This window comes from Carex rostrata, chromosome 3, assembly GCF_964058835.1.
Source record: "Carex rostrata chromosome 3, lpCarRost1.2, whole genome shotgun sequence".
NCBI lineage: Eukaryota > Viridiplantae > Streptophyta > Magnoliopsida > Poales > Cyperaceae > Carex > Carex rostrata.
In genome coordinates, this window is record NC_135920.1 from 14783278 (window position 1) to 14855366 (window position 72089).

Sequence of the window (72089 nt, forward strand, 5' to 3'; positions counted from 1 at the left end):
GGCAATGCTGCGGTACTGGGCACTGGTGGCACTCATCATCCCAGTGATCAGACGCCAGAAATGAGCCTTGTCGAACCCCACGTGATGGTCAAGGAAATCCGTATCGGGGTCGCGCTCAAAACCGAACCACTCGCGAAGTCGGACAAGAGTGACCCGGCGCGTCTCATTGAGCATCTGAAATTTGATGTAGTAGTGGCCGCTCAAATCCTGTCGGAGCTTGAGAGATGAGAGGAACTCGAGTGTGATCTCCGTGTAACAGTTACGCTCGATACCCCAGAAGGCGGGAGTGAACCCGATCCTCCCAGTGAGACGGAGAAAGTCCTCGCGAACCCCAAAGGCCTCGAGAGTGTCGAAATCGACCCGGCGCGTGTTCTCATACGTGCGCTGCCGGAGGATGAGAAAGCGCTCCATCATGCCATGGCTAGAGACAGAGAAGTGAGGGGATGGGTACTCTGCTGCCCGAGGAGTTTCCTTACCCGAAACGGGGTCAGAGTCATCAGAATTGTACTCTACAGCGCCCAACCCAGCCCCTAAATGTGAAGGAGAAGGATGATAGGAAGAATGAGAAGAAGAAGAGTGAGAGGAGTTACCACTGTTACCAGCCGAACCCAAGCCTTGCTGAGACCAGTCGGGCTGCTCAGAAGACTCAGAAGGAGAGGGAGTGGGGTCTGGTATCCCCTGTTGGATTCGGAGATCCCTCTGTCGGCGGAGCTCGGCTTGACGGCGCTCTTGGTTGCGCTTAGATCGGAGCTCTCTGCACATTGGTGATTCTGGGTAGGGGTGTTCAAATGGTTCGGTTTAATTGGTTTTGAACCGAACCGGAAAATTTCGGTTTAAATGGTTCGGTTGTTCGGTTCAAATGGTTCGGTTCGGTTGTTTTTCTGAATTAGTTCGGTTTAAATGGTTCGGTTCGGTTTTAATTTTTCAAAACCGATTAAACCGAACCGACCGGTTAGATTATAATTTAATCATTACCAATATTGATAGGATCAAATCATTTCCTTCCTTCTCCTTCACGCCTGCTCAGTACGCACGCGAGTAGCCTAAACCTAGACTTTTCACTCATGTCTAATCGCCGAACTACATCAAATCGCCGAACCACCTGTCTAACCTCTGCACGATGTCACCGTTGCACTCGCGTGCGCTTAATAAATCACAAATGCCACAAATGCCATCTCTCCTTGACTCTCTCTCTCTCCCTTTACCTCTGGTTTCCGTCATTTATTCAAGCCCTATGTTCCAAGTTGGAGGCTTGGATCAGAAAAATCAGAACTTCTCTTTTCTCAAATTGGCCAAAATCAAAACTCTTTAGTCTCAAATTCGACACCATTTGAAGCAGATTAAAGGTAAAATTAGCAATTCATTTTTATTTGTTTGTACCCAAATTAGATGAATGCATAATTTTTTATAAAACTTTTTTAGATATTTATTCATATTTTGAAAACTTGTACTGTACAGCTACTTCACCTGATCACCTCTTTCGCTTGCACTGGAGGTTTTTGTAAATTGCGAAGGGAGTCTCGGATCAGAGGACTCTACCAACCATTCCTCTACTTTCATTCTTCCTGAAGTTGAGGTACATTTTTTTTTATCGTTCTCAACTGGTTTTGATTAACCAAAAAATTATATTTTTGTTTGCATATTACATCTTGAGATATGATTTTTGTTCTTAAATGTTCTTAAGCATAAATATTTTTATTGACAGTAGGTACTGTTGAGGTACTATATATATATTGATTTATCTATATACATATCAGGTACCTTATGAATGGCTGAACAAGAGAGTCAGGTTGCCCCAATTGAGAGACAAGTGCAGCCACAGGTGCAGCCAGCTTTGATTGACGCACCTGAAACTGGAGTTGAGAGGTCCAAATGCAAAAGAAAGAGGAAAGTGATACGGCCAAGGTCTGAGGTATGGATTGAATTTACCAAGTTTAAGGATAACGATGGTAATGAAAAGGCAAGGTGTAATTTTTGTGAAAAAGAGTTCTTTGCTGATTCAAATAGAAATGGTACAACAAATTTGAAAGCTCACATGCCAAAATGTAAGGGCAAAGAAGAAAAGAAGCAAACACTTTTATCCTTTGAGCAAAATCTAACTATTTTAGGGGCTGGTGGTCAAAAAACGAGTACAATTATTAATTGGAGGTTTGAGCAAGATGCTATTAGACAAGCACTTGCTTGTATGGTCATTTTAGATGAACTTCCTTTCTCATTTGTTGAAGGAGAAGGGTTTAAAAAGTTTGTGGCAGCGGCTTGTCCTCGATTTCGCATACCCTCTCGAACCACCGTTACTAGGGATTGTTTTGAAGTTTTCACAAATGAGGGTGCTAAATTAAAGAACTACTTCAAATTGAACAAACAAAGAGTATGTCTTACCACTGATACATGGACCTCCTTGCAAAAAATAAACTATATGTGTCTCACTGCCCATTTTATTGATAGTGATTGGAAATTGAACAAAAGAATTATTAATTTCTGTCCAGTTTCTAGTCATAGTGGTAAAGAAATTGGAATGGCTATAGAGAAGTGCTTGTTTGAATGGGAAATTGATCAAGTTTTTACTGTTACCGTTGATAATGCTAGTTCAAATGACCTTGCAATTGATTATTTAAAGAAAAAGATAACTAATTGGGGTACCGGTATCTTAAATGGGAAGCACCTACACATGAGATGTATTGCCCATATTATTAATTTGGTGGTCCAAGATGGTTTGAAAGAAATGTCTACTTCGGTTGCTCGAATTCGAGGTGCTGTAAAATATGTAAAACAGTCCCCAAAAAGGTTACATAAATTCAAAGAATGTGTGAAAATGGAGAAAATAGATAGTAAGGCGTTGTTGTGTTTAGATTGTCCCACTCGTTGGAACTCTACATATTTAATGTTGGATGTAGCTCTAAAGTTCAAAAAGGCATTTGAAACTTATGCGGAGCAAGATCAAAATTTTATCTCTGATCTTGCTAATGAGGGTGAGAAAGAATGTGAGGAGACGCTTCCGAAAGGAAAAGGTATTGGTGCACCAACCGATTCAGATTGGGTAAATGCTAGAAAAATTACAGTTTTTTTAAAGCATTTTTATAATTTAACTAATCGGATTTCTGGATCTTCTTACGTGACAGCTAATATCTTTTTCCATGAAATTACTAATGTCGAGTGCTTGTTACGAAAGTTGAAAATGAGTAGTGATGTGGAATTAAGTGTAATGGCTGATAAAATGGTTGCTAAGTACAATAAGTATTGGGGTAATATTGAGAAAGCCAATTCTTTGATTTATGTTGCGGATATTCTTGATCCTCGACATAAATTAGAATTCATGGATTTTGCTCTCAAGGAATTATATGGCCAAGAAAAGAGTGGAAAGATGATAAAGAAGGTGACAAATGATTTAGTTTTGTTGTTTGATGAGTACAAAAGGTTATATGGCTTAGTTTTAAGTGAAAAAGGGTTAAAGAATGTCACTCCCGATGAGGAATCTATGGGTATAGATGATGTACAAGTGCTGACTTCGATGTTTAAGAAGCACAAATCTGACACAAGTGGAGAAGAGAACAAGTCAGAGTTGGAGAAGTATCTTAAAGATGATCTAGAGGTTGATGAAATAGATTTTGATATTTTGGGATGGTGGAAGATTAATGCCCCAAGATTTTCTATTTTGTCACACATGGCACGTGACGTTCTTGCAATTCCTGTTTCAACCGTGGCTTCCGAGTCAACATTTAGTACAGGTGGCCGCATACTTGATGCATTTAGGAGTTCGTTGACTCCAAGAATTGCACAATCTCTCATATGTTCTGAAGATTGGCTTCGGTCAACACGTCCAATTGGTGTTGAAGAAAATTTAGAAATGCTTGATCAGCTTGAAGAAGGTAATTAAAATCATCTATTTACTAATTCTCTTTTCATTTATGTGCTATAATGGTTTTAATGAATAATTTTTTATGTATTTGTATTTTCAGAATTTTCCAAAGTAGGATTGGAGAGTGCAGCTTCAACTCCTAATTAGTGAAGGTGAAAGTAGGTTCCTTTTGATTTGTATTAGTCTATATTTTTGTGCTAAAACTGAAATTAGCTATGTTGTATCAAGTTAGAGTTGCTGGGATTGTATCGAAGATTATATTTTCAGACTTTCAGTCTTGCTTTCAAGTTTCAACATATGACATGTGCTGGATTGCTGGGAGCAATATTCTTGCACTTTTCTATGCTCTTTTTGTTTCAGTTTTATGGTGTAATATGATGATATGGCATGATCTGATGATATGGTGTGATCTATCGGTACAGAGGTATATACTATTTTCTTTATCTTTATAATTCTATTACATCTTCAATTATATATTTATATGTATTATGGATACTAACACCAAGTTTTAACTCTGCCCATGTCATATTGGAATATGACATGGCCGGTCCCAAGCCCGGATAAAAGAGGAGGGTTTACGTATCAATAGATGTGTTATTGCATATATATCTTAAATGTGTGTATTCTTTGCATATACTGTTTAAAAAAATGTGTGTATTCTTGAGCAGAAATAATGGACTAATGGTACGTACCAAACTACCAATAGCATGAATAATGGTACCTATAGAGTGCTCACTAGTTGGCTTCACAAATAATATATTTTGATGCAGGCACCTCTTATTATCTTTTCTTATTCTGGTATGTGATATTTCAGTTTTTTCCATGTTATGTTTAGTTAGTTTAGTTATATGATATAATGTATAGATTTTAGTTATTTTGTTTAGTTATATGATATGCTGTGTTGTATTTTTGTAGGCTGTTGTTGTCTTTTATTATTCATATGGGGGTTTTTATGAGGTAATTTAGTAACTTTTGAGGGGTTTATGTAAATTGGAAGTACTTTTGCTCCAGGCCACCAGCAAGGCAGTAACGTTGTCAGCTGAAATGGAGTTTTTTGGTATTTGCTTGTGATTATTTTTTATGATTGTAATTTGTTATCATATTTATGACACAAACAATGTAATGGATTTGGTTGTTTTAATGAATTCCTACGGGCTTTAGTAAAAAAAAAGAATATGTACTTGTCATTTTGAGACAGTTACTGTAATACAAAATGTTTACTTTGGTTTAAACCGAACAAACCAAAGTTTAATTCGGTTTGTTCGGTTCGGTTCTTAATCGGTTGATGGGTTTAACGGTTCGGTTCGGTTCAATTTTGAAAACCAAAATAAAAGTTTGGTTTGGATATTAAACTTCGGTTTTAACCGAACCGACCGTTTGAACACCCCTAATTCTGGGTCATCCATGATGGTTGCGATGCGACTCGCACTGTTGTTGATGCGAGTCGCTTTGGTTGTGATGCGAGTCGCAACCTGTTGATGCGAGTCGCACTGACTGGTGATGCGAGTCGCACTGACTGGTTCGGACGGCAGAGGTGATCCGATGGAGAGGCAAAGAGCAGAACAATGGCGGTGGTGAGTGTAGAAGAAGGTGGAAAAGTGAGAAGAAGAGGCGTCGGCAGGGAGAGTTGGAGCGTTGATCGGTGGAGAGGTGGTGAAGGCCGACGGGTAGGAGAAGAAGGGTTTAGGGTTTTTGTTTGAAGTTCTTCGTTGAGGCTCGCACGGAAATGGATCGAGTCGCAACGAAGAAGAAGAAGAAGGGGAAGTCTGCGCGGAGAGGAGAAGAGAGGAACATGGGGTGCGGGTGGGGGTTATATGGTGAGACTCGCATCGTTTCGAAACACCCCTTCAATGCTGCGACGGTTCGCAGTGATGCGAGTCGCCTCAATGGGGATGCGAGTCGCATCTATGGGGATGCGAGTCGCATCAATGGGAATGCGAGTCGCATCACTAATGTGGGTTGCATCAAGGATGGAGCTAGCAATTCTTTTTGGTTTTGGAAGGACAGAACAATATGACAAGTAAACGGAAAAGAACGTCTAACTAATCTAATGGAAAGTAAACGAAAAAAAAAAGGTTGGGTTGCCTCCCAAGAAGCGCTTGTTTTAGGTCTCAAGCTCGACCTCTTTTGTGCTAATCCTTTGGTAAAACGGGATTGGAGAGGTCCTGAACAAACCTCTCCTGGTAGTCATGATCTGCCACATAGTGCTTGAGACGCTGACCGTTCACCTTGAAATTCTCACATGCGTCATTCCCAATTTCAATCGCGCCGAAATGGTGCACCTTTCGTACAACAAATGGTCCTGACCATCTGGACTTCAATTTCCCAGGAAAGAGTCGCAACCTGGAATTGAACAAAAGGACCAGATCGCCTTCCTTGAAGTCGCGAGACATGATGCGCTTGTCATGGATTCGTTTGGTTTTGTCTTTGTAGATCCTCGCATTCTCGTATGAGTGCTGATGCATCTCTTCCAATTCGTGCAAATTGAGGATACGCTTCTCTCCAGCTGCCAACAAGTCCATGTTGATAGCTCGAGTGGCCCAGAACGCTTTGTGCTCAATCTCAACTGGCAGATGACATGGCTTTCCATACACCAGCTTGAAAGGGCTCATCCCAATCGGTGTTTTGAATGCTGTACGGTAGGTCCAGAGTGCGTCACTCAATTTCAAAGACCAATCCTTCCTTGTTCTTGCCACGGTCTTCTCCAAGATAGACTTGATTTCCCTGTTGGAGATTTCAGCTTGGCCGTTCGACTGAGGATGGTAAGAGGTGGAGACTTTGTGCGTCACTCCATGTCGCCGCAAGAGATTGTTGAATTGACGGTTTATGAAATGCTTCCCTCCATCACTGATGACAGCTCTTGGCACTCCAAAGCGAGGAAAAATGACATCATTGAATAATCGCTTCACTGCGTCCGAGTCAGCTCTTCGACAAGCCACTTCTTCGACCCATTTTGAAACGTAGTCAACCGCAACTAGAATGTACTCATTTCCACATGAAGCTGGAAATGGTCCCATGAAATCTATGCCCCACACGTCGAAGATCTCGACCTCGAGAATGGAGTTGAGAGGCATCTCGTTGCGATTGGTGATGTTCCCAGTGCGCTGACACTTGTCACATGACATCACCAAAGCTTTCGCATCTTTAAAGAGAGATGGCCAGAAGAAACCACATTGCAAAACTTTGGCGGCTGTCTTGGAGAACGAGGCATGTCCTCCATAGGCGGACGAATGGCATTGATCAAGAATAGAGCGTGTCTCCTCGTGTGGTACACAGCGTCGGAAGATGCTATCGACCCCTAACTTGAAAAGAAAGGGTTCGTCCCAGAAGTAAAATCTTGAGTCAGATTTCAGCTTCTTCCGTTGCTGGTAAGTCATGGTGTTTGGGAAAAACCCAGAGGCCAGGTAGTTGGCAATGTCTGCATACCAAGGGTCTGAATACCTGCTCATGCGGGTCGCATGGACTCCCATGCGAGTCTCATCATGAAGGATGCGAGTCGCAAGACACTCCATGCGAGTCGCATCAAGGTGATCCAGAGTTGAAGTTGAGAAGAGCTGCTCGTCGGGGAAGGAATCATCGATTGGCAAGTCGGCAGAACTCTCGTCATCCAAGCAAAGTCTAGAGAGATGGTCGGCTACGGTGTTTTCGACCCCTTTCTTGTCTCTGATTTCAAGATCAAATTCTTGCAAGAGAAGAATCCATCTTATCAGTCGAGGCTTCGCGTCTTGCTTTTTCAACAAGTACCTGAGCGCGGCATGGTCGGTGTAGATGATGATCTTTGAACCGACCAGATACGACCTGAACTTGTCAAGAGCAAACACAACGGAAAGAAGTTCTTTCTCGGTAGTCGTGTAGTTCATCTGGGCATGATCTAGCACCTTGCTAGCGTAGTAGATGACACACGGCATCGTTCCCTTTCTCTGCCCAAGAACTGCTCCTACTGCGTAGTCGCTCGCATCGCACATGATCTCAAAAGGGAGAGACCAGTCAGGTGGTTACAGGATAGGTGCCGAGATGAGAGCTTCCTTCAAGCTGCAAAAAGATTTGACACATTCGTCGGTGAAGACAAAGTCAGACTCTTTGATGAGCAGATTGGTCAAAGGTTTAGCAATCTTGGAGAAATCCTTGATGAACCGGCGGTAGAATCCAGCATGTCCAAGAAAGCTTCGAACTCCCTTGACGCTCGTCGGAATCTCTAGTTTCTCGATCACCTCAATCTTGGCCTTGTCAACTTCTATGCCCTTGGAGGTCACGACATGTCCCAGGACGACTCCTGACTGGACCATGAAGTGACATTTTTCCCAATTCAGAATGAGATGGACTTCCTCACATCTCTGCAAGATCTTGCACAGGTTGGTCAGACAAGAGTCGAAACATGTTCCATACACCGAGAAGTCATCCATGAAAATTTCAACCTCTTTCTCAATGAAGTCTGAAAAGATGGCCATCATGGCTCTTTGAAAGGTTGCTGGTGCATTGCACAGACCAAATGGCATCCTACGGTACGCGTACGTACCGTAAGGACAGGTAAAAGTGGTCATTTCTTGGTCTTGTGGGTGAATCGGTATCTGGAAGAAACCAGAGTAACCATCCAGATAGCAAAAATAGGAGTGATCTGCAAGTCGTTCGAGGAGTTGGTCAACGAATGGCAAAGGGAAATGGTCATTGCGTGTGGCCGCATTCAGCTTCCTGTAGTCGATGCACATGCGATGTCCCGTCACCACACGGGTTTGGACCAGCTCGTTCTTTTCATTTCTTACCACCGTTGCCCCTCCTTTCTTTGGCACCACGTGGACTGGGCTCACCCACTTACTGTCGGAGATAGGGTATATGATACCGGCGTCCAGAAGCTTGAAAATCTCTTTCTTGACTACCTCCTTCAGGTTCGGGTTGAGCCGTCTCTGGTGTTCAACAGATGGCTTGTGATCATCCTCCAAGAAGATTCGGTGTGAGCAGATGGACGGACTGATTCCTTTTAGATCATTGATAGAATACCCGATTGCCCCTTGGTGAAGCTTCAGTTTCTCCAAAAGTTTGGCGGTCTGATCAGGATCCAACTCCGCATTCACAATGACTGGGAAGGAGTGATTGGGACCAAGGAATTCATACCTGAGATTAGCTGGAAGAGGCTTGAGCTCAGGGGTGGTTTTCTCTGCCTGGTCATTGATGTGGGTCGCATTGGATATGATGCGACTCGCATCATCTCTGATGAGGGTCGCATGGGGTGGACTCGACTCGCATCCAAGTTCTCCCAGGTCAGCTGCTTTTACATCCGCTCCACATGCTTCTGAACTCCTTGTCTCAACTCGCATTTCAGAGAGAAATTCGAAGTGTTCGTTCAGACTTTCATTGGTCCGCTCAAGAAGGTAGTCTTCTACCAAATCCGTCAGACATTCTTCAAGCACATCTACTCGGAAACAAGATTCGGTTGAAGGATACTTCATGGCGCGGTCGATTTGGAAACACACTTTCTCTCCTCCGAAGTTCATGGTCAACGTTCCTTGAGAGACGTCGATGATTGCGCCTGCTGTTCTGAGGAAAGGTCATCCCAAGATGATTGGGACTTCTTTATCCTCTTCTATCTCCATGACCACAAAGTCGACAGGCACAAAGTACTTACCGACTTGAACTGGTACGTCTTCCACAATGCTAAGTGGTAACCGTACCGAGGAGTCTGCCAGCTGTAACGACATTCGCGTAGGTCTGAGCTCACCTACTCCCATTCGCTCGTAGATCGTGCGTGGCATAAGACTCACGCTTGCTCCCAAGTCGCATAGAGCTTTCCTGATTGTCGCCTTTCCTATGATGCAAGGAATGGAGAACTTACCTGGGTCGTCCAATTTGGGAGGTAGGTCGCTCTTCAGAATGGCACTGCATTGTTCTGTCAACTTCACTGTTTCATTTCCCCCCAAGCTTCGCTTGTTGGATAGGATATCCTTCAGGAACTTGGCATAAGAGGGCATTTGAGTCAAGGCATCGGTGAACGGGATCGTGATTTGCAGGCCTTTGATCACCTCAGTGAATTTCGCGAACTGTGCGTTCAACTTGTTCTCAGCTAATCGTCGGGGAAAGGGCACAGGTGGTCTGTAAGGTGCTGATTTCTCAACTCCTTTCCCTTTTTCTCTGTCAGATTCATTGGATGCGAGTCGCATGGTACCATTGCGGGTCGCATCCACAGGTTCTTCAGGTGATGTTGTGAGCCGCACTGGGGTGGTGCTGGTCGCATCAGTGGGTGTGCGAGTCGCTTCAGTGGGTGTGCGAGTCGCTTCAGTGGTGGTGCCAGTCGCATCAATTGGAATCTGATCAGTTGGAAAGGCTGGTTCATCGTACTGGGTCCCACTCCTCAGTCTGATCGCCTTAGCTTCTCCTCTGGGGTTTGGTTCTGGTTGTGCGGGCAGCTTTCCAGGTTGAGGTTGGCTAGAAGTGACGATATGACTCAGTTGCTCCAACAATTTGCTCTGGGCGGCCATCTGAGTTGCCATCGATTGCATTTGCTCCCACATCATTTGGTTCATCTTCCCTTGCTCGTGCGTGAAGTTTGTCGCATAAGGAGGCACATATGGTTTGGAGGGGCCAACTTGAGGTGCTCGGTTGTTCTGATTGGGGAAGAAGGCGTTTTGGTAGAAGTTTCTGTTGTTGCCTCCTCCAGAAGAATTGCTCCAGTTGTTGCCAGATGAAGGATTGATGAAGGAGTTATTGTTGTTGGTGGGGTTGGTGAAAGGGGGCCTGGGAGCATTGTTGAAAGGCGCAGGGTTGTTTTGATTCCTATTCCAATTCTGTTGTTCCATTGGATCCTTGGAGTAGGATCGGTTGAAGGGAGGTTTTGGAAAAAAGGAAGGTTCATTGTTGATGGAGTTGACCTGCTCGATCTCCTCATCAGCTTGCACCAATGGACATTGCTCGTAAGCATGTCTCTCATCACCACACATGACACATGCTTGAGTTTGCTGTTCGACTGCTTTGACGCTGAGCTTGTCCATCGCTCTCTGCATGGCGTCCATCTTAGCGGTGAGAGCCGTGATGTGATCCACCTCGTACTTGCCACCTCCTTGGCTACCTCCTTGGCCTCCTCTTCGTCGTGAGTTGTCACGGCCGGACCATTGCTGGTTCTGCGCCATGCTGTCTATCAAGTTCATAGCCTCTAAAGGCTCCCTCGACATCAGCGCGCCTCCAGCAACAGCGTCGACGTAAGCACGAGTGCTCTCGTTCAAGCCGTCATAAAACGTTTGGATCAAGAGCCAGTCTGGTATACCATGGTGTGGACAAGAGTAATGCAGTTCTCTAAACCTTTCCCATGCCTCATTCAGGGGTTCATCAAAAATTTGACTAAAGCTGGTCAGGTCATGTCTTACCTTGGCAGTTCGTTTATGAGGGAAAAATCTGGTCAGAAACAATTTGGACAATTCCCTCCAAGTCAAAACCAAGTCCCTAGGTAAAGATCCTAACCATTTCTTTGCTTTGTCCCTAAGAGTGAAAGGAAATAGAGCAAGCTTGGTGTAATCAGCATTCTCACCGTTGGTTTTGATGGTCGTGATGCACTCGAGGAATGTTTGGAGATGGGAGTGTGGGTCCTCGTGGTCGAGTCCATGGAAAGTATTCTGCTGCACCATGTTGACAACCCCCGGATTGAAGTTGGGTTGTTGTCCTGGAATGCGTGGCAGCCGGATTGCACCTCTCACATCTCTAGCCCTTGGCACATTGAACTCTCGCAAGGTCCTTGGCATGAAGACATCCATGTCGTCGTCAGACTGGTCAGTCAAGTCTTCTCTTTCTCTATTTCTTTCTGCATCCCTATCCTCCCTGCTTGGATGTTCTGACATTGTCTCTGTGATGCGAGTCGCTTCAGTTGTGATGTCTGAGCAGGAACTGTATCTTCTGGAGGTGTTTCGTCAAAGAGTGGTCCTCTGCTTCTCAGTTGGTAGGTCAGCTTGTATTTACCTGCAGGAGGGGGGATGAAAGCCAGTTTTTTTTAGTGATAAGGAAGTAAAGAAAAAGAAAAGATACAAATTAAAATCTAGATTAACTAAGAAAAGCGAAAATCTAGAAAGGAATTGATAGCCGTCCTCGGCAACGGCGCCAAAAACTTGTTCGCTTACAAAAGTATGCTACAAAGTTTCAGGTACAGCTAGCTGTACCAGTTTAAAACCTTGAGTTACTCTCGATTAAGGCTGCAAGTGCACAGCCCTGCTCGTATAGTAAAATCAGGTATCGATCCTCAAGGACGGTATAATTCGAGTCTAGATCACTACTAATCCGAGTTAGGTACTAGAAGTGTGAAAAGTTGGGTTTGGTTTGTTTATGTTTCCTAATGTCGGGTGTCAATTCAATTAACAGTAAATGAAAGCAATTAAAGGTTTTGGTTTTGAACAATGATAAAAGGCGCTCCCAGGGTTTCATGTTTCATCCCAAACTTTGCCTTCTCTGGACCTATCATGCGACTCGCATCATCTCTGATGCGACCCGTATGATGCGACTCGCATCATCTCTGATGCGGGTCGCATGGCCCTCGAGCAGAGCTGACATGTGTTCGTATCTAAGTTGATTTCTTGTGCGAGGCTTCAACCTGTAGCTCTCACCTACTGGTATCTAACCTAAATTGATTGTCTGGTTTGCTAGAAGTATCCACAACCTTTCGATAATGGAAAGTTCACCTCTCGGCTACTATTGATCTTAGATCTACTTCAAATACTCAATCAAAATTGCAAGAAACATCAAGGCCAAATTACTAGAAGAGATGCTATAGACATTTAACAGTAGACAATCAATAATCAATCAAAATCAAGCAATCAAGCAAAGAATCACACAAGTTCAAACTTAGATCAAAACAACATGCAACTCAAAGACAAAGTTTAGAGACTACATCCTAACCCTAGGAACTAGGGATCTACTCAAGCATGATAAAAGAAAGCATAAAAGAGAGAGAGAATAGGCAGATCATGATGAAGCTCGAAGATCCAAGGTGGATTGGAGAGGATCTTGCAATCTTCTCTTCTTCTCCTCTTCTTCAAGCAAGCTCCAATCTCCTTCTTCTCTCTTGATCTCTGCTCTCTAAGTGATCTGGAATGTAAAGGGGGAAAAAGCCCTCGAAATTTTGGCATAGGACCTGCTTATATAGGCAACGGATCTGACTTGAGGCTTATCGGGTTGAATTTGAATTGGGCGGCAACAGTTGATACGACTTGTATCAGGTGGATGCCACTCGCATCATCTGGTCTTCAAGTGAGGAGTGAGGGTCGCATCGCAGGTCGCCTTGGCTTTTGATGCGACTCGCATCAGGTGAATGCGACTCGCATCAGATCTTCCTGAAGTCTGCCATTTGCTTGCTTTTACCCGATTTCGCCTGATTCCTGCAAAGTAAGAACCAAAACATAGCAGTACCACATTCTATGGATATTCAATGTAAAATGCACTATTTGTTGGTTCAAAACATAGATTTTTGTATGAAAACAAGTCGAAATAATAGGTCTAATAATGTGATATCAGTCCCCCTAGGTAGTTAGTAGTTATTCAGGTAGTTAATGGTTGGGGGATAAATGGAGGATTGTTACGGAGGGATAGCTAGGTTCTCCCTAATTTTTAATGTTACCTCATATTTGTGCTTCTTGGTGTGCATGATATTTCTCACTTTTCAAATTATACGTGATAAAAATTAACCACTTATTTTTATAAGAAACTCTTATCAGAACATAACATAGCAGTTTGCAATATATTGATTTCATTTCCAGATACCTCACGGCATTATCTTCCAGTACATGTGATTAAGGAAGTGATCGAAGCCATGTCGTACACCAAACTGGTAAAAAAACTGTTTATACCAAAGTATAGATTTTCAAATTTTGGTATTGAATCTGACATGGTGACATGTGTCCAGTAGAATGTTCTTCACTGGCATATAATAGACGCACAATCATTCCCTTTGGAGGTGCCATCATATCCCAAATTGTGGAAAGCCTCATACACTAAGTAGGAGAGATAAGCAGTAGAAAGAAGATGCCTACGACATTGTTGAGTAAGTGCATTTATTTATTATTTTTTTATTTCTTTTGCCAAATCTTTTTGTTATGCATTAATGCTTTGTTGTCTCTAACTGGTGTTCTATTGCATTCAATTCTTATGGTGAAAAGCTGATATTGCTATATCCGACCTATTGTTTTGACCAATTTCAGTACCAAAATATGAATTCTGAGCCATTAAATACCATATATTATAATGATTACGTGTAGAATTTGGTACTGCTGTGCTTTCATTCTTATCTTGCAGAAAAATCGGTGAAATCAAGCGAATTGCTGAAGTTGAGAGACCTTGATGCGACCCTCATCAGGCTTGATGCGAGGCGCATCAACCACTCAGAGCCGCACCAGCAGATCGCAGCACCATTGCATGCGAAGCGCATCCATCACACTGCGATGCGGGTCGCAACAGTGGTAATGCGGGTCGCATCGCGAGCTTCCAGAGCAGACAGCAAAGGCCCAATAAGGGCCCAGAATTGAAGCAACCGTTTTGAAAGGTCTATAAATAGACCACCTCTGTCACCAGAGGGGGAGTTCCGAAATTTGAAGATTCAAAACCTCAAGATCCTTGGAGTGTGGTGCAAGAAAGGGAAGAAGGAGTGAAGATTCTTGCTAGATTGCTTCATTCGGTTTTATCATGATCTTCCCTCTTATCTCTTCTTTTATTATGATGCTTGAGTAGATCTTTCTTGTTTCTAGGGTTGATGTAGTCTAAAGCTTTGATTGTATGTATTGCATTTGAATTTGAGTTGTTCTTGTGATCAATTGATTGAGTATTATTCTTCCATTGCTTGATTTTGATTGTTTGAATCTTGATTGTCTATTGTTGAATGTTTCTTGCATCTCTTCTAATTTCTTGACTTGATCCTTCTTGCAATTAAATCAAGCACATGAGGTAGGTTAGAAATCTGAAAAGATAGATCAATTGAACCGAAAGGTGAGATTTCCATTTATTGAGAGATAGTGGATACCTTTAGCAAACCGATCAATTGACTTAGATTGAACACGAATAAACGAGAGTTGAAAGTTGTAGATCTAAGAAGGTGAAATTGCAATTCCTTACTAGGTTTCTGGTGCTAATAAACGAGAGTTGAGGCTCAGGAATCGTGGGTAGGGTCAGTAGAACCTTGCACAATCGAATAACTCAGAAACAGGTGCAATGCTGCATTCACTCAAGGGCCATGCGAGTCGCATGGGAGACCATGCGGGTCGCATCAGAGATGATGCGAGCCGAGTGAGGGTTCAGAGAGGCAAAGCTGAGGATGAAATCTGAAACCCTGGAAACATCCTTTTAAACTTGACTGAAACAAACATTTATTTTCTTTTGCAATATTTTGTTATTGAATTGAGAAATTGAAACGAATTCAACCCAAACTTTTCACTTCTAGTACCTAACTCGGATTTGTAGGAATTTAGAATCGAATTAAACCGTCCCTGAGGATCGATACCTTATTATACTATACGGATAGGGTTGTGCACTTGCAACCTTAGACGAGAGTAGATTCAAGGTTTAAACTGGTACAACTAGCTGTACCTGAGACTTTGTAGCATACCTTTGTAAGCGAACAAAAGCATTGCCAAGAAACGAAGTACACTTGTAAGTAGGAGCAAAATTGTCTATAGTTATAAAATTGTATATGAAACAAATAGTTATAGCTAATATGTGACATAAAATAAAATCTGAGTAATAAGAAGAGAAGCACCTCGGATCAACTAATTGTAAATATTTTCATTTAACTGAAGAACTAATTCCATATCATGCAAATTTGCTTTTAGATATCAATTGTGGGAATGTATTGTACAAATATTGTATGTACTTAATGTGGTATTGTGTAAATCGTGCAGAGAACTACTCTGATGCGGCACATTTCATGGAAATGAGTGAAGAGGATGCTACTAAGTGTATGCTTCTTCTCCTCTTTTGTACTTCGAGTTAGGGGTTTTCAACAAGATTACCAGAAAGGCTACAGTTGTCACTACTTAGGACGCTGCCTGGACTGGAGAATTGTGTGATGCTGTGATCGGCATATGCTGTGGAATATGATTATTTACCAGCACACCAGTGCTCCAGATCTCTCATGACCAAGAAAATTGAGGGCTTTGTAAGTAGAATTACTACATGAACATAAGCACTTTGATCATCTTTAATTACGCATTAGAAAGTGCATCATAAGAGCAAAAGACCATTAAAGGTCCCAAGAACTTGAAACAACATGATATTACATTAAATACTATAATTAAATTAAAACATAATACATAAGCGTACCTCTAGTATTCATGGTGGTCAACAAGCAAGTACTTCAACGATGATCGCAAACCCTAGATCCTTCGAGGTTGCGCCGGGTCGATTTCTCTCTCTCGCTCTATTTCACTTTTGCTAATGGAGAGCAAAATCCTTTTAATGGTTGTATGTGAGTATATCCAGATAGAGGATCAGCCAGGACTCTTATTTATATCCAACACTCATTCTATCCATCAACGTTAGGATACCCAATTATAATTCATGTAACCCTTCTCCAAATATATATATATATATATATATATATATAGGAGGGTTAAAATGCACCCTCTTTTTGTGCTCCCAACGTGCACCATTCCCTGATATCTTCATTTTCAAAGTTCAAATAGTCGATTCAAACCTTCCAACATGTTCTTCATATTAAAATGTGCTTGGAGACCAAATTTTATATTTTTTGGAAATTTTTTACTATTTTTTCAGAATTTTTGAAAATAATCACTTTGCTGAATTTTTTATTATTGTTTAGTTTAATAAAAAATTCTGAAAAAATAGTAAAAAATTTCCAAAAAATGTAAAATTTGGTCTCCAAGCACATTTTAATATGAATAACACATTGGAAGGTTCGAGTCGACTATTTGAACTTTGAAAATGAAGATATGAGGGGAGGGTGCACGTTAGGAGCACAAAAGGGAGGGTGCATTTTAACCCTCATCATATATATATATATATATATATATATATATATATAGAGTTAGGCTGGGGTGCTATGGATAGCATAGTGGCCTCTATGCTACGGCTCAATATTCGAGTTTTCAAAATCCAAACCGTTCATCTTATTCTCCATATTAATATCTGCGGTCCTGTTATGGACGTGATTGTAGACAAATACGGTCCTATCACAGCCAAAACCTAGCGGCATATGAATTCACTGTCTAGTGAGACAAATGAAATGGAATAACATAAACTTAAAAGTGAATAACAATTTAAATATGTATGATTGCATTGCATTAGAGATATTTGTGTATTTATTTTATTCATGTCATATCTGTGAGAATTAAGTAGATTTTATAAACTCCAAGCTGGAACTAAATTCCACAATGAGAGAGTATGTTCGAATCTCTTACCCGTTTCATTTTTTTTGGATTTTAGGTAATGAAGATGAAGGTACTAAGCAAGGCCGTAAGTGAGATAAAGTGGGAAGATTCTGGAAGGAATGATATGCCACATGTTGACTTGATTTTTATTTTTAATAATTGATACATTGAACAAGCATGGCAGTGATCGTTTTACTAGCCGTGTTTGTCACGATCGTTTGTAGAACCCTTTTGCTTATGAAATAAATGTGCATTTTTATTATATTATTATTGATAATGCATGTGACGAGAATATGCCTTATGTAGAAATAGTGACGGGTTGTCTTGGGGTGTGACAAACTATTTCTTAGTGTGTTATCGGAAAAATAAAATAAAATTTTCTTGTATCTAAATTATTGATCCCGGTTCAAAAAACACTTCTAGTAAATATAGAAATTATTAATATCTTATTTTTTATTTGCTTATAAATATTTTCTTATTTTATTTGTACCGGTTTTATTATTTTAATTAATTATAAAATATTTATATTTTATAAAATAATAATTAATAAGTAATGTTATATTATGTTGTTTTTTAATCTATTTTATTTAATTATATTATTAATAATTTTATCAATAAAATAATCGTATAATATTAATTATTTCAGAAAAAAAAAATAGATTTTTCACGGTAGATAATCAATACAATCTTTTAGAAAGAAAAACTAAGCTAAGCGCCGCGAGTCCGCATCGTCTGCATTAACTCAAACGAGAATCTTTTGAGTTAATAGATATCGGCCGTCCGATTGTAAACGGAGCCCATCCAGCCTCCGTCTAAAACATAGGATTTCTTCAATATTAGTGCGGATTTAATTCACACGAATATTAAAGCTTATCGGACGGTCCAGATGTATTAACTCAAAGTATTCCTTTTTGAGTTAATGCAGAGGATACGAATACAAGCGGCGCACGAGATCTCCACTAGAATCTTTTTGCCATTTTGATCTTTCGCTGTTTCCGTATCTTAAAGCACATACAATCGGTTGTTTAAGGTCGCCACCATCTGTTTCGATATTTCTCTCTCTATGATCTAAACACAAACCCTAGGGTTTAAGTTCAGTTCTTTCTGTATCATAACAGACGATCGATGTTCCCATGGGGCTTCCCGGCGGGTTCTCTCCCGCACTTATGTGGTCCGACCCGATCCGAATGGTCCGTCCACGCAATTATTCCACAATCACCGGAGTTTATATTAAGGGGAATTTCATCTCTCGCCTGTCCGTCGGAGTCTAGAACCATGTTAGCTGCCCATTTTATGAGATGGATGAAATGAGGAGGTGAAAAATGGAGTCTCTAAGAAAGGGAATGATGGTTGGCAAAGTACTAAGATGGGGATTTCATATGAGATTGTGTATGTCCTTTATCAGGTCCGTCTGCTTTATATCAACTAAAAGATTATAAGAAATTTTATTTCAACTGACAAAACACTTGCATTGGTATTCCTATAAAAATATTGCCGGTACATTTATTTATATTGGTCTATATTGCTATAGAAACCTTATTAACTTATAAGAGGGTGTGGAATTATCCCCTTTTCCCATTCCTCTGTTCCATTCTCGAGAAACAGAAAACACTCCAACTATCTGGTAATAAGGCTACTGGAACCCCCCCCCCCCCCCCCGCTCTCTCTCTTGAATAGCTTGGTAGTGGCTACCAAAGACCCTCTCTCTCTCTCTCTCTCTCCCTCCTCTCTGTTTCTTTATTCTTTCTTGAAAAGTCTTTCTCACTTTTTCTTTCTTTCTTGATTTTTTTTTTTTTTTTGAATCCAGAGAGCATTATTCGTCCGTATACAATGCCAACACGTCGATCTGACTTCGATTGGAATCCTTGGAACCACTTTAATGGTTCTACCCGTACTCCCCGACTTCCTACAGGTAAGTAATTTTAGTAGTTTTTATTCGTTTAGTTTTATTTTTTGTTATCTTGTAATATCCTAAATACTTTTTTATGTGGAAAGAGGAGATAACTTGTACATAAATAATAGAAATGACAGTAAAAGAAGAAATTTGGGTTTTAATAAGATTCTATTAAGAGAAATTGAGATAGTTTCTGAGTTCAACATACAATGACACTTCAAAAATAAGAAAGATGGAGATACTGTAACAATCTAAAACGCAAATCTGATAATATGTGGAATTTACTGGTAAATTTTCTGGTAAATGAGATGAAAGAGATAGATTCGCTTAAGATAAGAAGCAGCTCAAAATACTGCTAAGAGTTTTAGGGTTTAGAGTTCTATTACAACGACAAATTCCAAATAAAGAAGATACAAAGGCTGATATACTAGCCTTGCTGACTTGGAATTTAAAAGATATTAAAAGATAATTATCTACTGGCAAGGGACTGAATATTCCCTACAGCTACTGCCCTCTAACGATCAGAAAAGCTCTTCCAATGTTGAGGACACATTTATAAACCAAGTGGTCCCCAAGAGGATTTCCTCCGAGACCTTCACGCTCTTTGACACTATTGTTTGGTGGGCCATCTCCTGTCAGTCTCCCTTTGCTTTTCTGCTTTCTTCACATTTCACCTTATCAGCCCAGTTTGTTGACTCTTGTACGATGGGGTTATTAGGCCCAACAAGCCCAACTTCTGTAACTCTTCCTTTCTCATTTGTTCCAATCACACCCTTGACATAATCAGATTCTTTTGGAAAAGAACTGGGCTCTTCTATGATCTTTTCAATCTCCACCTTTTGAAAATAAGAGTATCTGTAGGGTCTTAGATTCAAGGGTTTGGTATTGGGAGCAAGAATAATTTGGTGATCAAAAGGTCTAGAGGGGGGTAAAGAGTTAGGATTCTCAAAAATATCCTTAAACTGGTCAAGCACTTCTTGTATAGCACTAGGAATAGTAAGAGGTGCCACTTATTCTGTTTCCACCAACATGACATGGTAAACCTAGATTGTTCTTCCTGTACTTGGAACCTTACTTCTTTTCCCTCCTTCTCGAATTCTACCCATCTTCGACCCCAGTCAACTTTCATTGGACCAAGCTGGCTAGGCCAATCTAACCCCAAAATCATGTCGTACCCAGTGATGTTTAGCAGCCTCAATTCCCCATCAAACTCTTGCCCTTGTATCATGAATTTGAGATTAGAACACTTTGAGTCGGTCACCATTCTGGCACCATTGGCAACCATCACTATCATGGGGCACAGTTTTTGAAATCTGGCAAGCTACTCCCTGTAATACATTTGGGTCTATGAAGCTATGGGTGCTCCCACTGTCTAACAATGCATACACAGGCCTGCTCCCAATAGTGCCTTTAAATTTCATGGTTTTCAGATTCGGGTTATTAGAGGTGGCATGCATACTTCCTCAGTTGCAATTTGAGTAATTGGTTCATTCACCTCTTCCTCTTCACCCTTCTCTTCTTCTTCCATCTCCTGTTCTTCATTGCCAAGCAACATGTGAATTTTGACCTTGCATTGGTGACCAGGAAAGTATTTATCTCCACACTTAAAGCATAACCCAAGGGCCCTCCTTTGATCCATTAGTGTATTTTTGTTACTGGTTTGAGTGTTGTATGTATTAGTAGCCTGCTGCTTCCCCTTATCACCAGCATATTTCAGCTGATTACTGCCCACATTGCTGGTAATTCTACCCAATCCCTTCAACTTCTTCATCTGACTCTCACTGGCACACTCCATGTGTTGTGACAGCTCAAAAGCTGCACTTAAGGAGTTTGGGTTGAAAGCCAATACCAGTGGTTTGATCTCCTCTTATAATCACTAATATAAGCTTCCACATAAACAGACTCAGGAAAATGCCTATCTTCCAATAACAACATAGATTTTGTCCTCTCAAACTGATCAATGTACCCTTCTGTACTTCCCACTTGATGCACCCTTTTGAACTCTTCTACTGCACTTCTACTTCCTGCCTTTTTGAACCTTCTTTTTACCAACTCCATGAGTTCAACCCAGCTAGGTGGATCATTTTGCATGATATACCCTCCATACCATTCATCAGCTCTATCTTGAAAGAATACCATTCATCAGCTCTTCTTTTTACTAACATATCTTCATTGATTTTTCTTGTTTTGTATAGGGGATGTCTCACATGTTTATTCATCAATAATATGGTTTGGGAGAATCCGTGTGGACGTGTCTCACATACAGAGCTCCACAATTTTTATTGGGAGCATGACCGTTGACCTTTCCAGGATTGAATTACTGGTATCGTGTACTTCATCTATTTTTTTTTTATTTTGTATAATTAAATTTTGCACACCTACTTTATAATATCCTCCACTGTTTCTTGGTGCAGCCTGTTACAATTGGGTCTGATCCATCAGCAACTGCTGTGAGGAGACAAGTACAGTCACGGGCACCGGGTCCTATTTTTGCAAGGAACCTGGTCATTGGGCCACCTGACCTAGCATTGGTCAGTGTTGAACCTAGCATTGTACCCCTGAGCATAGCTCTGGTACAAAATAGTAGTGCAGTGAATCCATCGGATTCTAATTTTTCCTTTTTTTCGCAACAAATCCCAGCCTCTGGCTCAGCACTAGCCCCACCCTCTCTGCCGCAAACCCCATATACTTCCCACCTCAATCAAAGCCGGGGCAACCACTCTCCATTAGGGTCCAACCCGAGCCCGCGGTAGTCCTCTTGTTAAAGTAAGAGATCATCACATAGTAAATAAAAATGTATTGGAGGTAGGTTGAATTCGTTTTTGCATTGAGTTATTAACTTATTATATATTTTCTTGTTTGGTTTTTTTTTAGCAGGATCCAGAGAAAAACAGAATCATTGTATGTGATGTGGCTGAAGAAACATTTGTTGTTAAACATCGAGTTGATTTTGGTAGGTCTAGGTATTCATGGATAATATATGTAGTTCTTATGGTCCAGATTTTTGTAGTAGTATATTAGAAATCATAGGATGTATTTGCATTTGTACAATTGGATTTTTTATTTTTGTCAGATATTCCAATTGTTGGATCTGAAATTGAAATAAGCAATCGATGAATTATTTCTTTTAATCATCTTTTTTAAGCCAACAGAGGCAATTATCAGTGATTCTATCTGAGGTCAGATCTGTTTATCAAAAAATATTTATGCTGCTTAGGAATGCTTTGATGTATTTTTATGTTATTGATTATCCTTTTTCCTTTTGATTCATATTTTCTGTTAGGTTTGCTTAAATGAAATAAGAGTGCTATGATCCATGAATATAATAACACTAATTTGAGTCATTAATCTTAAGGAATTCCATGATTTTCCAAGCAATTTCAAAAGAAAACAAAATAAGAAATGAAAGTAGGGGCCTAGTTGTGAAATTTCCATATTTGTTTCTGACAAGCCAAAGTTTTATTTAATTTTGTATGAATCAATTTTTAGATTTATCCTTTCTTCTGTTTTAATTATAGAACGTCAAATTAAAAACTCTTAAATTTACTAAATCATGTCCTAAATCAAGAACTAGTTTTGGTTACTAGTATGAACTTGTACCAGCGCAACTCCGCAGCAACTGAGTTGTTTATTGGTTTATAACTTTATATGGATGGTATTTTTGTTTCCGTCTGCAACACATTTTTTTTCAGAAAATGCATTGATGGAGTAAACATGAACAAAAAGGACTTCTACATATGTACAAAAATAGTATCATATAGTTTTGTTGTTGAGAACAATCAAATCAATAAACAATGAATAGACTGTATAGGAAATATTAGCAGTCAAAAGTAGTACTAAACAGTAAATATGTTCAAATTTATACAATTCAGGTTTAAGATACTTTCATTTAGTTAAGTAAAAATCAAATGAAAGGGGTCAACAAAAATATATAAAGGAGGAAAATTTCTAATGATTGTTCAGGATACCGACAAGAATTATATTTGAATTATCTAATATAAATATCAGTTAAAAGAAGGGAAAATAAAAGATGATAAAGCTTGAACATTGTTCTAAAACTTGCATGAGATATATTGCGGCATGCTAAGACAACCATTGATTGAACAAAATGTTAAAGTGTTTACTTCCTAGAAATGTCATACGAAATCAAAATACAGAACACAGCAGTCTAATACATACACCCACTGATCTTGTACCGCAGGTAACCGCACATAGATCAGACATGATCTCATAAAGCATACTCTGAAAATATACAAAAAAAAATACAATAAGTCAACATACTTTTATATTTCATTTACATATAGCTTCTGTCAACTAATGTAACAGTAAACCCATAAAGGAAAAAGTAAGATTTAGCATTATAGTTTCCTTTTGTTAAATGTTGTCATATTTCATATAATCCTGCTAATTGTAAATAATAAGAGCATCTTCAGCCCAATTGCATATGGAATTCATATCACCTAAGGCTTAAATTTTTTTTCCATGCGATGACAGTAAAGTCTTCTTTGTGTCACATTTTCTTTGAAAGCAACTTTGCAGCACAAATTGTCAGAAAAGTAGAACAATCCCTAATTTATTGAAGCTGTTTGTTTAGCAATCTAGTCGGTGTATTCACATAATATATACAATTGTTTATTGCATAAAGTAAACATAAAATTTGTTAAATATTGAATGTATCTCGAAATTAAAATGGAGATGAATTATTAGGATAGAAATAGTTTGACATATATTTGATGTGGCAGAAGAGATATTTTGTTATTTCTTTATAGTAGACATTGCCAACTTATAAATTTTATTTCTGTATTTTTTATTTCTTTATTCTTTTTTTTTTTTATTTCTTACCAATTAAAGATAGGTGGTAATAGTGTCGGAGGTGGTATGCAATAATACGAAAAAGTAGATGCTCAAACCATGATAGGTTCTAATGCCGCATTAGACAGTGGTGAGAACACCTATGTAACTCAGTAAAACAATAGGGTTAATTGATCATCAGTGGGAATCTCGGCATGATAGGGAAAGAAGAATTTTATGGAAACATATTGCATATGTAGGCTACAATTTTGGACCTCAATTAAATTATATATGTAGAACTGGCATGGGAGGGATGGTAGTAAGGCACATTAGGAAAATTGTGCAAATTTTGAATCCATCTATGAAGAAGTTAAGTGTAAACCTTGGACGACACTAATTCGATTACTGTGTTTGCAAATTGTGGTGAACTTAGTATGATGATGTGGAAATACTCCTGTACATAAGATGTGTAAGTGTGGTCGAACTGGTAATGCTGTGGGTATTACGCATTACAGGTACATAATTCGTTGAATGTGTGATATGGATAGCATTACCTGTCATACTTCCACTACAGCATAAAGCTTTTTCTGCGACCGGTGTTGACGCCGGTCGCAGATAATCAATTTTTCCCAAAAAAAGAAAAAAATAAATGGTGACGATCAGCTATCTGCGACCGGCGCCTTCACCGGTGGCAGAAATTTTTTTTTTTTTTTTTTAGCGCCGCGCCGAAATTTTTTGTAGTAAAACCCTTATTCGCGCGTCAGAGACGACAGAAGCCATTGCCGCCCCCAAAACCCGCGTGCCCTCTTCTCTCCTCTCCTCTGACCCGCACGCCCTCTACTCTGTCTATCTCGCTCTCATCAGAAACACGAAAAGGGTCCTGTGCCTGACCGCTGCCTGTGCCCGACTGCCACCCGTGCCCGACCGCTGCTCTTTGCGATAGGTACTCGAACTGCTCTTTGAATTTAGGGTTTGTTTTTCTTAATTTCTGAATTTGTGAAATTATCTTGAATTTGAGAGTTTATGAAATCGGTACCGTAAGTGATTGTCAGATGTCAAGTTGTATCTAGCACCTCTCTGTCTGTCTTCTTTGGTGAAGATAAACCTGCATATAGCACCTTTCTTTTGTTTTGAGATTAATTGGGGATGCATAGCATATCTTTTTCTATTACAATTTAGAAGCCAATTAAAATAGTTTAACTATTGATGTTACTATCATCGGTTACAACGTTGGTGTCAATTGCTTAGGTCTGATTTCAATTTTGCTCACAAGAAGAGGAATGAACCAATTAAGAGGCACAATTTGTCAAAGCAATAACAATCTTCTACTTTTATAAATTTTTAATTTTTAATTAGGAGTTAACCAAATTCTGCCATTTGGAACCATTTGGAAATAATTCTGATTTTAGATGTGTAGTTTCTGAATTTTTATCATATAGCAGATTATTGGCTCAAATTATGAAATCAGATTTTAGATGTGTAGTTTCTGATTTTAGATGTCATTTAAGAATAATTCTGATTTCATTTTTTTTCTCTAAAAACTCTAAATTATGAAATTCAATTATTGGCTCAAATTCATTTTCTTTTATCATTTTTTTTGCATAGTTACAATTAGGAGGCAGCTCATCATATTTGAGCACCTACATTCAAATTGGGAATTAGCATTGCTAACATTGCCGACTTAGCCAAGCCTCCAAAAAAGATCTCTTGCCCTCAGCAAATCGGCGTGGTAATTTATAATTAATAATACGATTTGAATATAAAATAGAATTCTTGCATCTCATATTTTTTACTCATTTATATCTGATTTCTAGAGTGTTTATAGTATATAGGATGTTTATTATTCTTTTTTATTCTTTTGAATGTTAATAAGAAAATTGTGGATTCCTTTAGCACCTGATTCGGACTAAGTACAAGTAAGAGAGAGAGATGAAATATGAGATTTCAAATGTTCATTCATTATTCTTTTGTAATTATTTACATGTACAGACCTTGTATAGATCTTGTATTTATATATAGAAAATTAATTACTAAGTAACTGTTTCGGTTTGGTCTAAACTAGCTGTTGATTATTTGCATAATTGTTATAATTAAACATGTATGCAATTTTAATTACATATATATATAATCACTTCTCTATATGTATTAAATTATTAATTGTGCATATTCTGTGGAAGCAAATTAACTTTGTCTTAATAATATATTAGTCTTATAAGTGGAGCACTTGATCCACTGTTTCATAATAGTGTGTAGTAAATTTTCACAAGTCATGAAATGCATAGTTATGATAAAAGCATGTGTTCTAAATCATCCTATGGCTGATGTTAAGAGAAACTTAAAATGTATATTATTCATTTTGAATGTAAAATTGTTAAATAGATTGACAATGTAGTAATGATTAAAATTGTTTTGGTGGTCCAATACAAACTGATATATATGTTAAACATTTAAGTATCTAAAGTAGATTTCAATTGGGATATGACTACTTTAATAACTTTTATATCTATATGAGAATAGGGTGGTTCGTTTAAGTATCTGTAAAAGAGAAGTTATACAAACATGTTTCTTTTCATGTTTGTTGCTTTAATTTGTTTATGTATTTGGAACTCGTTCGAAAGAGTTTGGTATGTGGATGCGTAAATTGGCGCTTAGTGATAAGATTGCAGATTCAAGGATTGCTGAAATTGCACGTGGGCCAGTCGCACGACGAGTTCAACGTTATAACATGTACGATGTGAACGATTTTCGGTTTCACACTGAGTCATACGGGATAAACAGGAAAACAACAAATTACAGTGTTTGTGTTGTGATATCTCCATATTATATCTTAATTACGGCCCTGAATAACAGCTATGTAGCTGATTTTAGAAGCCAATGAACCTGATAAACATGTGTATTTTATTTTATTTTTCTTTGTCTTGATCTCTTCCCTTTTCCTTTTCTTTCTTTTCTGTCAAGAACACCAAAGCACAAAAATATATAAAATAAATTAAAAGTGACAAGCCCCATACAAAGAAGTATATTAAGAAACAATCATGAGAGTTGATGTTGAATTACATCCTTTCATTGATTGTCTTATTATACAAAACTTAATATGGAATTCAATAAAAATGTTGAAACCATGGACTCATGTGATGAAGGGAAGGCACAAGGAGTAAAAGTATTAGGAATTGATGTTGCTTACATCTTCCTATACACTTTGCTTTCTTAGAATTGCCCCTCTTCAATATTATTGAAATTTAAGGACTTGTTTGCATAAATACATGACAGAGAGCAAATGAGATAGAGCTATAGTTATGCTCCAGGATTTGATTCTCAATTGATATTTTATGCAAAACCAAGGACTTGTCTGCATAAATACATGACAGAGAGCAAATGAGATAGAGCCATGACCATGCTCCAGGATTTAATGCTCAATGATAGTCATTGATATAAATTTTATGCAAATTTAAGGACTTATATGCATATGTTGTGTCACTGGTATAAAGGAACCCATGATCCATTACCAGACCTTGACCAAATGCTGACTAAGTGCATACCCATGTTAATACCAGGCTTGCATCTGCTTTGTACCAAAGCTATGACCATTGAGTGCTATACTGGTGCCATACAAGCACCAGATGACATATCCTGACAGATCAGTCAGTGCAGACTGATCTGTCATTCAAACCAAAAGTCTAAATTACAGATAAATAGAGGATTTCAAAACAACCAATTTAGAGTTAAATTTTATATTTTTCTGATGTTTCTACTATTTTTCATGAATTTCTGAAGTTGGGCTTTTGAATTTTAAGATTCTGATTTCTTATGCATATGCCTGTCAGAGCCACAGTGGCTATTTCTTGATTTAGCAGGGACTAAAATGCAAAAATGGCATCTCCAACATGTAGATAATTCAGAGACACATGAAATAGACATAAACTTTATATTTTTTTGGATTTTTTTTATAGTTTCTTATGAATTTATAAAGTCCAGTATTCTAAAATTCTGAAAATAAATTTACTCTTCAATACCCCTATTTCCTAAAAATCTTTAGAAATAGAAATAAAATTCAAAAAATGTTAAAAAAATGTATACAGGCCTCTGACATGTACCTATTTAACTTCATGAAAAGAAATCACAGCATCATGTGGAGATTTCATGAAAAAATGAATTAGGGATGAATAAATAAAAATGTTGTTATTTAAAAGATATACAGTCTTTCATGATATCTTGATCTAGATCCAAGTTCAGACAAAATCATGATCTCTGACATGTTTAGAAATCCTTCAAATGACAAATTTGACTTCCTTTGAAACTTGAACCAGCCATTGAGGTGCTGTACCGATCATCGGTACCAATTAAGTACCTGAAATCCTTGAACTATGTCCAAATCATGTTTAAATCTTAAATTAAACTTCCCAATGTCTTTAATGACCCTACATGAGCTCAAGAGATCGAAGCCCTGAAGGAAATTGCAAACAAATCAACCAAAAACGACCCAATGCTCAATCGGTACCGATAACCTCATTTCAGCCTCGGACCACCGTCTCTGATGACCGCCGGCAGTCGACAACCGCATCATTGGACTCCTGAAGTCTCTACGATCACAGCCATGTCCTTGGCTGACACAGCCGTGACCGGAGTCGGACGGAACCACTCTTGTCAGAAGCAACCCTAAGTCATATCAGGTTTGCACGATCCTTGATGTACCCGTTTGATCCAATGATCTATATTCAAACTAAATCCAACGACTCCCGACAAGTGGGTCCTGATTGTCAGTCGGCTGATATAATTGAAAGGATCAATGCGAATCTTAAAGTCCAAATGTCTAAATATGCACGCTTTGTGCGCTCATTGATGATCCAGTGCACTCATTAAAGGCCCAAAAGCCCATAATTTAAATCTGAAGCTCAGTACATATCTCAAAGGCCCCAAAGCCCGAATCTTGATGTCCCAGCACTAATCTCAAAGTCCAGATGTGACCCAATGAAACCTTTTTCATATAAACCTCTCTGTTCATTAAAAATCAGCAGAGAAGCCCCTGGAAACTTACAAACAAGTCCCTGGCAGCATAAAATCCTTTCAAATAGGCCCTTGAAAGCCCAATTTCCATTCCAGACCTTGTCAAAAGCTCAAATCACAGCCTCAGATCCCTAGAAATTTACAATAGGTCCCTAGAAGTATAAAAACTTCACAGACAAGCCATTTTCAGTCCTTTTTGGTCGTAACTTCCTCATACTAAGTCCAAATCAACTCAAATCAGTCTCAAATGAACCCAAATTCAATTATCTACAATTCTAAATAATAATTGAACATATTCAGGTCCTAGCCATAATCTGAAATGATCAAAATACCCCTCTCTTGACATATTTGTATAAATAAAAATATAAAAATGATATTTAAAATGTTTTCTTTCAAATTAAGAACACATAAATGATATTTTCATGTACATTCTCATATTTAAGAATATAAAATCCATATTTTCAAGGCAACTGACCAAAGATGGCCCAAAATCTATAAGAACCAACCATATGACCAAAATAACAATACATGAGCCATTTTAACCCCATTATTCAGTTCACAACCCATAGGCACAAATCCTGGAATGAACGAGGTATTTAGTCTGACTCGAAAGGTCTTTCTGATGTAATTAACGGCGGAGGCTTGTGTCTGTCGGGAGTTAAACGTCCTCACAATCGAAAATAATAAAACCTCCGACAACTGATCATGAATGTAGGTTGTCACTAGGGTGAACCAGAAGGAATGCAGAAAGAAATATCCAGTGGACGTCTTCCCCTGAGTTCGGTGACTTGCTACGTTCGTTTTAAAGAACCAGCGCACTAAACCCATGCGGGAGCATTTCCACTCACACATAAAATCCGCACCATTAGATAATCTGACGCCGTGCAACTTTCTACGCCCTACAATGATGATCTGAAATTCAGTGACCCACCAGTTTTGCAATGTAAGGGCAGCAGAATCCCTCAGCGATTCAAGGCTCCGGCTGACGTACAAGATGCCAAGAAGATGCGCACTTGTAGTTACTGTCACAAGAAAGAGGGTCATAACATGAGGAATTGTCCAAAGGTAATTGTTCAACGTTGTTTGTGATCGATTTACTATTTATTTGTTTGTGAATGTTTAAATGATAATTAGTACCTTATGTTATGATTATAGAAAAAAGAGGATGACAAGGCAAGGCAACGAGGAGAGACAATTTCCATACAAAATGACAAGCGTAAAAGAAAAGAACCAATTTCCATAGAAGATGCGAGTGAAGAAGAATCTAAATTTATGACTGAAGATGATGAAGATGGCGAAGATCATGCATATTAATCTGATACGGTTTATGGGGATAAAGAAGACCTCTTTTGAGCCGAAATGTTTAAAATTACCATTTTTCAATAATTATTAAACTAAAACACCATTTTCGCCTGGAATTAGCACATTTTGCATGGCCGCTTCCCTGGGAAGCGGGCACCTGGAGCTGGGCCGCTTTAGAGGGAAGCGGGCTGGCCGCTTTGGGGGGTAGCGGCCACACCTCCATGGAGTAAATCTAAACTTGGGGGGTAGCGGCCACACAGTAAATCTAAACTGGACCGTCACAGTAAACAAACAATAAAACAACAAATAAATCACAAATAAATCAAAACAAACAATAATAGTACTTCTAAATCAAAACAAACAATAATAAACGAGTAATGCAATCACAGTCTGTTTTGTTGCTTGCCTAAATACAATAAACAGTAATAGTGCGCCTAAATACATTGCTTGCCTCTTTCTCAACCTGAAAATTTAATAACAAAAATGTATTGTTACTCCTCTTTCTCAACCTGAAAATTCAATAACAAAACTGTATGAGTTAACTACCTCGTGCATCTCGAGCAGCTCTGTTTTGTTGTTCTTGCGTATCCCGACGAGTCTGATGTCCTCTCATTCTATTATGAAGTAAATCAAACCACATCAGAATCCTATTAACTCGCCTTCGACCCAAGGTAATATTTTTGTCATTTGGAACAAGGATTGGGCCTTCATTTTCTGGCCAATCGGACTGATTGTGTTACATTCCGAAATTTTAAAACATGATTAAATTTCTAAATCGATCATTTAGCTTAAATAAAAAGTTTAATTAACTTAACGATCGTTCAGAAATTTTCTGACCGACTAAAACGAAACTAAAATTTCGTAATATAAATAATGTATGAAATTATGTATAATAAAATTTAGAGATTTAGAAATAAAATAAAATATAGCACTATATAGTAAATTATAATTATTCGGTAAATTAGAAACTTAGAAAATCCGTTACAATTCCTTTGAATTTTTCGGAAAGAAGAAATTGATTTAATTAGATTCGTGTGAATAAATAAGTAATTGAATTCCAAATAAGAGTATAATTATACGAAATTATTCGTACAAATAAATTATATAAATTATAAAACTCGTTCATTTAGAATTTTTAGAGAACTAATTGAATATATAATTATATAAAAGGAGATCGAATTATTCGAATCTGAAATTTAGAATTTAACACCTGAAATATTATAACGAATATATGATAAATTTTACGAGACTTGATTCTAATTTTTGTAACATAGAACGTCTTAAAATAACCAATTGAGGCCATATATTAAAAATCAGAATTTGTTTGAACCGTTCGATTCGATCTAACACAAATATTTAGATCATCATAACCTTTAAAATTCAAATTCATGAACTATATTATACTCTGAATTGATTTGGCCTTTGGATTACAACCCAGCACGAATCTTAAAGCAGCCCATTTAATACCCCACCCTCTCCTTTCTCTCTTTCTCTCCTCTCCCTCTACGTGACAGAACCCCCCCACCCGTCCCCTTCCCCTTTCTACGCCAAAACCAGAGGGAGGGCTCCGCCCCCTCCCCTCTCCCGTCGCCGACGAACCCGCCAGACCGCCCCATCTCTCTCTCCTTTTCTTCTCGGTCCGACCCACCAGACCCGCCAGAACTCCCGCCCCTCCTCCTCTTTTCCCCACCTCCCCTCCCCTCCCATGAAACCCTAGAAACTAGGGTTGAGGTGTGCGCTGCCTCGGTGCTTGATTGGTGCTGTCCCGGTGCTCACTTGGTGCCGTGTTGGTGTTGGCGTGGTGCTGCCCTGGTGCTCGCTTGGTGCCGTGCTGGTGTCGGCATGGTGCTGCCTCGGTGCTTGATTGGTGCTGTCTCGGTGCTTGATTGGTGCTGGATGCTTGGTTGGTGCTGAGCCGTGCTAATTTCGGGTTGTTGTTGCTCCGGTGTCGATTTCCCTTTCCCCTTTACTCTCTCCATACCGGGCTATCTCTAATTGGGTAAATTATCGAGCCTCTTGATCAATTGGTTGGATTTTGTAAAGGGAATTGTAGTTAGGATTTTGTAAAGGGAATTGTAGTTAATTTCACCTTTGCTCGGGTTGTTGATTTTCCCGGTAAATGGTGCTGACTTGAGGCTTGAGCCGTGTTATTGATTTCTGGTGTGCCTATTCTGATCTGACATGTGGCTTGTTTCTGTTTTGCTGGTTCTGTTGTTGCTTGGCCTGGTCGGTTCTGTTTTGCTGGTTTGTGTTGAGAATGTGGTACTTGTGGTGCTTGTTGTTGTGTATGTGCTGCTGGTACCAGTTGGTACTGGCCCAGTGATACCACTGGTATTGTGCTGAATTTTTGTGTGTATACCAGTCTTTGAACTGGCAGGGACCATATTGCAAATTAATTATATTTAGGGGTCTGAATTGTAAAATATAAGGCCTTATGTAGAGTAGTATAAATTAAGAGCCTGGATGTGAAAATGTGAGGTTTTGAATTAATGGCCGGCCTATGTATTAGAAATGTTATAAATGGACTTGGTGTAAATTGTGAATTGTTAATTAGAGGCTTAAACCTTTGCTAAATTATGGGCCTTTAATTAAATTGAATTGGAATAAAATAATTGATACGTCAAATGGGACAAAGTGTAAATTGGTGAAATTTATATACATGGTCGGCCATATGTGAATTGAAATAATTGTAAAGAGGTCTTAAATTGAAATGTTGGTAGATAGGCTTTGAAATAGCTTGTTATGACCATATGTATGAATTTATGTGAGATTGTATAAATGTTAAGTAATAAAGAGGAATAAAAAGGATTGACACCAAAAATATATGAATTTCGTTGAGGAAAGTATAAAGAAAATAATATCACTCAAGGAAGCAGATAAATCGTCGAACAATGATTTAAATTAAGTATACATGTAATATAGGCATAGACTCGGTCGAACAAGACCTTGCGGGACACTTCGAGACGTCTGATCCTTAATTAAGCGGTACGCTCGTCATAATCAGGTGCGGGATTCTTGGACTTGTTTGATACTTTATTTTCAGGAATTAAACTGTGTATTTGTTTGTCATGTTGAATATCATTGATTGCATCATTGAATTGTGTAAAGCATTTGCATGACCCAATCAAATTAAACTCGAATTGATGTGACTTGAGTGATTTGCATGCTGGTATGGTTGTAGGTTGTATCGATCTATTATGATTTGATTTGATTGAAAGTCACCACGATTTGATTTGGATATGTATGTGAATGGATTTACGAAGTTAAGCACTTGGATCCAATGAATTTGCAATGTCGGGCAGTATGCTGGCTTTGATTCCCAGGATCCTAAATGGCCTTAGGTGAACGGCCCTCAATGTTTCCCAGTACCGGTTGGGACGATGGAGGGTGATTATGTTATGATGTGTGAATTGGAACCGTGGGTGACTAGTGTGTAACGTCTATTGCTCGGTGGCATTCTCCTACGTGTTAATGCATTTGGAAGGTCAATTGGATATGACGAATATTGGAAACGATTCTAAAAAGGATTTTCTGTATATGATTTGAACCAGACCTTAATAAACGGTTAAGCCAAGCGATTACAGATGGGTGTCAGATAAAGGGTCCAGCTCGGTTGGTCATCTGTAGGTGGCAGTAACCCTACAGATGTGGGTTTGATAAAGGGTCCAGCTCGAAAGAACATCTGTAATTTCTACAAGCCCTAATAAATAGAGTTAAGCCAAAATATATGTTGTGTTTGAAATTCATCTTGGAAATTCCGTGAACTGTGTTTCAGGTTAATTAATTGTTGTCGAGCATTGGCATTATGTTATTTATGAATATATATATCTGTTTGAACTGTTTTGGTTTGGGTTTCATTTTTTAATATGGAGTTTGATTGCAAGTCCAATAATCTAAACTGTGGCAAATTTCGCATTGGGAATTTATTCTCACCCCCACCCTTTGGGTTATTTTCAGGTTTATTAAAGGGATACAGCAGATGAGGATATTGGTAATGCATATAAAAGATCCACTGCCTTGCGTGTATATATGCCTTAATAAATATACGCGGCAGACTGTCAGACCCGGGATTTGGGGTGTGACAGATTGTCATACACATGCCATTCACCCAGCCATGTGTTGATAAGTGTCTGTATGTGGTAGTAGTAATGTACAAACCTTCCAGGGTCAATGCCTCGGAGACGGCACATTGCGAGAACATGAGAACATGGTATTCTGTTTAATTGCGGCTTCTGGCATGTGCATGTAACTGTGTTCTCATCCGTGATTACCACCGTGTATTTATAATTCGCTTTGGTAAACCGGCCAGAAGCGTCTTTAATGTATGCATTAACTTTCTCTTGTGTGGATGTTATCTCAAATTCGTTCCAGTTGCCAAATCCACCGAGCGTCGTCATAGATTGTGACCTCCCGCACCGTTTGTTAATCAACTACGAAAAATAGAACAATTTAATAAAAATTACAAAAATAAAATAATTTAATGAAAATAAAATACCTCGTGCACACGGCATGAGAACTGTTGACCCTGGCTTGCTTCAAATTGCGCTTTTGCCCTCCTTTGAGCAAACCATTGCTGACATTTGTAAAACGTGTCCTCAATTATTGCTGCTACCGGCAACCTACGAGAAGATCTAAAAACATTATTGAGTGACTCGGACCCGTTCGTCGTCATAATTCCCCAACGGAAACCCCCATCCAACGCCTGGAATATCTTCCATGGTTTAGGACATTCGTTCTCATCTTGATCTAGAACTTACCCACACCGTCCAACCAATTCAGAGCCCGATCACATACATCTCCCATTGCTTGCATTCCTTGCTCATATCTCCTCATCTTTCTCTTCGCCACACATATCCTGAAGTACTTGATTGCTTCTTCATTGCAATGATTCTTTTTCATATTTTCTGCTATGTGAGTAGCACAAAGACGGTGAACGCACTCATCCTCATCTTCCTCATTCCATCCTAGATCATCCTGTCGAAACACCTTTTTTATGCCCTTACCCCTATCAGTGATGACACACACAAACCTGGAGCGAATTACATTGCGCCTCAACCATTGCATGAACCATGCACAATCTTCAAAATTCTCTGTATCTACCAATGAAAAAGCCAACGGGAGGAGCTGATTTTCTGCATCGTACCCGGTTGCAATCAACATTTTACCTTTATACCGGCCTGCTAAGAAACATGCATCAACAGTGATGACAGGTCTCAGGTGTTGGAAAGCCTCTATGCATGGTCCAAATGCCAAATTGGCGGGCAATTGCCAACTCCCTTCCACGCCACAATTTATTGTACGCTGGTACCTGACCGTTGTACGTTTGTGCACAAGCTATTCTGACAGAAGTGATACTTAAATCTACGTAATTTCTCATGTGCGCCGAGATGCAATCGGCAACTATAGCAGCGGTCAACTGTGCATGATCTATTCTTGTGGCATCCGCATGACAAACATGTTTTGTTGGGCACTTGGATACTTTCCATTGTGTACCAAAACCAGTGACCCTTGCATTAATGTACCAACCACATCTGGGGTCCTTGCACTTGAACCTAATCCGTTGTTTGTCACTGTGCGTATTCTTAATCTCTTTATTACAAAGAATGTGAAACTTGTAAATTGCAGCTTTCATTTCCTCCTTTGAATCATAGGTTTGTCCCTCTGACAATTCATTTTCAAACTCTGCATGTCTACCAAATAACCCCACATTTGCTTCCTGAAAACCTGACAGGTCATTGAAAGCTGCAATCGGGTGCTCAACCCCGCGACCCATTATCCGAAACCCTTTATCAACCTTGAATTTTTTTGTCTGCCCGAGCACAGGCCTCGTATCTGCTGTGTCACTATGATCGATCATGCAATCAGGATCAACATCCCCCCAATTTTTCTCTGCCTCTTGTATTTCCGGATCCACCGTCTCCTCAGTTTCCTCCGGATCACAAGGCTGGGCTCGGGATCGATGGGAGTGCCGACTATTAGACAGTCGGTCCCTCTGAACTGGGGCTTGACTACTCTCAGGCATGTCAATCGGCAAAGGGATTCGGGACCGACGGGAGGGCCGACTAGTAGACCGTCGGCCCTCCTGAACTGGGGCATTACTACTTTCAGGCATGTCAATCTGGAAAGGGGGTTGGGCCACTGGACTTGAGGAGGTTGACGCATTAGCCCGACTAACACCCCGGATTAACCTTGCAAGGGGGTTAGGACGCTGGACTCGGTTAATCTCCACAAAGAGTTCAATTATCTTGTATCCACCCCCAGAAAAACTAATTGTCTGGTTATACAGTACCTGTCAGACTCCATCATTCTGAACAAGAAAAAGTTGGAACCAAGTTTGGCCTGAACCAGTGGGCATGCTAATTTTGGCCTGAATATCAAGGTCATATCGATCCTGATTCAATCCGAGGTTCGGAGAAATAATCGATTTCAGAACCAACAAATCAGTACCAGAGATTACCGGTATCACAGAAACAGGCCCGATACTGTAATAAACCCCGTTAGGGCCTGTTAAAATCTCACCACCAGTGTAAATAGATACCATAACAGCCATTTGGTATGAGTATAAGAAAACCTAAAATTAAAAATTAATTAAATTAATTATAAATACTAAATTTAAAAAAAAAAGATAGAAAATAAAAAACTTACGGTTCTCCTGAGAAGAACGGTGATAATTGAAATGAATCTCTCTCCTCTATAATACAACTCTGTTAATATATATATATTATTTCAGGGTGCCCTCTCCCCCAGGAAGCGGCCCTGGCCGCTGGCCCCCAAAGCGGCCCATAAAAGGTGCCCGCTTCCCTGCTAAGCGGCCCAGCTCCAGGTGCCCGCTTGCCCTGGAAGCGGCCATGCGAATTGTGAAAAATCCAAACGAAATTGGTGTTTTGGTTTAATATTTATTATAAAATGGTATTTTTAAAAATTTCGGTCTTTTGAGAGCATAACATGATTTAAAAAAAAAAAAAGTTTCTTTTGAAATATGCGCAATACATGTGATGTTTTTGTGTAGTTTTTGTGTAAATCCAGAGTTAAAAGGAAAGATATATTGAAAACATTTTATATAAACAGTTTATTTTTGTCTTAGATATGCTAAGATTAGAAACCGGCTGACCTTTATTTTAGAAAATATAAGCAGTTTAATATGCTGACATGCTATTGTTTTCTTCCTTGTGTTTTTGTTTTTACTCCAGTATATATTTTCTTTATGCCACTTGTGTTTTTAATTTTATATTTTATATTTCAAATAGGTGCTGACATGCTCATGTTTTACTCTAAAAATGTGATGCTTAAACAAACTGACTTCATACAACTCATGTGTTCGGGACATGTCTAAAACAGCATCCATGATTGAAGAAAAAAAAAGGAATTTGGTACAAGGCATGACAAGAAAAAATATATATATAAAAAAAAGCAATATACGAGACCGATGGTAACATATAAAAAATAAATCACCTCTCAACCCGCTCTGACCTACCCTTGTAAATAACATTCTTAAAAGAAAAATTAATAACAATAGGATGGAAATAAAAAGATATATGTTTTCCTTGTGCGAATTGAGATCCTTTCGAATCAAGGACTTCACTTGCATAATTCAATTAAAAACTAAATATAAATCTTTGAATAAAGTCAGACGAGCCTGCTTGGTTTAAGATGGGCCGCATCATAGCGCTTCCAATTTCTACCATTTTATTTTAGCCTGTTAACCTAAAGCCTTCAACCCATTATGTGCATTGTTATAACAGTAATATTATTAATCAAAGCAAATTGTATGCTAAAACTGCTCTGACAATAAAGATGTCTACCACTATCAGTAAAATAAAGATTCTTGTTTGCTGAAATCGCTCCTTAATTAAGCTATATCTCATGCTCAAATCACTCTTTTACTCAATGACGCTTATCACTGTTGTAACGGCCTTTAAATATATTAAAGTCACCATTAACACATCATAGTCAGAAATATGAATCAAATGAAAGTTGAAATATCCATGTGCCAAGGTGATAGAAACAAATCAAAATTGTTAACGGTGAAAGCAAACAAAATATGGTGCAATAAAATTGAAATCATCATTTATCTGTTGAAGATGGTCAATAATTATAATGGGTGAATGTTAAATTGTGAAAGTAATTATAACAACCCTTCAGAAATTATATATATGTTAAATGCTCCAAAAAATAATCACCGTGATAATGGGTGCATGTTCCCTATTTGCTAAAACCACTAAGACAATAAATCATGAGCTTAATGACCATGATGATGCCCATCACCGTCAATAAAAAGAAATTTATGCTTCTTTGGCTGGAATTACTCTTGAGCGATATATCTTACACGAATCACTCAAAGCTTGATGACCATATTCATGCTTCAACGGTGGTCATAATTGTAAAAATATTTATACGTGTTTGAAACTGTCAACACAAAATAAAAAACTGAAGCAAATAAGGAGGAGCGCAACACGGAGCGCCAACGTAATATTGATGTAGCAATATCTGATTAAAATTGCTGGGTTGGCTGATTTAATTATATTTAATGTGGAATGATTCTTGGCAGCATGTACTCACTCTATAAAAAAAAGAACCCATAGATTACACAAAAAAAAAAGAGGAAGGGGAGAATACACATACCCACACAGGGAGAGACCAGAATATATGCTGGAAAAATATACTCAAATCTAAACAGAAATCAGGAAATAGCCAAAACTATATTAAAATTCTGACAAAGAGATTGAGTGAAAATAATACAAAAAGGAAGAAGACATACAACATCTTTCGTTGAGCGAGAAAGAAAAGGTAAAAAGAAGATTTTGCATTATTCATGAGTTGAATACTTGGATATTTAATTTTCTCATTCCTCCTCTTTTCTCATACCTTATAAACAAATAAACAAAAAAGATCAATCTAAATCGAAAGTCACGGCATATTCGAAATAAAACACTCGCTACTTCCGGATTTGAAGCACTCGGTGCGCGTAGGGTGCCGGTTGGGCAAAACCACACAAACACTCGCTACTTCCGGACTCGAAGCACTCGGTGCATGTAGGGTGTCAGTTGGGCAAAATTACACAAACACTCGCTACCATCGGACCCGAAGCACTTGGTGCTCGTAGGGTGTCGATGGGGTGATTCAATGCGCTCGAAGCACTCGGTGCGTGTAGGGCGCCAATAACAAAAAAAGGATCCGAAGCACTCGGTGCGTGTAGGATGCCATAATCATTCTAATGACGAGTGCGAAAGAGACAGAAATGCTGTCGAAATTCCCTCTAAATTAAATATGAAAATAATATTTGAAATAATTAAATTGAATCCGAGGTGCTGCTGAAATTTTTAAAGAAAATCACAGATAAAACAAGGGATGTGATAACAAAAAAATATAAAAGAGAGTCGCATGAAGAACTCATGATGGATCGAACAGATATGAAAAACAAAATGGCCGAGAGTACAAAAAAATAAAAAATAAAGTGCCAATTGAATAAAGTGACAAAACATGATAAATGTCAAGCAACGTACATATATATATGTGCATGAACAAAAATATAAAGAAACTACAAAATAATATGGTGGTGTTCTGAGGCACTGTTCGATCGCACGAATTACGATCAAAGCCCACAAGATTCAAAAGAAAAGATAAATATATTAATTCAATCTCACTGGAACGACCAAATTGCCCAATCTTCGGCCGAGTGAATCCTTACCTAGCCCAAGGCTAAAGCAAATTCAAAATGAGTCTATACCGAAGACTTAAGTAAATCAAATCCAAGACATCAAAATTGAACCTGCAATAAACCGAGACAATCCCATAAACTACCCCAATTCAAGTCAAATCCACATTAAAGATAGATGAAGCTCAAGCCCTAAATCAAATGAGTTCATCTTCATACACTCCCGAGCTTAGCAAGTTCACCGACATCTACAATAAACATGAGACAAGTTTATATTAAAGACTTAAACCAAAAGGCTACTCCAATTTATACTAAACTTATATCTGAAATCAAATCCAAGACCCGAAACCTACACTAAATGCGAACCGGAACTAACCAAATAAATCAGACATACTCAAATAAACCAAACATATACAAATAGGCCAATAACTCAAAGTGAACCAAAATTAGCCAAACAAACCGCAATCAAGTCCAAGTCAAATCCAAGACCAATCTAAAACCAAATAAAGCCAAATACAAATCGAACCCAAGAAAAAAATCAAGCATAAACCTGAGCAAGCCCAAACATAAACCATGGCAAAGATATATAACTATCATGTGAAATGTTATGGATTCGAAACTCACAAAGTGAAAAAAAAATCATTTATAGTATAAATAAAAATTTGAAAAAAAAAATATAAGCTAGATCCTCCACCTTTCATTGAAAAAAAAATCTGTACATGTATTACATGCATTCCATGTTGTTCTTGAATCATTATATTTCAATTCAACTTGCTGCATCAAAGCTGCATTGAGACATGAACTTCCTCGAAGATCAAAATACAATTCGCTAGCTAGTGCCACCAACCACTACTAGAATATGAGTTTATTGCATGGGTAACACCAGTTTGTTGCAAGGCAAGGATGGCCCTTGCAACAGAAATGACGTTTCTGAATTCTTCAAACTTGTTGCAAGGGTAGTCCCTTGCAACACCTCTCGCATGCAAATGTGTGATGTGCAACCATGCAACTGTTTTCTATATACCCTTGCAATTACGTTTTGAAGATCAGATATTGTAATTAATTGGAGGTCCTTGCAACAACTGAACCCATTGCCCATGCAACTACTCAAATACATGGTGGATATTATATTTTATTAACCGGCCTTGCAACTACTTAACCCCATGCCCATGCAAATACTTTACCCCCTTGTTTATATTATATTTTAATGAAGCTCTTGTTTATATTATTTTCTCATGCAATTGCATGAGACTACCCTTGCAACTGTTTAGTTCCTGGAGACAGATTTGTTTCTGTTTATTCTGCATCTCCTTTTCAATGAAAATTTTTATTATAAATCACAACAACATCAATAATATTAGTTTATAAGAATTCAATACTTTGATAACTTAAATTTTGGAAGTTAGAACAAACACTCAAATTTTTCTTTTTTCTCATCACCATGGAATATTATTTTAAATATATACCCATACATGGGCAACATAAATATTCAAGAGCACAAAATAACAGATATATATTCATAATAATTTGTTCAATATCACTTCAATACAAGAACTATCTTTTGACGAGATTGTAACATTCACCTATCCATGTAAAATAAATTAATAAATTAAACAATTAATTATATTGATATCTTCAACTTGAAAGTAGACAATTCTTACAAGAGTTAAACGAAAATTTGTAATTACTGGTACAACATTTTCAAAAAAACAATACAAGATGGTTATTGTCTTATAACATAAACAAACTTTTCTATTTTTGGAATTTTCTACGATTTATAATGAATTCTCAAAGTTTAGCTTCTGGAAATGCAAATACAGGTACAATAGTGCTGCTGTTGCAGAACTTCCTTATACAGAAACCCCAAATTCAACTCAGTTACAAAATCCATAAAAATGTTAAATAAATCATGGTGAAAGATCTTAATATCCTAAGAATTTTGGTACCAAGAACACTCAATTTGGAGCTGTAATTTGTCTTGTACAAATTATACAATACTGTTTGTCAGAAAATAAAATCTGGTACAGAACTGATCTTGAGAAAAACTTAAGTTTGGCCTAGCTCTTGGTAATACAATAAGTTGAAATTAATTGTGGTTGTAGATCATGACTTCCTGAAATTTTAGACACAAAAAACATCCAATTTGGATCTATGGTTTGTTCTACACAAAAATAACAAAACAACATGTCAGAATGATCCAAACTGCACCTCACAAACTGAAAAGTGATGAAATAAATTGTTAAAAATATTGAAAAAATAAGGAAACATGCACAAAGGTTGTATGAAGGTCTTTGGGTAAGTTGTGCATACATTTTTGTGATAAAATCATCAAATTGAGCATCAAGGAGACTACAAACTAACCCATAGTACATGTTGTTTTTGCACTATGCATTGATATGAACTTAATATGAGTCTCACACTCAATCCAGTAGCATAGATGCAAATGTATTAGTTATTTATTCTTGAAATTTTTTTAAAAGATATAAATAATCAACTATATCTTATTGCCTATTTTCTTAAATGCCCTGCAATCAACAGAGAAATTGTTTGTTTTTTTCTAAAACATATCCGAAGATGGACAGTGGATGAAGGAATACTCATGATTTATTTTGTAAAACATAGGCAGAATCAAATCCAACTCATGATATGGAAATGATATTTCTATCTAAATCTATCTGTCAAAGAATTCAGAGTTTTGTGAACTTCCCTCCCGAGTCCCATCTCTAAATCGATTGCCGACCTTGTTGCATAAGCAGTAAACTAACCCATCAGTGATCAATCATGGTGCCAATTGGTGAGCTGCAAATTGAAAATAGTTACTTAAATTAGATAAGATAACAAAGTAAATCATACTTTTTTTTTGGATTTGTAGGCACTGGCACATAAGGTTAAAAAATAAGTAATTTCATTGTGGCAATTTGTCGAACACCTTGTAAGAATCAAGGATATATACATATGCACCTCTCTCTCTTCTCTCTTTGTGCGTCTATGTTGGAATTTGCGAGAGAGGCGAAGTATGGAAGGGAGAAAAAGAGAGAACGGTAAAATGGATTTTACAAATTGAGCTCCTAAAACTTTGTTTGGCGGCAGCCAAAAAATGTGGAGGGAAAATTTGGAGGGAAGTTGCTAAAAGTATGGTAGTTTTAGAGGGAAATGAAAAATAGATTTCTGTTGTTTGAGAGTTTTGGAGCGAAATGAAAAAATTGGTTTGAGAGTTTTGGAGCGAAATTGCATATGGAGAGGGTTAGACATCGTTCTCTGCTTCTCCAGAAAGGAAATGAAGGAAGAGATGGGTGGGGTCCACTTGGAAGAGAGAGTATGTTGTAAATAAGTCCTGGCATATTCTTTACTCCGGATCTTTGTAAGAGGAGTATCATCTCCATTCTCCAATGTATGTAGTACATTCTCTCTACTCTACGGTTTGATATGGGGGTTCATCCGCTTTGAGATTTGGGCTTGCGCAGGGGTCAGTATTATTTGGACCTATTGATTTGTGTAATGTTAAAAGAACGGTTTGGATCTAGTCGTTGTTAAATATTTGTGCAGTATTAAATAAGGCACGCTTTAATATTTTGAATTCCTCTCTGTATCGCATTTACTTACCCACAACCAACGAAATGGATGGCTCCAGTTAAGATCAAGATGCTCCATCACCGATCAAACGGCTAACATTTACGTTTCTTTCTGTTTGGGAATGCATGTACATAAATTATTATGAAAAAAAAATTAAAAATAAAAAACTGTTTTTTTATTGCTTGTATGGCGAAATCAAATCTATAATTGTTAATTTTGTACAATTTCATTATTATTAACCTCTTCAAATTGTTCAAAAAAATGCGGACCGTTCATTTCTGCATGAGCAGTCAACGGTTGATCTATGATAAAATGATGCCTAATAATTTTTAAAATGATCAAGAGATAATATGGAAACTTAAGAACATAAAAATTTTGAAACCTCGATAATTACAAGCTTCGATCCAAAGTAAACTATTTATAGCCGTAAGATGTTGCTATATTGTGTCGCTTGGATGGATGTGTAAATGAACATCAAATTAAATCAAACTTACCAACAATGAAATTAATGGAACACTCTTTAATTTGAACGGTTTCGATTGACCAACGGACGGTGTTTGGTTTTGTTCCTTCATTAACTCACCCAACAAGAGTTAATGTTCTATGGTTATGCATGTTTGACAAGAGTCATTGATGCAACATGCATGCATAACTATATGGCAATGAAATACCAAATGCAATCCAGATATTACTCTAAATATAATAATATAATTTTGCCCCAGTAAATATTATGATTGGTCGGTTGGTGATTGATACCAATATTGACCAACGGTCCATATAGAAGAATCGATCATTGATGATAGCTGTACTTTCACCAATTGTTTTTCTCTACGAATTAGTGATTTGTCCACTGTCACCATGTAGAATAACAGTTGGCAAATGTATACATATCACCAACGCCAACGTGTTCTTTTATATAAACCATTAGTGAAAGTGGATCATATATATTTCAACGATTGTTTCTTAGAAATGAACCGTTCATAATAAGTTCGACTAATTTATCAATTTGACAAAGAGTATGCTAACTCTTTATTACTAAAATCATCAATAACCGTTGGCGATTAGACATTGTTTTGTAGTAGTGACAGAATCGTCTCTTACTTTAATTTTGTTTAATTATATTGTACGAATTTAATATTAATTGCACACTTTTGATTTACATAATTTATATACAATGAAATTACTTCTTATTTATCCACGTAAATGCAAATAATGAAAAGATAATTACTCCTAATATATACATCCCACAGCAGTACCGCACACGAGACATCTACCAAAACCACTTGTACCAATTCCGGAAGTTTGGTAGAAAGAAGAAATCTATTTTGCTATTATTGAAGGAAAACATAAAGTAGAAACTTGTAATAATTGATATTATCTTTGTAAAGTGCATGAATTAATGTTTAGGTAATGGTGAAAAGCAGGGTACTGTTTTTAAATAGGCAGTTGTAACTTGTAAAGCATAGTTAGCTCAAATTTCGGCAGATGTAACCAATTTGGGGCTCATCTAGACTAGGACACCACAAATTATAATCCAAAACCCTATGACAATACATACAAATTAAGTAGCATTATATCACCTTCTCAGTGCAAACCTTTTTAATTTTAAGAAGTTCGTTAGTGGTTCGATGATTCATTCTTTACTTCTAAGATAACTTGCATTTTTAAGCTAAACGGATAATTGAAAACAATTCTGACCGAAATTTTTATTATTATCGTAATAAAAAATAAATAAACCAAAACACCTCCATTTTAGGGGATTTCCATGTTTACCTAAGCCGCAGATTGGCCCTGCGGCCTCATTTTGGGGAGATCACATAACCAATCCGTGGCCCCAGAGATTGAGCCGCATGGCCAATTTGCAGCCCATAATATATATATATATATTTAAACAGAAACATAGTTTAATTTATTTGTTATTTTGTTTGTTTGTTTTGTTGTATTTAAATAAAAATAATGTATGCAAGTTTAGGCAGTTATTTGTATTTCTTTTATTCTGAGATATATTTAGTTAATTAGTGATATTTTCTGTACTAATTTATTTCCTTGGATAATATATAATTACAGCAAATAAATAGTGACAGTTGTGATTAATATAATATGTAATTCCTTCCAGCAAATTAACTAATAGTGCCAGTTGCGATAAGCCTTCTGTCAACATCAATAACGACTTACGGGGAATCGGGGATGAATGCTTCGTGGCATTGACAAATCATGAAAGGACAAACGAAAATTAAGTTTACGGCAAATCAAAATTTCAATTTTTGTGTATTTCTTATCACGTCGGAAAAATTATGCTTATATTACCAACATATATATGTGTGTGCGCGCTAGAATTTCCACAACATTTAATCCAAGAAATAAAGAAGGATATATATTGCAAAGCACACAATAAACTATTTGAGTGAGGCTATGATAATATCATTATAGATCGTTCCGTGCAACTGATTTAAACATAAAACATAATTCCTTACGAAAATGTTAATTGGGGACCAAATTTTATATTATGTTTATATTTTTTTACTATTTTTTAGATAGGTAGAAAATCATTCGATCAAAATATTCTAGACTGTAAGAAAACAGAATTTCAACATGTCTAAAAAATAGTAAAAACATTTTAAAAAAGTGTAACATTTGATTTCAGAGTACGTTTTCATATATATAAAGATTATGTTTAATGATTCGGATCGGTTGTTTGAATTTTTAGAATAGAGATCCATAACACGAGTTAATTCATAATATACATATTATCATAGCCTTTACTCTGCATCCATTTGAGTTTGTTTGATAAGTAAAATTCTGCAACTTTTTTTTTTTTTTTTTGAAGATTGGTAGCAATAGCAAGTCTACAACCTATTAAAACTTAACTGATGATACAATTCAATGAAGAAATACTATAATTAGAATCTACACCATGATATGGAGATTTGTGAAGCAAAAGCAAAGCACAACATAGCTGGCCCCTGTTCTCTTGTCGCTTCACCATCTTTTACTCTCTCTCTCTCTTTTCCTTTTTGCTTGAAAGCTTCACCAGCTTTTTTATGTTTACCAGACAAAAAAATAAAAAAATAAAAAAAAGATTACGAAAACTTTCCCTATAGTTTAAAAATGTTGTAAAATTTTTTTGAGAAATTAAATGGGGACTAGCCCTCATTTTCATTAACCATAATCGATTACTGGTTGGGTTTATGAGAAGAAACCCTGTGAAATGTTGTAAATTTTATGTGTAATATTTCTGTTACTATAATTTGTCCCTCTATTAACGAAGCATATGTCTAATTAAAGTGACAAATATATCTTGTTGTATATTACTTTTTACTAATTTCATTCTGTTATAATAAATTTCTGATTCTATCCTGAACTTGCTGCCTATATGGTTAATAAACAAAACGAAGAAAAAATAATGACTTGTATATGTTGGCTGCTGGGCTTGAGCTGTGAGGAAAGTTACGTAGATGTTGCCGACATTTTTATTTATATCTATTATTTAATATATTTTATCACAAATAATCAAGATTTTGAACTTTTTTTTAAAAATAAAAAAAAGCTTGCAAACAATATTTAAAAAATAAATAAATCTAACAGCTCAAGCCCAGCAGCCAACATATACCGAGATTTTTATTTTTATCCAAAAAATAAATAATTTTATTATAAATAACCACGTTTTTCGAAAATTTTTATTTCTACCCAAACCGCATATATTCTGTGCGGCCCGAATTAAAAATTCGGACCGTATAGAATATATGCGGCTCGAATTTTTTATTTTTTTTTTGGATTTAAAATTTTGGACCGCATATAATATTTGCGGTCCGGATTTTTTTTTTGTTTTTTTCAAGTGGCTGAGGCAATTTTTGAGTGATGATATCTCACGATCTGTTTAGAGATTTTGGATGAAACTTCACAGTCTTTTTCTACGATGTCAAGACTATATGTCGGTCAATTTTCATGAATTTTGAAGATGTTTTCCTATGTTAACCAGAGATGCAAAGTTGGACTCAAAAGCACTCCTTTAGCAGTTTGGGCAATTTTTGAGTGATGATATCTCACGATCTATTTAGAGATTTTGGATGAAACTTCACAGTCTTGTTCTACGATGTAAAGAACTACATGTCGGTCAATTTTCATGAATTTTGAAGATGTTTTCCTATGTTAACCAGAGATGCAAATTTGGACTCAGAAGCACTTCTTTAGCAGTTCGGGCAATTTTTGAGAGATGATATCTCACGATCTGTTTAGAGATTTTGGATGAAACTTCACAGTCTTGTTCTACGATGTCAAGACTACATGTCGGTCAATTTTCATAAATTTTGAAGATATTTTCCTATGTTAACCAGAGATGCAAAGTTGGACTCAGAAACACCCCTTTAGCAGTTCAGACAATTTTTGAGAGATGATATCTCACGATCTGTTTAGAGCTTTTAAATAAAACTTCACAGTCTTGTTCTACGATGTCTTTTTTTTTTTTTTGAAAAAGCTGACAGTGGCTGTCAGTGATTACAAAATATAAATAAATAAAAACAAAAACCAAATTACATCAAACATCTTAGGCATAGTGGATATTTCTCTAACAAAACTGCATCCACAACTTCGCATCCTGGAGCGTGTACTCCTCCAGCACTTTGAGTGGCAGTATTTTGTCTTCAAAAAAATTACCTCAACCATTTGAAAAAAGCAAAAAAAAAAAAAAAAAAAAATTCGGACTGCAAATATTCTATGCGGTCTGAAATTTTAAATCCAAAAAAAAAAAAATTTGGGCCGCATATATTCTATACTGTCCGAATTTTTAATTTGGGCCGCACATAATATATGCGGTTTGGGTAGAAATAAATTTTTTCGAAAAACGTGATTATTTATAATAAAATTATTTATTTTTTGGGTAAAAATAAAAATCTCGGCAACATATATAGAAGTCATTATTTTTTCTTCATTTTGTTTATTAACCTTATAGGCTACAAGTTCAGGATAGAATCAGAAATTTATTATAACAAAATGAAATTAGTAAAAAGTAATATACAACAAGATATATTTTGTTTATTAACCTATATGTTGGCGGTTTGGATTATTAATTTGTAGTAAAAATCTCACAGTCCAAATTCTTGTAGTTTGGGTATTTTTTAAAAAAAGTTTAAAATTTTGATTATTTGTGGTAAAATATATTGAATAGTGGATATAAATAAAAATGTCGGTAGATGTTGACTGCCTCTAAAATATATGCAATTTTTAGTTAATGTTTTTATCACATATTCACGTGATCGAGTTGTTATACTACTAATAATTATTTATTATTGTTTCAACTTTCAACAGCTTAATTTCCTGCTTAGCAGAGACACCTGTAGGAACTAAATTTTTATTACTAGAATCAAAGCATATTTGGGGTGTGATTCATGGTATAAAAATTAATAATAAAGAGAGATAAAACCTGAAACTTCGTATTAATTGTTTATTAAGTTTCAGCCATTGGACTTCGCAGCAATAGTTATCCATTTTTTTTTGTTTTGTTGTTGTTGTTGTTGATCAAGTCGATTCATATATACACGCCTCTATATATAATATTAGAACTTCTACAAGTTTCATTATTTTTCTTCGCAATGGGATACACATATTAGTATCATCGGTGGCGTAGCCAGAATTTGAGTCAGGAGTGGACAGCAGTCGGGTTCGGATTTGAATCGCCTCGATAATTCTCTTCCCGCCTCCGTCCGCCTACCAAATTGCATCTCTGCCTATCGAATCGGTTGTAATTTTTAATAAATTACTAATTGATACCAAAACTACTAAAACAATTACTTGTAATTTATAAAACAATTGGTATTAATTGAACGGAGGGAAATCACTACTCCAAATTGAACCAAGATTTTAAAATATCTTTCTTTTTTAGTTAGATTAAACGACTCACAAACCATCTCTGAAGTTTGAACTGACAATTGCTACTCCGAATTGAATTCAGAGATAGACAAAATCAAATTCAGAAGTAAACAAGACCCATTGAAAAATATAGTCAAAAGAAGAAAAAAAATTTCCAGGGGTAGGCAGGAACACTGTGGCTCCGCCACTGAGTACCATATATGACTATTGAAATTCGAATAAAAATTTCTTGTGAATATTATAATTAAATATTAACAAGTGTAAATCTCTTCAACAAATTTGGTACAGCGTACACTGGAGTTAATTAAGCCTATAAATACCAAAGAAAGTAGACCTTGACAAATTAATTATCTCATCTTTATTATGCGCATAACGATCTAGCTAGTTGTTTCCCGTCGTTATCTTGAACCAGAAATTGCATTACAGATTTTTTCCAAGAGAGAGAGAGAGAAAGAAAGATGGCAAAATTAATTAATCAGGCACCAACATCACTGCCTATGAATGATGTCGCCGACGCCTAGCTATGAATAAAAAACTACTAGTATCTTGACTGTGCGTTGCAACGGAATATATTATAAAATTGAATAAAATATAAAAAAATCTTTTTATTTGACATTCATACAAAATAAAAATAAATATTTAAATGAAAATAAAAGATACAAATAAAAAAAAATTCAAATAATTAATAAATAATAATAAAAGAAATAACAACAAATGAAAAAAAAAACATATCAAATATAACATGAAAAACAAATCTTGAAGTATCATCGCAATTTAATATTTAATTTTCTCACAAGCAAGACAAGTCATTAAACGATTTAGAGGAGAAATGATCTAGAAAAAATTGGAAAAAGATATGTTTAAATGATTCAAATAATGATTTTCTCTGCATATATATTCTGGATGGAAATTATTTTAACAATGAAAATTTCTCTACATATCATTATTCTAAACAAAAGTTCTAGATATTCTTCATTTTCTTTACATATCGAAAATATATGATTGTCCATATCAGCACAAGATCTGTTATTCATCTATTCACAGAGATATAGTAGCTCTAAACAAAATCCGAAAATATATGATTGTTTTAAATTTCATTGTCGAAACTATAGAGGAAGAGGAGAAATAAAATGGAAGAAATAGAGAAATAAGAAAATAAATTAATTGCAAGAATCAAAGATAGCTGTAAGGAAAAATAAGGAAACAAATTGATAGGAATTCATTCAATTTTAATGTGACAAATCATGTAACGGTCTATGTAGCAAGTATGTTTTTCACTAAATTTAGACTTCTACTCATAAAATAAATGTATTTAATCAAAAGAAGGTAGATTATGTGATTAGAGGGCTGATATTCAATTCAAAAATTCATATTTCAATCTCAGCTATTAACGGATCAAGGCAACTACGTGCATAATATAAGAATGAAGATATATATATATGGGAAATTAATGTTCATCAGATGTATGCAAAATTATTCTCCTAGCTACAAGTACATTTTAAAACAAGGAAAGGGATACATTGACCGTGTTTGTTTCAAACAGTGAATATGATTTACATACGTTATTATGATTTAATGCATTAAATATTTAAATTTGATGTAATTTGAAAGCTTGTGGCCACAAACTTTAATCCTTAATTATTTAAGTCAATGATGTCTAACTAAATTTTAAATTGCATCATATTTAAGAGTTCGGCTACTGTATTTTAATCTAAATAGGACCAACTACAAAAACCTATATTGAATCGGCTTCAAACTACAAATCCAAACCGATCTACTTCATGAGTGTTGTATTTAAATGTAAAATTTATAAATTTTCAAATTTATTTAAAACAAGTCAAGTGGTCAAATGTGGGAGTTTTTAAATTAATTTTAACGCGTTTATTTTTCTTCATTTTTTTACCACTTAATTTGGTACTAAAATGATTCAAAAAATTATAAATTTTGCATGTAAACACATCACTTGTAAAGTGTGCTGGTTTGAACGATTTGAATTAGTCGTTTGAAGCCTATCCGATAAGTTTTGGAGTTGGTGACAAAATACCGTCAATGTCACAGTAGCCGAGCTTTATATTTAATATATAATGTATATATATTGTAGAACATATTTATGATTTATTTTAAATTATGATAATTATTTTATTGGTCGTGACTGTAAAAAAAATAAAAATTCTAAATATTACATTAATGAACCCATTGTTTAACTATGAAAACAGTTGCTCAATATATTATCTACTACATTACCCTGATCATCTGATTTTGATAAAATAATTTTGAATGCTTTCTGAATGGTTCAGATTAATTATAGATAACCTTCTAATAATTGACCTTGATTTTTAGGCATGAAGAGCAGTGCATAAATCCTCAATAAGTTGCTCAATACAAAATAATAATAATAATAATAATAATAATAATAATAATAATATTTTCAGACCACTCTGACAGCTGTGATTTCAACATTTATCTCAAGAAAAACAAAAAACATGCATTCGAGTTTGCCATCATCAGTAGCTTACAAAATGGGGCCCTACAACTATGGCTAATAACAAAATTTAGCCTATCATTATACTATTGCTGATTGTTAATTTTGATTGGAGGCCACAATCTTTTTAGGCATATGATATCCACCTGATTTTGTAGGTGAGGGGTGTTTGTTACTTCTACCTTCTACCTTCTCATTTAATTTAATTTATCTTTTTTTTTATTATTTTAAATGAGGAATTATATGAGGACCCCAAATAGGTGAAGTAATCAATTTATCTTTTATACAGATGTAAGGTGCATTCAGAAGTGACATTTCCAGCGTTTTTTCTTTTTTCTTTTTCTTTCAAAAAGTGGGCACAATTTTTATCACATGAATACAAATATTTCACTCTTTTTTTTCCTCCAAGTAACCTGACTTATTATGAGGAATTACTTAATAATTTTTTGCGCTATAACATTTTTGGACCTTAAAATCTATAGTTCTACCAGTCATTTTTTGCGCTATAGTTTTTTTTAGTCTTTCTGTTAATCGCTATTTAGAACCTTGATTTTAACAGTTTAGATTCGTCGTATGAAATTATTATGATATATTTTAGAGTTAAGCTGATAAAAAAATAGTAGTGAGCTTTTCTACTCATTTTATAGTAAGGAAGTTAAAAAAGAATGTTTTTTTTTAAAAAGAAATTGAATAAAATCAGGTTCTAAAAGAGTGTGTTCACCACCCAATTTTTGTTGGGATGTATGTCTAACTTTCCCATCTTATCGCTAGAGCTCCTAGACTAAAAAAGAATAAAATTGTCATTTGCATAAATATCTTAATTATTCGTTTGAAACTTGCTAGATGACAAATGAATTTGAATCCTCTGCATTAACGGAACGTGCGTTAATAGATCTGCACCATCCGATTGAGTAAAGGGCCCGTGCTCTATAGGCGTAAACTGAATTAGACGGTCGAGATGCATTAAACTGTAAGATGTTCTTTTGAGTTAATTATGCAGAAGATGCGGACTCGATGACAAATTCAACAAACCACATTCAAAAGCAGACAAAATTACAGCAAATGCCATGATTAATATTGTTTTGGCGTTAATTGATTTGTCCTTCTTTACAAAAACAGCAAATGCCATGATTATTGTTTTTAAGACAAAATTAATCAACATAACAAAAAAATAAAAATAAAAACTAATGATATTTATTGCGGATTTATCTACTTATTTGTTAACTACTTGTTAAGTGAAAGTTCTATAATTTAATCATTTTATACGGAAATTTACATAAATACATGTAAAACAATTAGAATTTAACAGTTATAGTTATATATTTTTACTTAACAAATAGATTATTATAATCAACAAATAAAGGGTGCATGATTGAGTCGACTGTAAAGGGATACATTTTTAAGTGGACTCTAAGAAAAATAACACGTTTATGATTTTTTTCGTATTTGTTAAATTTCTAACATAATTTAAATAAGCAATAATGAAATTATAAAAATAAATCTTTGTCAAAAATTCCTATTCCTCTTTTTTAATATTGTAAATGAAAGACGTCAGATATTAGTAATTCGCACCACGCCACCACCTTCCCGCTAACATTCAGGTTCAAACAAATTAATTAGTAAGGCATGGTGCACCACGTGGAACACCTAACCGTAAACAGGAGTGGAGTCAGCAATGGGACGCCTAGTCACGTGCCACGGGCCCCCCCACCCAAACCTCTTTCACGTGCCACCGCTTCAGTTGACGGAAAACTCCGCGCTTTTCCCGCCAACCCTCGCACGTGCCTCTCTCTCTCTCTTCCTATCAAACTGCCAAAATGATGCTCTTGTTCATTGTTCTGGCATGACCCGGTAAAAACTCGAAATATATTATTACATGATATCATATTTATTTATTTAGCTTTCACCGACACCGTTTCATCTCTGAAAGTGAAAACTCAAAACCTAGCCAGAACCCAGAAGATGAGACTTGTGAAGTATGGCATCATCATTTCATTTTCTCTATTGGGAATTTGGGATAGGCACCAGTGCACCACCTATGATATGACAATGGTAAATACTTTATACAGGGTATTAATGAATATTTCCAAAAGAATCAGGCTAGCGGTCAGCTGGTCACTGCCCACGAGGGATACGTGACCACTTTTAATTCCAAAACCGTCAAAAGATGAAAGAACAAAAAAATATTCATTGAATTCACCTAAAATTTCTACAAAAAAAAAAAAAAAAAAAGCAGAGAGAAATTTTTCAAATACAGCAAAAGAAAAGGGAGCTGGTGAGAGAGAGAATACTGATTACTGACAGACTAGAGAAAGTAAAAACAGACTCTGGCTTGCGAACACCGCTACCTCTCTCCCTCTCTTTTTCACAATTTTTTGTCCATATGCTATCTATCTCTATTATTTATTTTCATTTTATCTTTTCAAGCGACAAAGACCTGGACGCATCCAGTGCTGACACAATGGCAGATGGGGCAAGCCCCATCGCATCCCGCTGCGACGTCGCAGAACTCGCACAGACACAAGTGGCGACACGGGAGCAAGACAACAGATACTGTCCTGGCTCGGCAAACCTTGCACAACCGGGTTCGACTCACCGGTTCGATCCGGTCCGGATCAATATACGCCGATTCGGCGTCCTCAGCCGGGTTAGCAACCGGTTCGTCGCTTGGACCGGCTTGTTGGGCTGGGGCTGCCGTTGCTTGTTGGAGCCGCGCGTGCAGCGAAGCAGCTGTCGATTGGTAAGAAAGCGCCTTTGTCTGCCACGTCATCAACTCTGATTTGAGATTCGCTATCCGGTCTTCTAGCTCGGCTCCGCGTCGGACCGCCCGGTCCAGTTCAGCTTCTTTCTCTCTTAATCGGCGCGTTGTCAGTGACTCGGCTGAGCCAAGTAGTGCCAGGTGGTGGCGCCGCTGAGTCTCCACCAGAGCTCGCCTCAATTGCTCGCACTGTAAACAGCAACCGAAGAGAAATAAGGATAAAGGGAAAATATTACTTGGAATTTTACAATACACCCTTGCAAAGTTTAGTATTTGCATTAGCCTCGTGGGATCTCCATGTAGGGTTCAACATGCAATTTCCAAACGGTTTTCGTAATTATGAAGAAAGAAAATATGAAGCAATTCCGCAAGACGGCAATAGATTGTAGGAAGAAGACAGATTTTGCATTTGTGCCCTTTCAAATTTCCTTATCACATGAAAAAGCCCCCGTTTGATCATACTTCCTAAATTCCATTTCCTCCAGTGAAAGCTCATTTCAGGAGAGTATATATATATAATTTTATTATATAAAAACAGATGAACAGTAACGGGGCGATATGAAATAATTCCATACATGGTTATGGAGAAATCGATCGATTTGGTCTCTCTGTTGCTTGATTTGTGGAGCGTGGTCTGATAGGATAGAAGAGATAAACAGAGAAGGAGAGCAAGATTGGAAAGGTGGAACCTCCATCTCCTTCCTTCTCTTGTGATGGTCTATAATCTCTGTCAAAGGATGGAAATAAGTCAGAATGGTTTTGATAGAAACTACACAAATAAAAAAAAATAAAATAAATAGAAAGAGATGATACCATACCAGCGTTGGAGAAGAAGGCAGATGGCGGTTCTTGAAAATCCATGAAACAGGGGCTTCACTGCAAAAGTGGAGAGACGAAAGATAGCAATAGATGGGGCATGGTGAAGAGATGGGAAACAGAGGCATAGTCGAATTGTACTGCCATAACTTATTAAAGAGCAAGGGGGAAGAGAGAGAGAGAGAATAAAGGAGAAAGAAACGGTTGGAATCAAGAGAGGGACGGTAAGTGGTAACAGCCAAAGAGAACTTCTCAGCTTATAATAGTGTGTGAGAGAGAGGAAGAGGCACTTGCCTGTATGACTGTACGAGTGCGTAATAAAAGAGCAACTAGAGAGAGAAACATAAAGAGAGATGTTTTGGTTTGAGAATTGAGAGAGGAAACAGAGAAGATAAAACTTAAAAGTTAAGAATCCTCTGCGATTTTTGTACCGAGGGTGAGGAACGGATCTAATCCTGTCCGTTCGATTAAAGATCGGATTGTCAAAGAGAAGAAAATAATGGAATGGAATGTAAAGTTCGTACTATAGGAGAGGAACAATCGCAGCTTAATTGGCGGGATTAGGAGTAGGTTCTGACGGGTAATTAATTGAGGAGGTGAGGTGAGTGAGGTGGGGTGTCTTTCTTTCTTTCCTTTTTTTTTTTTTCTTTTTAAAATTTCCTTTTCCATACTTCCTGCTGGTTGAGTATTTTTAGGAGGAAGTTGGTTCGATTCAACTAATTTGTAAATGTAGGTGGTGACTAGATCAGATCTCAATTCATACATCCATCGTACAATTAATTATGATGCAAATTTTACTTTTTAAGTGCATCTAACATAGTTGGGTTTGGTACCATTCAGTTCGTATTTGGTGAGTTAGAAGCTTGATCGGTGCTTTCTTGGTTCTGGTTGGTTTCATCATTTTATAAATATTCTCTTTTGCACTAGAGTGCATAGTTTTCTGATAGGGACAACTAATTAAGATTTCTCTTAACAAAAGCTTAATATATACATGTTTGTACTTCATATTTGAAACAAAATTAATTTTGTCACGCAAGTAAAGATTCCTCAGAGAAAATTAATTACGTGATAAAATTGAACTAGTTAGGGATCTAAAAAAAATGAAAGTCGATGTCTTCTCTTCTTTACTAGATAAAGTTTCATATTTTCATGCACTCAATGCAATGATCTGTTTAGCCCCCATCCTTGTGTAGAACAAGTACCAATTATAAATTTCGAAATAAATAAAAATTATATTTGGTTACGAAATCAATAGTTCTGCACGATCTTAGCTTCCCCTTAAAAAATGAAAAAAAAAAAAACGTTTAGAAAATTTGGCCATGAGCATTGTTCAAAGAAGTCAATTAATTAATTCGTTTAAGTCTTAATTTGACAATATGATATCGGTAATGGGTCGATGTCGTACTACAACGATATATTTATCATTCTACGTATATAAATCTTTATATCAAAATGCTTTAGAATTTGGATTGTAGCTAGAGCGAAAAAAAATGTGTTGTGGTGTTCTGTGACTAACACACCGTGATTTTGATTTCGCACCGTGATTAAGTTAATTTTTTGCATGTCATATTGTGACAAATATCAATCAAGGCACAAGAATGGTCACGCTACGTGAATCACGTCGTGCTTAAACGTGCCGTAATCAAATGTGACTTGCGTGACCATTTGATCATAATTTAGATTAGTTTATTCAAGATTCACCAATTGATCAAGATTTAACTGTCCTAACTACACGTGACTCGCGTGACTAAATATTTTGTGTGCCGTGTGGTGCCAAATTGTCTAAAAATGATCGATCACAGGACACGCAAATCACAGTACGTAACCGATATATATGCAGTGCCGTAACCGTACCGTTTCGTAACAGAGTTGGCTCCATGGTGATATTTTTCCAACTCTAATTGTAGCTCGTTGAAATTATTTATCATTATTCAACAACGTGTCAACCTCGGTCGACATATCTAATTCTTAGGTATATTGGCATATTCACCACTTATTCAAACATACATGATGATCTATGACATGGATTTTTTCTTGAATTTTTGAGTAATAAATGGAAGTTGAAGAAAATGATATTAATTAATTGCTAATTAAAACTTCAAATTGAGAGGATGAATTAAATTTTCCATATCTTTCTTTGTGATATATACGGCCTTTCATATTTATATCAACACATGTATTCTTTGCAATTCGGAATGAATGATTGAATTACAACCAAGTCTTTTTTCTTTCTTTTTTTTGTTGAAGAAAAAATTACAACCAAGTCAATCTGATTTTTTTTTATTAATTTAATGTGATTTGATGTATGAAAACAATATTGGTGATAAGACTCAGCTCAACAAAAAAAAATGACAATGTGCAAAAGTGACATGTACACGATATAATATTTTCTAGATTCTAAATGACATAAACGAAAATGAAGTCAGGTTCTCAATATTTAGCAATTTTGTGGGCTAGCTGCTTTTGATCTTTATCCGAAAGCACGATGTATAAATGACTATAAGATGAGGCTTTACGAGCATGACGTATAAAATATTACATATATATTTGTCGTTTAGTGATTCTAATTTTATTTGATAGTTGTAAATATTATAATATCCGTACTCTCATCCTCTCATTATTCTCTCAATTTTATTTGTTCAATCTCATCCACATTTCTCATAATTTATAAGAAATTTTGCGAATCTAAAATCACGAACGTCTTCTACGCAATTTTATCTTTCAAATGAAATCCATAATGACATACTTTCGAGCTCGTCATCACACAAGTATTTATACATCGTCATTTAAGTATTTATACCTAGTATATTTCACATATGACATTGCTGACATTTAAAAGGATTAATATCAAGTATTACAAGTATTTATACCTATGCACGAAAGTATTTATACCTATGTGGTTAACTATTTTTGTTAGAGAAAGGTTGACGCAGTGACGATTAGGGAAATGTGATGCGGAGATGCGGGGTCCACGATTAGGGATAAAATACTTACAAGTATATGTATAAATACTTGCACGATGAGGTATATAAATACTTGCACAATGAGGTATAAATACTTGTGTGACGATGAATCCGAAAGTACGTCATTATGGATCTCATTTGAAAGATAAAATTGCATAGAATACGTTCATGGTTTTAGATTCGCAAAATTCCTCATAGAACGTGAGAAATGTTGAAGATATTGAAAAAAAAATACCTCTAAAAACGTGTATGATTATTCTCTCATGTAGTTTGAGTGGTCCCTCTATATAGTTATATCAAGTTAGTCACGCAAGTATTAATATCTTAATTTTCAAGTATTAATTTATTATTTTCCAACTATTTATATCCATGAATTTAATTAAACTTGGAAGATCACAGTGTTGTGAATAAATTTAATTAAACTAGTTAGTTAAGTTAGTTCATGGGAAGTTAAAATCTATTTAAGAGATGGGGGGTACAATGCGGGTACTCGAGTGTGGGGATTGAAATAATTATTCTATAATTTAAATACCAACCATCACATATTACGGATTTATTTATGTTTTATATATGTCTCAACGATTATTTCTAATTAATTGCTTAGAGGTACTTTTATTTATCTGACAAGCGTATACCGTTATTTACAAGACTGATTTCACTTATGCTTGATGTACTATGCAGACAAACAATTAATTGTTAAATATACTCGACCAAATTTTACATTTTTTGAAATTTTTTTACTATTTATTAAGATGGTTTGAAAATTACTGTTTTTATTAAAATTCTGCACCATAAAAAACAGCGACTTTCAAACCATCTTAATAAATAGTAAAAAAATTCCAAAAAATATAAAATTTGGTCTCCAAGTAGATTTTAATATAGATTAAACATCTAACGGTTTGAATTTGTTGTTTGAACATCACATATGCTAATATAGCCCCGGAAGCACCTCGGTCGAAGTGCTTCCGGTAGCAAATTAGCCACACTCATATATATATATATATATATATGAGAAGGGTTCAAATGCACCCAAATGCACCCTATCTTTTTTCTCCGTTTTCAAAGTCCGAATAGTAAATCCGAACCGTTAGATGCAATATATATAATAAGATGTGCTTGGAGACCAAATTTTATATTTTTTGGAATTGTTTTACTATTTATTAAGCCACTTTGAAAATCACTGATCCAATGGTCCAGAAAATGTAAAATCAACGATTTTCAAAGTGGCTTAATAAATAGTAAAAAAATTCAAAAAAAAATGTAAAATTTGGTCTCCATGCACATCTTAATATATAGATCGCATCTAATTATTCGGATTGACTATTCGGACTTTGAAAACGGAGAAAAAAGATTTGAAAGATAGAGTGCATTTGAACCCTCCTCTCTCTCTATATATATATTTTGTGAGAAACTTGACAGGGAGGGTACGTACTTAATTGTATTGATAAATAGTAACTGTTACAAATGTAATAAAGGAATTACAATACTGCCAAAAACAAAAACCAGTGATCAGATAAAAACAAACAAAAATTGCTACATCACAAAATCTGCATAGCCCTAACTTTGCAAACCAGCGTATTTTGTTAAATAATTAGTAGTTGAATTGACGTAGAAGAGGAGGCAGGGGGAGCCGAATTTTTTATTAATAGAAAATAAATTAATAAAAAATTAAAATAGGGGATTGATTTGAGATTTTGTCGATAAATAAGTAGAACGGGGCTAGTTATCCCGTCCAGCTTATATCTCTAATTATAATCCTTAATCAACTTAGCGGGAAAAAAAAAAAGCCGGACGGTAAAGTAAGACCCATCCGAGCCTTCTCTGATAAAAAAAAAAAAGCAAGCCCGGACAGAGAAGTAAGACCCGTCGAAGAAACTTCACATGCGAATAAAATTATTATTATTATATTATATTATATTATTTTTTGTTTTATATCGAATATAATAATATAATATAAAAAACAAAAAATAATATAATATAATAACATAAAATAATATAATATAATATAATAATATAATATATATAAGTAGGGCTGGCAAAAAAAATTGGTACTTCGTGATTCGATTCGAGTTTGATTCGGGTTTAATTCGAGTTTAATTCGATTCGAAATGGGTTTGAATTGAAACGAACCAAACCAGGTTCGGTTTGAAATTAATTCAAACCAAACTCAAACCTAGCCTGGTTCGAATCTCATAATAACACCAGCCGTTCATTTAACTGATGAAATTAAAATCCAATATTAAGAGTCATAATTTAACTTAGCCGACGCTCCATTGTTCTCAAATCTCAATAACCTAGTTCTCTCCGCCTTTCCCTAACTCACTCTCTCTCTCGCTCTAAAACCTAGCCGACACTCTCGGCGATTGGCTGTCTCTTCGGCCGTCACTCCTCTCTCTTCGGCAGTCTCTCCTCCACCTTCTCTACCTTGCGGATTCTCACTTCATTAGATGGTCCAATCGAGGGTTTGATTGAGTGAGCACTCGAGGTACGATTACTTGTTTTACTGCATATTTCAGTTCTCATATATATATAGAGAGAGAGATGGGCATTAATTTTCATCTCCATTCTTATTTCTTATATTATGCACTCTAGGTACGATTACTTGTTTTACTGCATATTTCAGTTCTCATATATATATATATATAGAGATGTGCTACGGTGAGTTGCGAAGTAAAGCGACCATTTTACTTCACGCTCATATTTTGCAAATTAAAAGTTCAAAATGTCGATCCGAACCGTTCATCTTGTTCTCCATATTGAAATGTGCTTGGAGACCAAATTTTACATTTTTTGGAATTTTTTATTATTTATTAAGCAATTTTGAAAGTCGCTGATCTGATGGTTCAGAAAATTTTAATGTTTTTACTGTTCACAGCAAAACAACAATTTTCAAAAATGCTTAATAAATAGTAAAAAAATTCCAAAAAAATATAAAATTTGGTCTCCAGGCACATTTCAATATGGATTAAACATCTAACGGTTCAGGTCGATCGTTTGAACTTTTAAAATAAAAATACGGCGTGAAGTAGAAACGCGTTTTACTTCGTAACTCACCATAGCCCATCTCATATATATATATATTTGTGAGAAACTTGACAGGGAGGGTACGTACTTAATTGTATTGATAAATAGTAACTGTTACAAATGTAATAAAGGAATTACAATACTGCCAAAAACAAAAACCAGTAATCAGATAAAAACAAACAAAAATTGCTACATCACAAAATTAATCTGCATAGCCCTAACTTTGCAAACCAGCGTATTTTGTTAAATAATTAGTAGTTGAATTGACGTGGAAGAGGAGGCAGGGGGGTATTACTGTACATAATTCAGATATAGTTTGGAGCTGTCAAAGGGTACTTAATGTCGAATTAATGTCGGATTAATTATTTTACAAAAATAAATATTACATTTTGTCAATTTAAATATTGTATTATTGGGTGGCCAATAATTAATTAGAATGCTGGCCTCTCTGCTCCGGTAGAATCAAGATAGCTAATTGGAGATACTTCACCTAGTCTGGTCTCTAGTGTACACATTTGAATTGTGTGTTGTTATAACTCGTGTCTTCTATGCTTCACCGTGTTTCACAATTTTTTATCTTCGTTTATATAGTTTAAATAGCTAAATAAAACCGATTAATATGATCTAGTACTAAAATATATTTGGAGACCAAATTTTAATTTTTTTAAATCTTTTACTATTTATTAGATAGATAGGAATAAAATATATTGAACTGAATCTGATACATTGCTCGTTTGAGCGCTTCCTATTCCCTCCAGTTGGTGCTGCTTTTTGACAATTCTGTTCCTCTCAATTGTGGAGATTTAATTAGACCGTCCTTCCATAATTTGGTTGAAGCCACATGCATGCTCAGCTCAGCACACGAGTTTAACGGTTTATATATTTGATTTGAAATGTGATAATTATTAGCAAAGGCCGGTGGAATAATGATTAATTGAATGACCGTCTTTTCTATTTATTGGAAGGTCTCAATTCTTAAATAATAAATTATATATTCATTTTACTCAAAAGTTTATGAATTCTCAATTATATATGTTCTTTAATTCTCTGTCTATTATAAGAATTTGGATTATCTCCGTCCTGTACCGTAAAAGAGAATCTATTAAAATTAGTGGATTTGGACTGTTATTTTAATTTGACATAAATCTCAAAAGAGATACCTACATCTTTAATAGGCATCAGATTAAGTTAGATCCAGCTGCAAGTAAATCTAAGGCGTTAAGTTGTGGGCTTCACTTTACAATCCTTGAAAGAATTATCGTTCCTAATTTATATTATAATATGGTGTTGTATCAAGGATGAAGATAGAGCATGAGACAAAGTGAGACAATTTCATAATTAATTTTATCAAGTATAATTATATAAAATTATTTTGTAAATGGTGAGAATTATTTTGTACTGAATAATACAAATATATTCTAACTAATTTTACACAATTATATGAAAATTAGCTTTAAAAAAGCATAATTGTTCATAAAAATTTTGCTTAATCAAACATATAATAATTAATCACTTAATGACATCATGTCAATGAGTCTAATGTGTTATGTATTTGACATTTCTGACTTTAGATATGCAGACTGCAAAGTTAGCATAATTTACATTACCTAAGATATTTCAAATTTTGAGTTGATATGAGAAAATCCGGACTGTTCAAATCTTTATTGCACGATTCTCAAAACAACAATTAATACTATCCGTACATTCTAAATATATACCGAACTGACTTTTAGATAAATTGAAAATTTTAATTATCGCAGAGAATACGAACTCGAGTCAGCACAAATAGTCCAATTCATGTATGATTTTCAAGATATAATTAACAAGAACAATTGATATTTCCTGTATATATTGTCAGATCAATATGTCATTCTAAGAAAAGAAGAAGATAAAATTAAGTATTTTGACTAACATCTATCATGAAATGGATGTCTCCAGCCTTGTAAGGAACGGAGACAATGAAACACGAAAAAGAAAAAAAATATTGAGAGCTGTCAGGAATCACCAATCAGGAATCAGGATTCCTTTCCTTGGCAACTACGCTGCCATACGCAGCATATGTTGCAGGATTGTTGGCCAAATGGCTATTAATTCTCTTCTTGCATGATTCTCATCCCATTCCCCCGAATTTTTTTTAAAATACCATAATAAAAGAAAAAAATATGTGGGTAATATAAGCATTGCTTGTCAATTTTCATTATTTCTTGAGTTTTAATTAATGATTTTGAGAGACGCAACTACTACTTGTTTTTCAGTTCTTTATTTTCTATGACTGGTATATACGAAGGTGGCGTACTGGTAAGCATGGGTCAGACAGGTGGAACCCACAGATTCCTTAACAATGAAAAATTATTTTACAGGAATGAATAAACAAGCTTTGGGAACTGCCATCACAAGAAATAATAGTGTCCTAGTGACTTATATATAACTATAATAAATTGAATCGGTTTGGAAAGAGAACCAGCAAGGCCAGTATATATGATCAAATTAAATATCCTGAAGCATATATGGCTAATTTTGTGAGGATAAAGTTTGAAAGGCTATGAAGGAATTTTGTTGCTTTTCCAATCAGGGGAAGTTTGAAGGAGAGTTTAATAACATTTTAACTTGAATTTCTCTTCTTGACTCACATGCTTTGCTTTGTAATTGCTATCTTTTAGGAGTGGAGAAGATGTCACATGATCATGCATGCATAGCTCCTCTCTCTCTCTCTCTCTCTCTCTCTCTGTCTTTTTATTTCCTCTCTCAAAAAGTGTGAAATATTGATTGAGAGCGATGCTGATTCCTGGGGCTTGGCACTCTGAAAGAGAAGAACTCGATCGGTGCATCTACGCTTTGTAGAAGCTAAACAACACGTGGGACCACATGACAGTCTAATCGAAGCCATTCCACCTGGACATGGGACCACCTCTTGTCGTTTGTATAATAATATATATATATATATATATATATATATGTACACTTCCTTTTTCCTTTTCTTTTCATTTTTATGAAAAATAAAGCCTATTTAATTATTTGTCATATATATATTTACTTTGTTGCTGATACTGATGCACTTAATGGTTTTGGTAAGTGTGCATGAGGAGAAAAAGAGAACTGTTGCATTGTTCTCGCACAGCTATTCATCTACTAGACAACCCGTGATCAATTAATCCTCTTCATTTTTTTACCCGAAAATAATATATATATTGGGTTGTTGTGGCAACTAGACATATGATCACCTTCGTCCATTTCATGAGACAAATGATCTTAATTACCAGAATAGTTTTTTTTTTTTTTTACCTGAAAATGTTATTTGATTTAATCTCAGGAGACAAAATCACCACCGACTTGAATTTGGTATAGCAAATATATATATATATATATATATATTTAGGGAGTTAGGCTGGGGTGCTATGGATAGCATAGTGGCCTCCCGTGCTACGGCTCAATATTCAAGTTTTCAAAATCCAAACGGTCGATCCGAACCGTTCATCTTATTCTTCATATTAATATCTGCTTGGAGACCAAATTTTATAATTTTCTGAATTTTTTTACTATTTATTAAGCCACTTTGAAAATCGCTAATCCAACGGTTTTACTGTTTTGTGCAGCCACCGTTGGATCAACAATTTTGTAAAATACTTAATAAATAGTAAAAAAATTCAGAAAAATGTAAAATTTGGTCTCCAAGCAGATATTAATATGGAGAATAAGATGAACGGTTCGGATCGACCGTTTGAATTTTGAAAACTCAAATATTGAGCCGTAGCATAGAGGCCTCTATGCTATCCATAGCACCCCAGCCTAACTCTATATTTAGGACCATGTATTAATAACTATACAACTAGCTAGAGCTGAACCCCCATGCAATTTGCGCACCGCCATATAAAAATGATAAACTTGAAATTGTCAACTAGAGCGAATTCATAAAATTTTGAACAATGCTTATAATATATTTGTGATCATATTTGAATTAAGATGGCAATGCAACTAATCTTTGTGATTTGTGCCAGATTTCATTCTACCAGATCGGGTATCTGACTTTATAAATGCGGAAATGCTAATACTGTAAAAAATAATAATAAAACAACTCAAGAATACAAGACTCCCATGAATCTCCCTTCCCTCCCTTATTTTTATTACACAGCTCTTACATGTCTATTTATCAATTCAAAAATATTTTATATATCATGCTAAACATGAAAACCAATCCTTAGAATTAATGTCAAATAATCAAATACTATCTATTGTCTATTTCACTAGATATGATTGATGTCCTTCAATTTTTTTTTTCCTTCTTTTGAGTAGATATAGATCTTTTAAAGAATTCGGCTTGATCTCCAAGTTATGTTGGAACTGACACTAGTGGAAAAACATGAATCAGGATCGGCCTATCTGGATCGGTTATATGAAACAACCGATACTAATACCTATCTGGATCGGTTTTCTGAACAAAACCGATCCTAAAAACTAGTTAGATCGGGTTTTTTAGTCAACCGATCCAAATTTGTGAACTATCAGGATCGGTTGTTCTAAAAAACCGATCCTGATACTATCAGGATCAGTTGTTCTAAAAAACCGATCCTAATAGTTAAACTATTAGGATCGGTTGTTTAGAACAACTGATCCTGATACTATCAGGATCGGTTTTTTTATAAAACCGATCCTGATACAATTTTTTTTTCAAAATTGGTTCTGCAAAAAAAAAAAAAAATCTGGGTCGGTTTTTTATTAAAAACCGACCCTTTTTTTTTTTTTTTTTTTTTTTTTTTTTGCAGAAATTTTTTTGAAAAAAAAAAAATGTATCAGGATCGGTTTTATTGCTAAAAACCGATCCTGATAGTATCTGGATCGGTTTTTAGCAATAAAACCGATCCAGATAGTTTTTTTCTTTTATTTGGAAAATCTTTTCATATGGTTATGTTTAAATAAATATAAAAAATTACATATTAGAAATATAAGTTAATTATTTAATAGAAATTTTAGAAAGCGTGCATTTTTTTTTCTCAATCCAAAATTAATGCATGTATCTAATAATCATGACTCATGAGAGATGAACCATATATATTATACGAGTAAGGCTGGGTGCTATGGATAGCATAGAGGCCTCTATGCTACGGCTCAATATTTCATATTTTAAAATCCAAACAGTCGATCCGAACCGTTCATCTTATTCTCCATATTAATATCTGCTTGGAGACCAAATTTTACATTTTTATGAAATTTTTTACTATTTATTAAGTATTTTACAAAATTGTTGATCCAACGGTGGCTGCACAAAACAGTAAAACCGTTGGATTAGCGATTTTCAAAGTGGCTTAATAAATAGTAAAAAAATTCAGAAAATTATAAAATTTGGTCTCCAAGCAGATATTAATATGGAGAATAAGATGAACGGTTCGGATCGACCGTTTGGATTTTAAAAACTTGAATATTGAGCCGTAGCATAGAGGCCTATATGCTATCCATAGCACCCCAGCCTTACTCATATTATACTTACCACTATATGTATATGAGGCTTACATCATTTGTCATATATATATATATATATATATATATATACATTAATTAAAAAAAATGTAAAAGTTTATTGTCTTATTATTAATGATATTTGAGAATCTTAAAGTCATTTTGGTCGTTCTTTTGACGACCAATAACAATTCTAGTATAAAGAGCAACAATATTGGTCGTTGCAAATCTGATCATTTCAAACCGGTCAAAATATACATAGAAATTAATGAATTTGACATTGGTCGTCAATTGTTATAAATCAGAGAGAATCTCCTACATAAAAATCATATAAATAGCCATTGTTAATTTATTAACCCGATAACTGTTGTTTTAATAAGAAAGTTTCTTCCATAAATTATTATTGTAATTATACATATACCACAATATATATCTAAAGATAATCAAATTAAACATATAGCTGAAAAAAAAAAATCCCCTTCCTTCATTTTATTTAAGTGTTGAAATGGAAAATAAAATATATTATATGGCACAAGTCATTGATGCATAACCATATGAAAAGAAAATATATTATATGCACAAGTCATTTGAAAATTAAATAAAATTTTTATTAAATAATTAACTTATATTTCTAATATGTAATTTTTTATATTTATTTAAACATAACCATATGAAAAGATTTTCCAAATAAAAGAAAAAAACTATCTGGATCGGTTTTATTGCTAAAAACCGATCCAGATACTATCAGGATCGGTTTTTAGCAATAAAACCGATCCTGATACAATTTTTTTTTTTCAAAAAAATTTCTGCAAAAAAAAAAAAAAAAAAAAAAAAAAAAAAAAAAAAAAATCAGGGTCGGTTTTTAATAAAAAACCGATCCTAATAGTATTAGGATCGGTTTTTTATTAAAAACCGACCCTGATTTTTTTTTTTTTTTTTTTTTTTTTTTTTTGCAGAAATTTTTTTGAAAAAAAAAAAATGTATCAGGATCGGTTTTATTGCTAAAAACCGATCCTGATAGTATCTGGATCGGTTTTTAGCAATAAAACCGATCCAGATAGTTTTTTTCTTTTATTTGGAAAATCTTTTCATATGGTTATGTTTAAATAAATATAAAAAATTACATATTAGAAATATAAGTTAATTATTTAATAGAAATTTTAGAAAGCGTGCATTTTTTTTTCTCAATCCAAAATTAATGCATGTATCTAATAATCATGACTCATGAGAGATGAACCATATATATTATACGAGTAAGGCTGGGTGCTATGGATAGCATAGAGGCCTCTATGCTACGGCTCAATATTTCATATTTTAAAATCCAAACAGTCGATCCGAACCGTTCATCTTATTCTCCATATTAATATCTGCTTGGAGACCAAATTTTACATTTTTATGAAATTTTTTACTATTTATTAAGTATTTTACAAAATTGTTGATCCAACGGTGGCTGCACAAAACAGTAAAACCGTTGGATTAGCGATTTTCAAAGTGGCTTAATAAATAGTAAAAAAATTCAGAAAATTATAAAATTTGGTCTCCAAGCAGATATTAATATGGAGAATAAGATGAACGGTTCGGATCGACCGTTTGGATTTTAAAAACTTGAATATTGAGCCGTAGCATAGAGGCCTATATGCTATCCATAGCACCCCAGCCTTACTCATATTATACTTACCACTATATGTATATGAGGCTTACATCATTTGTCATATATATATATATATATATATATATATATATATATATATATATATATACATTAATTAAAAAAAATGTAAAAGTTTATTGTCTTATTATTAATGATATTTGAGAATCTTAAAGTCATTTTGGTCGTTCTTTTGACGACCAATAACAATTCTAGTATAAAGAGCAACAATATTGGTCGTTGCAAATCTGATCATTTCAAACCGGTCAAAATATACATAGAAATTAATGAATTTGACATTGGTCGTCAATTGTTATAAATCAGAGAGAATCTCCTACATAAAAATCATATAAATAGCCATTGTTAATTTATTAACCCGATAACTGTTGTTTTAATAAGAAAGTTTCTTCCATAAATTATTATTGTAATTATACATATACCACAATATATATCTAAAGATAATCAAATTAAACATATAGCTGAAAAAAAAAAATCCCCTTCCTTCATTTTATTTAAGTGTTGAAATGGAAAATAAAATATATTATATGGCACAAGTCATTGATGCATAACCATATGAAAAGAAAATATATTATATGCACAAGTCATTTGAAAATTAAATAAAATTTTTATTAAATAATTAACTTATATTTCTAATATGTAATTTTTTATATTTATTTAAACATAACCATATGAAAAGATTTTTCAAATAAAAGAAAAAAACTATCTGGATCGGTTTTATTGCTAAAAACCGATCCAGATACTATCAGGATCGGTTTTTAGCAATAAAACCGATCCTGATACAATTTTTTTTTTTCAAAAAAATTTCTGCAAAAAAAAAAAAAAAAAAAAAAAAAAAAAAAAAAAAAATCAGGGTCGGTTTTTAATAAAAAAGCGATCCTAATAGTATTAGGATCGGTTTTTTATTAAAAACCGACCCTGATTTTTTTTTTTTTTTTTTTTTTTTTTTTGCAGAAATTTTTTTGAAAAAAAAAATTGTATCAGGATCGGTTTTTTATAATAAAAAACCGATCCTGATACTATTTTTTTTTCAAAAAAATTAGTATCAGGATCGGTTTTTTTATAAAAACCGATCCTGATACTATTAGGATCGGTTCTTTATAAACAACCGATCCTAATGATAACTTTCTATATAACCAGCTTAGCTAGGGTTCTTCTTATTTTCATTTCGCGCCTCTCATTTTCAATTTAGCGTCTCTGTCTCTGTCTCCGTATCTCCCTCTCAAATCCTCAGTACTCTCTCTCTCTGTCTCCGTCTCTCTCTCTCCTCCGTGTGTCTCTCTATCTTTCTCTCCGTCTCTTCCTCTCAAATCCGAGCATCTCGCACCTCCGGCTCAATTGTGCCAATTTTTTATTTTTTTTATTGTTTCAAAAATGAATTAATGGTGTTTGTATATTGTTTTACAGTTTTGAGGACATCTCTCTCAAGTTACTTAATCATCCGGCCGATCAACTATCATGGTATTAGCTTTATCTAATTTTCTCATTATTATACTTTTAAAACACATTTTTTTGTATTTTTTATTGGAAAATGTTTTTCTATCTAATTGTTACCTTTGTTTTTGTTTTTAGGATTTTTTTTAATCTCAAGTGATGTGATTGCAAAAGAGGTAATTATTGATTTTTTTATTGTTGTGCTTTACATTAATTGCATAATTGTGTATATTGCATAAATGTGTGTTAATTGAAGAAATAGCCCAATTAGTCACTTGTATGTTTGTTAATTAATTTTTTTTTTGGATTTAAATTTATTGTTATAATATGTAATGCTTCACAAAACTTTGTATGAAGTACATGAATTTTTTGTAATAGTTTAAGATGTGTATGATAATTAATTTAGAATGTGTATATGATATTTAATTGATTATTGCTTCTTACTGTGCAAAAAAAAAAAATTTAGGATGCTGGCCAGCAAAATATATATGGAAGCTGGTCAAATAAATAAAAATATTTTTTTTAGCCTCAATAAAACATCAGGATCGGTTTTATATAAAAACCGATCTTGATAGTACGTATCAAGATCGGTTTTTATTCAAAAACCGATCTAGATATGTAATTTTAAAAAAAAAATCGAAAATACTATCAAGATCGGTTTTTATATAAAAACCGATCTTGATATGTAATTTTTAATTAAAAAAAAATTCGAAAAAAATATCAAGATCGGTTTTTATATAAAAACCGATCTTGATAGTACTATCAGGATCGGTTTTTAGCAATAAAACCGATCCTGATACAATTTTAAAAAAAAAAAAAAAAAAAAAAAAAAAAAAAAAAAATCAAGGTCGGTTTTTTATTAAAAACCGACCTTGATTTTTTTTTTTTTTTTTTTTTTTTTTTTGCAGAAATTTTTTTGAAAAAAAAAAATTTGTATCAGGATCGGTTTTTTTATAAAAACCGATCTTGATAGTACGTATCTGGATCGGTTCTTAGTCAAAAACCGATCTAGATAACAACTATTAAGATCGGTTTTGTTAAAAAACCGATCCTAATAGTTTCTATTTGGATCGGTTCTTTAAAAAATATAAAACCGATCCTGATAGTATCAGTATCGCCTTCAACAGGATCGGTTGGATTCCGATACTGATATGTGTATATAACCGATCCTGATTCCATATTTTCCACTAGTGTGAATATAATCTTAACAAATACATATTACAGAAATAACAAAATATCAATATCAACAACAATTATATATGCAACTGATATCACCAACTTAATACTACTGAAGTTTGTGTGTGATCTAGGCTTCTAGCACGCCTAACCGATATGAAAAAAAATACAGAAAACATAAAACAAATAATTAGGTACAAAATGACTTGTTGAAGTAATTGTGTTGTTCTTTTTAGGAGGGGTCAGGGAACTTCTGCTGGCTCTTTCTTCCCATGTGGTATACATATATATATATATATTTTTTTACCAAATGTTTTCTTTCTCGTCCTTTGCATTCAAAAGTCTGGGGGCCCTTAATTTAATTTAATTTCACCACCCCCTAGAATTAATTGTTTGTGTTGTATCCTTTTGTAGTTTATATATGTAATGTATGGGTGCTCTCATTGCCTCTCTCCATGCTCCCAAATCAAACCCACTTGGTTTTGTCCCTCATGCTCTGCCATGGGTTGCTTTCTACTGCCTCTGTACCCTTCATTATTGGCTTTGGTGAAAAAAGAGAAGGTGAAAAATCAAGAAGAGAGATAGAGAGAGAGATATAAAAACAAATTGGAGAAAAGACCAACTCATGCCTAACTTATTTATGAACCCTAGAAAATGCCACCCACTCCTTTTCTCAATTGAGAGGATGCCAAAACAATATTGGCCATGGCCTCTGCTTTCTCCTATAGCAAACATGCATGTGCAATGAAATAACCAAAAAAAAAAAAATCAAAGAATGAACTTCAATTTATTTCAAATGTATTATGTTTAGGACTTGACATGAACAAAATATACAGGCAGTGTTGTTTTGTCGAAATGCTATTTATTGAATTGTCCATTTAAATCATTCAATTAAAATTATGTAATAAAATATTGTGAAATTCTAAGTTTTACTATTTTTAGAATTCTTTTACTATTTCTTTGTATCTTTGAGAGATAATCTATTTTGATATATACAAACATTTATATAAAGTATATATATTTTGAATGGAGCAAC

At 35.4% G+C, this 72089-nt stretch overlaps 3 protein-coding genes and 1 long non-coding RNA gene across 6 annotated transcripts; 3 read left to right on the top strand and 1 right to left on the bottom strand.

Moving 5' to 3' along the window:
• The first annotated feature begins 1768 nt into the window (after positions 1-1768).
• On the top strand, positions 1769-4136 carry LOC144551879 (zinc finger BED domain-containing protein RICESLEEPER 2-like). The gene is made up of 2 exons (XM_078299977.1): positions 1769-3866; positions 3957-4136. The coding sequence occupies exons 1-2, from the start codon at positions 1769-1771 to the stop codon at positions 4001-4003; spliced, it is 2145 nt and encodes a 714-aa protein (XP_078156103.1). The 3' UTR covers positions 4004-4136.
• Positions 4137-13542: 9406 nt separating this feature from the next.
• Positions 13543-15961, top strand: LOC144552059 (uncharacterized). Its single transcript, XR_013510944.1, has 3 exons — positions 13543-13652; positions 13731-13865; positions 15712-15961. It is a non-coding gene; the product is annotated as an uncharacterized LOC144552059 (long non-coding RNA).
• A 2360-nt stretch (positions 15962-18321) lies between these two features.
• Positions 18322-22252, top strand: LOC144552065 (uncharacterized). Of its 3 annotated transcripts, none has more exons than XM_078300158.1 (5): positions 18322-18604; positions 19007-19111; positions 21289-21416; positions 21508-21859; positions 21968-22252. In XM_078300158.1, exons 2-4 carry the CDS (start codon positions 19030-19032, stop codon positions 21844-21846), a joined length of 549 nt encoding a protein of 182 aa, XP_078156284.1. In that variant the 5' UTR covers positions 18322-18604; positions 19007-19029; the 3' UTR covers positions 21847-21859; positions 21968-22252. The 3 variants fall into 3 exon arrangements, with proteins under 3 accessions (XP_078156284.1, XP_078156283.1, XP_078156282.1); XM_078300157.1 differs by having other exon boundaries at positions 21971-22252; XM_078300156.1 differs by having other exon boundaries at positions 21508-22252.
• Positions 22253-53935: 31683 nt separating this feature from the next.
• On the bottom strand, positions 53936-55704 carry LOC144551715 (BOI-related E3 ubiquitin-protein ligase 1-like). Its single transcript, XM_078299786.1, has 3 exons — positions 55342-55704; positions 55099-55250; positions 53936-54712 (listed from the first exon to the last, which is right to left on the bottom strand). The coding sequence occupies exons 1-3, from the start codon at positions 55382-55384 to the stop codon at positions 54188-54190; spliced, it is 720 nt and encodes a 239-aa protein (XP_078155912.1). The 5' UTR covers positions 55385-55704; the 3' UTR covers positions 53936-54187.
• Positions 55705-72089: the final 16385 nt, after the last annotated feature.

Bases quoted from the DNA above. Each gene is read 5' to 3' on its own strand.
- LOC144551715 (XM_078299786.1), bottom strand. From the start codon at position 55,384: ATGGATTTTCAAGAACCGCCATCTGCCTTCTTCTCCAACGCTG. The intron at 55,251-55,341 runs GTATGGTATCAT...ATCCTTTGACAG, and splicing joins TGCCTTCTTCTCCAACGCTG to AGATTATAGACCATCACAAG. The intron at 54,713-55,098 runs GTATGGAATTAT...TGCTGTTTACAG, and splicing joins ATCGATTTCTCCATAACCAT to TGCGAGCAATTGAGGCGAGC.
- LOC144552065 (XM_078300156.1), top strand. From the start codon at position 19,030: ATGCCAACACGTCGATCTGACTTCGATTGGAATCCTTGGAACCACTTT. The intron at 19,112-21,288 runs GTAAGTAATTTT...TGTTTTGTATAG, and splicing joins TACTCCCCGACTTCCTACAG to GGGATGTCTCACATGTTTAT. The intron at 21,417-21,507 runs GTATCGTGTACT...TTCTTGGTGCAG, and splicing joins TTTCCAGGATTGAATTACTG to CCTGTTACAATTGGGTCTGA.
- LOC144551879 (XM_078299977.1), top strand. From the start codon at position 1,769: ATGGCTGAACAAGAGAGTCAGGTTGCCCCAATTGAGAGACAAGTGCAG. The intron at 3,867-3,956 runs GTAATTAAAATC...TTGTATTTTCAG, and splicing joins GCTTGATCAGCTTGAAGAAG to AATTTTCCAAAGTAGGATTG.